Source organism: Lemur catta, chromosome 21 (assembly GCF_020740605.2).
Source record: "Lemur catta isolate mLemCat1 chromosome 21, mLemCat1.pri, whole genome shotgun sequence".
NCBI lineage: Eukaryota > Metazoa > Chordata > Mammalia > Primates > Lemuridae > Lemur > Lemur catta.
The window spans coordinates 26,017,578-26,078,525 of record NC_059148.1 but is presented as its reverse complement, the minus strand read 5'-3'; the positions used below and the strand labels follow the sequence as shown (position 1 = coordinate 26,078,525).

Here is a 60,948-nt window from a genome sequence, read left to right as displayed (position 1 = left end):
AGGGTCTGCCTCCTTGGTGGGTCAGGGCAGAAGACCTCCTGGAGGAGGTGAGATTTGAAGGCTGAGCAGGAGCAACAGATGGGCATCTCTTCTATTGATCTCTGGAAGGTCTGCTTACCATGACCCAGTAATCCTGGGTTGCCCCAAGAAGATTTTGTTTCTGAAACTTTAAAACTGAGGGCCAGTCTCCAAATCATCATGTCCAGTGACCAAAGTAATTCTACCCAATAGAAGTGACCTGGGGGCGGGGGCTAGGCGCAGTGGCTCACACCTATAATCCTAGCACTCGGGGAGTCTTGAGGCAGGATGATTGCTTGAGCTCAGGAGTTAGAGACCAGCCTGAGCAAGAGCGAGACCCCGTCTCTACTAAAAATAGAAAAATGAGTCGGGCATTGTGGTGTACACCTGTAGTCCCAGCTACTCGGGAGGCTGAAGCACGAGGATCACTTGAGGTCAGGAGTTTGAGGTTGTTGTGAGCTAGGCTGACACCACGGCACTCTAGCCCAGGCAACAGAGTGAGACTCTGTCTCAAAAAAAAAAAAAAAAAAAGAGAGAGATTTAAGTGTCAAAGCCATAGCCAACATCTCTGGGCTCGGGTACCTTCTAACTAAGCCAGTTTAGAATGGAGGGGATTTCCTAAATCTTGTGTTCTCCAGGTCATTTTGTAGAGTTACAGTTGATTTGCTTTGTTTTTCCCTTTAAGATTTATAAATTATTCTACTTAATTTTTGTAAGTTTTTTGTCTGGAAAAAAGTTGTGTTCATTTGCCTCCTTATCATAACACGGTGGACAGAAGTTACCGGGCGACCTCGTGAGATGCATCTAAAACAAAAAAGGTGAAGCCAGTGCCGACAGGATCTGGGACAGAGAGCATTCAGGGATGGTGATGGGAGTGACCCCCATGCTCCTTCAAAAGACCAACACAGTCGCGTTAGGATAGCGGTTCCCAAATTTCTGTCCAACCAGCGGCTTGCATGAGGACACTTGTTAAAATTATTGATTCCTGGGCCCTGCCTCGACTTACTGACTCAGGATCCCCTGAGGTAGTCCCTGGAAGTCCCCATGTTTTAAACAAGCTCCGCAGATCAGCCGGGAAGCACACAAAGCTGGGATTGACACGCCCCCCGCTTCCGCCGGCGTCGTGCCCGCCCCCCGCAGAGGCCCCTCCCTCCTCCCGAGGCCTCGCGCGGCCTCACGGGCTCTTTCCCGTGATGCCCCGCGCCCGGCTGTCGCGGTTGCCGGGCAACGCACGAGCCCTGTGGCGGCTGGGTAGGGGATCCGCCGGGCCATGGGGCCGCGAGGCCTCCCGCCTCCCCTGCTGGTGCTTCTGGGGTGCGCGGCCTCCGTGAGCGCCCAGGCCGGGGCCACCCCGGCGGTGACGACGGAGCGCTTCAACTACACCGAGGCTGCCTCGGCCACTCTCGGACCCTCCCTGCAGCCTAGGCCTCCTGGAACCTCCAGGCCCCCGGGGCTCTCCTCCGGACCCAGGCCCACCCCGGTCACAGACGGTGAGTACCGAGTGCCAACTGCCGGGCGTCCACAGAGACCCAACCTGGAGCGGGCCTGAGTGAGGATTTAACAATGACGGCTAGCCCCTATTGAACACTCGCTGCGTGCAGACATTGCTGAGCGTTCCGTAGACGTTAATTGTCAACAAAAACTCAGATACTATGACTGTGGTATAGATGAGGACGCTGGGGCTCAGAGAGTGTAAGTGGGACAGTATCAGATCTTTGAAAGTACTTGAAGTGGTCCTGGACGACATTAATGCTAAAGGTAATAATGAATCCCTGTAGCCGAAAGTGAAATTAAATCGAAAGTTTGTAGACAGTGGTGGAAATTAATGCATAGGCTGCATTGAACTTTTCACTTACGTCAAAAAGAGATGCCAAAAGTCTAGCAGCTTACTAAATGTGACTAGGTCAAGGCTCTTGTCCGTAGACTTGAATTATGAAAACCCAGGAGTGCTCCTGTGTTGGGTTGAAGGTTGGGGGAGGTATGAGGTGAGGGGTTAATGCCCACTGCTTAGAATTCATTTTAAGGATAATTAACGTATTTCTCAGAAAGATCCTCTAATCCTGGAATTAAACATTTATGATTTGACATGGATGACCTCAAGCAATGGCTGTGACCCCCTGAGATTGAGTGCAAAATTTTGTGGCTATGGACTTTTCTGGAGAGTTCATAGCAGTCAGCAGATTGGCAAAGGGGTTTGTGATCTCAAGAAAAAAATTTTTTAAATCCTCTTTGAATTGAGAGTAACCCTGATAGGTTTTTTTTTTTTTCTTAAATCTCTTAAGAGAAAGAGATCTTAAGTAAGGCTCAATGCTAGTAAATAAAAAAGTCATCATTTGCTGACATCCTGCACACTAGCACTTCAGCTTCTGAACCATTATTTCTCCAAAAGGCTTTCTCCATCAGTTATGAGTAGTCTGTAAGAAAAAGTACAGAGAAATATACTTTCTTTTTATATAAACAAAGATGTTTTACATTGAAACTGCTGATCTGATGAATTAGTAGGGAAGTTAAATCAGTGATAAATTGGGACAGAATATAGCCAAGTATTCAATGCCTGAAACTAAGGGCTGGTTTATCTTTTATCTGCGTAAGTATTCCATCTGTTAATGCACTTTCTCCCCAAAATGAAGCTATGCTTGAACCACCATTGGTAGGGCATGTAGTCAGGGCTGTTTTTTAGTATGGGTGACGGATTTGTACTTGTCTCATATTTTTGTTTGTTTAAGACAGTGTCTTATTCTGTTGTCCAGGCTGGAGTGCAGTGACACTATCACAACTCACTGCAGCCTCCAACTCCTGGCCTCGAATGGTTCTCTGCCTCAGCCTCCCATGTAACTGGGACTACAGGAGTGCACCATAACACCCAAATTACTCACTTATTTATTTTTTGAGACAGAGTCTTGCTCTGTTGCCTAGGCTAAAGTGCAGTGGTGTCATCATAGCTCACTGCAACCTCCAATTCCTGGGCTAAAGAGATCCTCCTGCCCCAACCTCCTGAGTAGGTGGGACTATAGGTGCTCACCACCACGCCTCGAAATTAAAAATAAAATTTTTTTTTGTAGAGACGAGGTCTTGCTTTTTGCCCAGTCTGATCTCAACCTCCTGGGCTCACTTAATCCTCCTGCCTCAGCCTCCCAAAGTGTGGGATTACAGGCATGAGCCACTGCACCCAGCATGTGTTCATCTTTTTAAAGGACCTCTCTTTAGCCTGTGACAGTAATAATAGTTCATTTATTAAGTGCTCACTGTGTGGCAGGCACTGTGCTAAGCATGCCACCTGTGATGTATCTCATTTAATCTTCACAGCAACTCTATGATGTGGGTATTGTCTCCATTTTCCAGGTGGCTGAATTACTTGCCTAATTTTAGGTCACACAGCTGGTAAGTGTTGGAGCAGGAGGCGGGCTCTGAGTGGAGAACTAGATGGAAATTTACAGAATGGCTTGCAGGCAGTGTTGGTGGAAGAGAAGAGTGATAACTGTTCATTGTGAGTCTGAGCTGTGTTCGTTAGTACCCTGCTCTATAAGCCAGTCATGCAGATGATAAGAGGCACGCAAGAGCAGCTGAGTGCTACTTAGACCTGGATAGATACTTGTTGGATGATTAAGTGCACTTACATCCTGGGTAGAGACCTTTTTTTTCCTAACTGGAGTTATTAAACATTATTGCTTTGTCCTCAGCAGCCTTATAGCTACCTAAAATGGTTTTAAGTTTTGAAAACAAAGCAAGATTGTAATTTTAAATGCATAAGGCAGGGATCCTAAAACACTTTTTATTTTTTACATTAGCATGCCTCAGCTGCATCATTATTTTATTAAGCACATAGAAGAGTCCTCGGCTACAAAGAAGCACTGTAAACTTAGGGAAATTTTTCTTAGACTAAGAAATCATTGTATATTTATTGACTGAACCTTCCCCTCACACATTTTTTTCCCAGAGTGTGCTATGCCTATTATGGGCTATATTTTTCTAAAGCTCATTTTTATTGTAAAATAATTCACATATACAAATAAGAGTGTTGTATGGACCCTCTACCAGAATTTGCCTGAGATCCTTTTTTGGCTTTTTGGCTTAAGATCTTTTTTTGAAAAAGAAAACAATATAGACAAGATTGAAACCCTGATCTTATTCCCTCCTTCCCAGCAATGATCACTACCATGAATTCAGTGTTTATCATTCTCATGCTCTACTATTTCTTTAAAAGGGTTTTTTCTTTGGTAGAATAAAATAGGGAATTAAAAATCCAGATAATCATTATTAATAATTAAAAGTTGCTAAGTGGGGCAATTCCTACCCCTCCCCCATGCTTTATTGTCCAAATTGCCAAAGATATTCTAAGCACCTGAACCAGTGTGATTCTTGCCCAAGAGGCTGTGAACATGAGTTCAGCTTCAAGGCTGCAGGTTATATTTGAGGAGAGGGACAAGACTGAAAACCCTCTTTCCTGGAGGTGGTAAGTGGGGTCCTTTCTCTGTATCAATCTCCGGTGGAGGGACTTGGGAATCTGTAATTGTAAACTAATGGTTCTTATGGTCAGACAGGTTCTTATGGTTTAGGTGTGCTGGTTCAGCATCACCTGGAAAGTTTTTGAAAAGTACAGGTGTCTGGGTTTCATACTCAGCTTACCAAATCAGAGTTTTTGTAGGGAGAGCATAAACAGAACTTTCCAAGCTGGTGAGATGGTTAGCCACCTTGGGGAAACGTCATGGAGTGCTCAAACTGACTAATTTCCACTTCACAAATTTCCCCCCAAGCGCAATAGGAAAAATAAAATGGACCTTGGGTATGAAATTGATCTATGGTGCATTGCAGTGGCAGGGGGCAGTCACCACCTGCTGATTGTGATGCTCTGGATCCTACCCTTCTTATTTCTGTAGTTGCTGCTCTGTGTGTCTGTGACTTGTCCCCAGCACAGTGTGACATCAACTGCTGTTGTGATCCTGACTGCAGCTCTGTGGATTTCAGTGTCTTTTCTACCTGCTCAGTTCCAGTTGTCACGTAAGTTTATGACACGTGTGGTTTTGATCAAATTTGACCAAGATAATAAAATTTGGGGACAGAAGTGAAAAATCCAAACCTGATTTCCTGTATTTTGCATGATTCAGAAGCCATACTGTCCAAACTGATACGTAAATAAGTAGCTATCCCAAGTTTGTATCCAGCCAGATGATAATGCAGGCACACAGGAGAGAGTGTGTGTTTCTTCTAAAGAGTATAATGAAATCTCTCAGTGTTTGACAATTGAATTACATTTCAGTTTGAGTGAAACACATCACATTTTCTGTATCAGCGTATTTGTCTCATATATAGCATAGGGTGAAATGTGCAGTTTAATTTTACAGCTTTTGTTGTGGACATAGTACTTATAACAAAAAATTAGATAGGAAAGCTTTGTACTTTTCTGATAAGTAATTCTACCACCAATTTTCACAGTTCACATTGTACAGAACAATGGAAAATGATATTCCCAGTTGATTACAAGTAAAGAAGTAACTATTTTGAATGATCTGTTCTGATAATCCAGATTTCTAAAGCTTTTTGAAACAATAGCACTTAGAAAAGGTTCATTTTACTCAAAATGGCACCAACTTATTCAGAGATAACTAATTTAAATGTAGCCTTACAGCAAGTTTTAGCAATTGATACTTGATAGGTTGAATCCTTTTTGGAAGTACAGTGTGTGTTTTTCCCTTGAGAAACTGCTTTACTGACAACAAGAAATTGAATCTATTTCTGGTGTTGTAAAAAATACTTGGAGAATGGGTGTGGTAGTTAAATTTAATTGTCTAGCTACCTAGACTATAGCATGGTTCAGACTTTGTTGAAAATCATTCTGCTTTCCTGCCTTAGTAAGTACAGGTACCTGAGAGTGAGATTTCTCCTCCAACCTGGGACTGTTTTATAGAATGTCATTTGTTTTTTATTAGTCAACATGATAATTTTAGCTATAGTTTATTTAGAATCAGGGTCAGCAAACTTTTTCTGTGAAGAGCCAGATAGTAAATGTTTTAATTTTCACAGGCCATATGGGTCTCTGTTGTAACTTCTCATCTGTACCAGTGTTCACCAAAAATAGCTGTAGAATATGTATTCATAAATGAATGCACTTAGCTACGTTCCAACAAAACTTTATTTACAAAAATAGGTGGGGCTTGGAGACCCCTAGTTTAGAAGTTAGAAGTTAGGGCTGAATCCATAGTACCCTCTGAAAGGACTTCACATTTTTCTGAGTTAGGTTTTTGAGATTTTGATTGACTTTGTTTGTAAATATGCAGTGTAGAAATAACCAAATCAAAAGTCATAATCCAGCTGGGCATGGTAGCTCACGCCTGTAATCCTGCTACTCTGGGAGCCCTAGGTGGGAGGATTGCTTAAGTTCAGGAATTCGAGACCAGCCTGAGCAAGAACGAGACTCCCATCTCTATTAAAAATAGAAAAATTAGCCAGACGTGGTAGTTTATGCCTATAGTCCCAGCTACTCAGGAGACTGAGGCAGGAGGATCCCTTGAGCCCAGGAGTTTGAGGTTGCAGTGAGCTATGATGATGCCACTGCTCTCTACCCGGGGTGACAGAGGGAGACTGCGTCTCAAAAAAAAGATAAAAAAGTGATAATCCTAATTAATTGAGCATTCTCATTATGTAGGTTCCAGTTCATAAAAGGTTTGCTTCATTTGTTAAACTAACAACTAATTCTATCACCTAATAACTTGTAAATTCATTGGTAAGCTTATTGGACTGATGACTCTTTTCTCCATTAGATAGAAGCTTCACGAACGAAAGAAGATCTCTGTTCTGTACCACCAGAGCCTAGCACAGGTCCTGGCACATAGTTGGCCCTCATTAAAAGCAAGTTGAATGGATAAATAAATTTCTCCCCTCACCCCTAACTGATTTTGTGTCCCCTTTTGACTTCCTCTACCATCAGCCTCACAGGCAAACATCAGACCAGAAACCTGGAGGCTCCCAGCTCCTGCTGCTTCCTTGCCTTCTCTTGTCTAAGCAGTCTTTCACTCCTGATCACATCTTTCTTGAGCACCTCCTATATGCCAACACCAAGGATATAAAGATGAGTTAGACATGCTCCTGCCTTCAAAAGGCTTACCGTTGAGTGGGGAGACAGATGAGTGGATGGCAGTTTCTGCACCAAGCACTGGGAGAACTCAAAGGAGTGGTATCAAACTCAGCTCCATGAGGGAAGGCTTTCCAGAAAAGATGAGCTGAGCTGAGCTGGGTCCTGAAGGGCAAATGGAAGTTGGCCAGCATGGAATCAGGGAAGTGCATTCCACGCTGAGGGAGCGGAGTCCTGGGGCCTGGTACAGAGGAGGGGAGAGGAGGGAAGGGATATAACCTATTGCTTAACTGCAGGGGTAACTCACTGTGGCTAGAGAGGGGTGGGGCAAGAGAAGTGTGGGGAGGAGAGCAGGGTCCATCTAAGGGGCCTTGTGTGTGTGCTGAGGGCTTTGGACTTTGTCCTGAAGTCTGCAAGGGGGTAGGGTAGTGAGAGGCTCACATTCCTGTGTTATGGAATTCTGCAGCAGCCTGCACAATGGGTCACAAGGGCCAAGCCTGGTGCCAGAGAACCGAGTAAGAAGCTATTGCAGATGAGGATTAATGGTTACCCTCCACTCCCTGAAGGCTGTGATGGTGGAACTAGAGAGAAGTATCCAGATCTGCTGCTGACAGCGATACGCTGCATGAGATTAGGGAGCTGGCTGACGGGAGGGGAGTAAGGGGTCCCATTCTAGGTCTCCTTCACTGTAGCCCTCCTGTTTGCCCATCCCTGCTCCCTTCCACTGTATAAGCTCACGCTTCCTCTTATCATTTACTTGCTAAGAAACCTTGAGAAACTCTGGTTACCTATGGACTCCTTAGCCTGGATTCAGATGCATTCCCAACTTCTTTCAGAACCTATTTCCTACTAACCTCCATCTTGAAGCCTCCACTCCAGCCCATCCTTGGTACTCAGAGATTTCCAAAGACCATCAGTTCATTCCCGTCCTTGGCCAATGCTGTTCTTGCAGTTGGAATAGCCTCCCATTCCCTTTGTTTTATTCCTATGCACTGTTTAAGGGCCAATCAAAACTGATAATAGCCAATCTTGGCAAGAGTACAGGGAAATGGGCAGTCTTACTACAGTGTTGTTAAAGATGTATATTGTGCCTTTCTGGAGGGCAATCTGGCAGTATGTCTCAGAAGCCTTATATAACGTACCTATCTTTTGACTTACCAATTCCACTTCAGGGAACATATCCTAAAGAAATAACTGGAGACATTCATACAGATGTATGTACAAGGATGCCATTATAGCATTATATGTAATCGGGGAAGATTAGAAACAACCTAAACCAACAGTAGAGGATTGGTTAAACAAATTGATGTATATGAATAAGCTGGTATATGATGAAGACATTTAGTATATTTTCTCATTCTCACAATCTTTTGAAGACAGATGTATTCTAAAGACAAGGAATTTGGATTTTGGCTACTTACAAATAATCTGAAGGTCTGCAAAATTTTATGTAATTGATATTATCGGAGTTTATAAGGTTCATCAACATCAAAATTATACCCTGATCTACATTCCATACTTGACATGATTTCCTTAAAGGTTATTCTACTTAATTTTTTTTCCTGTTAGAGGAAAAAGCTTCAAATGTCAAGCTTTTTTTTTTTTTAAAGATGGGGGTCTCACAATGTTGCCTCAAATTCCTGGGCTCAAGTGATCCTCCTGTCTTAGCCTCTCCCCATAGCTGGGACTACAGTCATGTGCCACTGTGCCTGGCCCAAATGCCAAATGTTTTAACACTGAATAAATAAAAATGGATTCAATTCTAACATTATGCTTTCATAAATATCCTTGTGTAGCTGTTAACCTAGCCTCATACAAGCCCCTGACAGTTTTAAAATAATCTTGCTAAGATTGTGTGCTTATGCTTTATAAGTTTGTATTATTATTTTTTCTAATTTTCAGGGGTGATAGCCAATTTTGTAGTCAAAAAGCAGCCATCTATTCATTGAATTTTACAGCAGATCCACCTCAAAGGATATTTAAACTTGTTGACCGGATCAATCCATCTATTTTCTGCATTCATAATACAAACTGTAAGTATTCAACCTTGATATATTTTGTGAAACTCTGGAAAATTTTTGTTTTAAAGTTATTTTATGGAAAAAAATCTCACTCAGTTAGATTTAAAGCAATTATTTTATGTTTTGGCTATATGTATAATGTATATCTTCTGAGATTATTTCACAGGTAACTTTATAGACCTGTGGGCATGCACATTTTCTTTAAAAGTAATTGTGCCTGCGTAGTTGTCTTTTGAAACCTTACATTTGATTTCAGAGGTGTTTGTAATATGTAGACATACACAGGAATTTAGATTTCTACATATGCATTTTTTTTTTTACTTTATTTCCTCCAGGCTCAATGGTTGAAAATCAGGTTCTGCTTTGAACACTACCTGTGGTTTCTATTTCCTTTTTCTCTTTTATTTTTACTAAGAATATTTGCATGAAAACAGGATCTTATTTTTATCTGAATATTTAGCTCAAGTGTGTAGATCCAACGGACATGTGAGTGTAAAATGTCATCAAGATATCAAAGATTAGTGACACATTTATGGTTTTATTAATTAAACATCTTTTCAGAATATCTTTATGTTAATATCTTTTGGTTTTCTTCCCTTGTGATTGAAAACTTAGGTGAATGCTCTGCACGATTTGTAATCTGAAGTGATGCCTGGCCAGTGACTATCACATTCTCAGCCATGACATGAGCCTCATGTACATACCAGCCTGCTCTCTTCTCCTCTCCCTTTTGTACAGGACACATTTTTCTCCAGGGTTTTGAACGTGGCTGTGCGAGAGGAGAAATAGGCTTCTTTCATTCCCATAGCCATCCGGAGAGAGCTTCCCGTTACAGGTTGATGGAGCAGACTCATTAGTTCATGGACTGGAGAAAGATATTGATTATTATTGGCTTCTGTCAGGCTGTTTACCTGCAGGTGCAGGAAACTATTCCTTCCCCACTGTTAGAGAAGCAGGCAGAGACTAGGGATCCTGTTTATTCAACAAGCTTCAAGAAATGCTGGGAGAAGTGAATATGGAAAAAGACACTTTATTTTTTCCACATCAGCCTTAATGCTTCCAAAAGCTGATTCTAAAATATTATATAAGTCATATATATTTTATGCTGACTTAAAATACTTTTTCTAAAAACAGATAAACCTGCATTATCCTTTATTAACCCAGAAGTGCCTGATGAAAACAATTTTGATAAATTGATGAAAACATCTGATGGTTTTACATTGAATGCTGAATCAGATGTTTCCTTCCCAACCAAATTGGATGCTCCACCAACTGCTAAATATGAGGTGAGCCAAGAACGTTTATTGAGTCTACCCTTCCTGTCGTAAATATCCTGTCCTTGTAAGTTAATTTTCAGTATGTTACCAGCCAAATTGGCTTCCCTGAGACATAGAATTGATATTACAGACTGAAAAACTTAATGTTGACTGGGCCCATGGCTCATGCCTGTAATCCTTTCACTTTAGGAGGCCAAGGTGGGAAGATTGCTTGAGGTCAGGAGTTTGAGACCAGCCTGGGCAACACAGAGGGATTCTGACTCTACAAAAAATAAAAAAAATTAGCCAGGTGTGGTGGCATGTGCCTGTAGTCCCAGCTACTCAGGAGTCTCAGGCAGGAGGATCACTTGAGCCCAGGTGTTTGAGGTTGCAGTGAGCTACGATGATGCCATTGCACTTTAGCCCAGTCAACAGAGTAAGACCCTGTCTCAAAATAAAAACTTACTGTTCATGCCTACAAATCAAAGATCATGAAGATTAAAATTGAGTATTTGAATTCTGAATATAGGATTGAAGATAGTTTATTCTGTGGTAAGCTTGCATTTTTCTCTGCAGAATTCTTTGTTCTTCTCAGCCTTAAAAGACACAGCAAAATAAGCTTGAGTTATGCTGCAGGGAGGAAGCATGGAGTGGATTGGTTGGATGCCTGGTCTTCTTCCCAAACTTGTATTTAGTTTTATGGACATTGGAAAATGTGTGCTGCTGTTCTATATCTATTCATTAGTCTACCTTTAAGTGTGACATATATGAATTTTGAATAAACTTTAACTTTTTTGGAAGCTGCTTTTCTTTTTTTCCTTTCTTTCTTTCTTTTTTTTTTTTTGAGGCAGGATCTTACTCTGTCACCCAGGCTGAAGTGCAGTGGCACTGTCATAGTTCACTGCAGCCTTCAACTCCTGGGGTCAAGCAGTCTTCCTGCCTCAGCCTCTCGAGTAGCTGGGACCACAGGTGCATGCCACCACATCCACACAATTTTTCCATTTTTTGTAGAGACAGGGTCTCACTAATTTGCCTAGGCTGGTCTCAAACTCCTGGGCTCAAGCTATCCTTCTACCTCAGCCTCCCAAAGTGCTAGGATTACAGGCATGAGCCACTGCACCAAGCCTGGAAGCATCTTTTTAAAAGAAGAGTATAAAAGCAACATGTACTAGTTCTAAAAGTTAAAAGTACAGAGGTATAGAAGTAAAAATTGAAAGGCCTCTTGTCTCCATTAAAATTCATACTGCAAATCACTGTGAAAAGATTGGTGTGTATTCTTCCTGACATTTAAATACATCTGTTAAAATGTACATATTATATAGAATTAGGATTTATAGTTATCCACATTATTCTGGAAAATGTCTTTTTCAGTGATAAATCTTATGTATCTTCCAATGTCAATATAAAAATTACCATTTATTTGGCATTTTCCATGTGTCAGACATTACCTCACACACCCTAGGAGGGACATACTGTTCCCATTTACCTTAGGCACAGGAAAGTAACTTGTCAAAACTAGGGTTAGTGCTACATTTTACAAAGTATTCCTTGCTGTGTATGTATCTGAGACTCTTAATAGACATTTGTTTCTAGTTTTTGCTATTATAAATAATCCACAGTGAACATTCTTGTGTATACATATATCTTCGTACGCTTGTATGATTAAATCCTTAGTATATGTTTCTATAAATGGGTTACCTTGGTCAAAATGAATGGAAATTTTAAATACTGATAACAGATTGCCATCCAGAAAGATTGCAGTCATTTATGCTCCAAGCTCCAGTGAATGAAAGGGCTTGCTTTCCCATACCCTTGTTGGCACTAACACATTGACTTTGGATAAACTTTCAAATCCAAGAAAATTAGCTATATGCCTAATAGCTACAAATGTGGGTTTTGAATATTGGGGAAGAATTTCCTGGGGTTTAGTTTGAGGAAAGAAGACATTCTTTCATAAAAATGAGTCATAAAAATTGATTTTTATGATTTTATTATTTTAATATATTATCTGTTCTTTAATTAATTAATGCTAGTGGAAAATAATTCTCTCACTCCTATGAGAGCCACCCAGTTCCTGTCTGCAGAGGCAAATCCTTACGTCAGCTTCTTGTATACCCTTCCAGAGGAATTCCGTAATTAAAAAGCCTGTAAATACAGTAAAATGCACACACAGAAACATACTTCCTTTAAAAAAGGATGGGGCGGCTAGATGTAAGTGCCACATGGTCGTGGATCACATCTGTTTTTTACTGATCACTGTGTCCCTGATGCCTCCAATGCTACTTGGCACGTAGTAGGTGCCCAATAAGTGTTGAGTGAATGCCTTGATAATACCATAATGACTGTCGGTGGTTGCATTTGCAGTATGGGGCTCGTCTACAGACTTCAGATTCATTTCTGAGATTTCCTTCACCCCTAATATCGTCTCTGTGCACTGATGATAACCCTGCAGGTAAGAGATGACCTGTTCTTCTTTTTCTCTGTAAACAGTTTGCTGTTATTGGGTTACCTTTGTAGTAGTTATAATTAAACGGGTTTCATAACTAGAAACAGAATTTGCAAGTTGAAAGAGACCTCACATTTATATATTACATTAATAGTTTGATTTGCCACCCAGTACCAGAATCTTTCTACCACACGCAGTCAGTGCTTGAGCACTTGGAGTGATGGGGAACTCACTATCTGAAAACAGATGTTGTTTAACACTTCCAGTTGTTGCAAAGTGCTAAAAGCTTATCAACAGCTAACATTTATTAAGCACTTACTGTGTGCTGGGTATGGGTTAAGTGCTTGCATGTGTTTTCCATTTAATACTTACAGTGATCCTTTGCAGTCAGGTTAGTGTCTGCATTTTGCAGATGAGGGAAACTGAGTGGCGTGCAGTTTCTTGCTCAGGCCCAGTCAGGCGGTGGTGGAATGAGGACAGAACCCATGCCGGTGGCCTGCAGCCCGGGCTCCCTTGTACTCCCCTGTCTCCCACGGGTCTTGCTGCTCCATTCAGTAGTACCATAGACCCCACAGAACGGCCCCCTGGGCAGTGGACAGCAGCAGGCATGTCTCTCCCACCGCAAGTGAGCCTCACTATGAAGAAATGTATCAAAGTAATGGACGACAGGAAAATGTATTCTGTTGACAAGACACTTAAGCTTACACACACCAGGAACAGTATAAATTAAAATCAAACTGAGATACCATTTTCCCCTATCAGATTGGGAAAGCTCAAAAAAGTTGAGGCTGTGAGGAAATAGGCACTCACCTACATAGCTGGTGGGACTGTAAATTGTTACAACCTCTGTGAAGTGCAGATTAGCAGTATGTATCAAAGTTCCAAATGAATGTGCCTTCCACGCAGCTGTTCTACTTCTAGGAGTTAATCCTGCAGAAGCTCTGGCTCACATGAAATAATAGGTTGCAGCATTGTTAGTGATGGCCTAAGACAGACAACTTAAGTGTCCATTAATAGGAAACTGCAGCATAATTATGCTGCATCTCTAATAGAATACTAATTATCCCTAAGAGAGGAGGAGGAAGCCCTTCATGTACTGAGACAGGCTGATCTTCAAGATATATTGTTCAGTGAAAAAAACGAGGGGCAGAATAGTATATATAGTGTGTATTTGTTTCCAAAGGAGAAATAATAAAAAATCATTTTGCATACATACTTGGTTTTATTTGCATAGAACATTTCCAGAACGATAAACAACACCCTTCATTTTGGTTTCCTCGGGGGAAGGGGACTGTTGATAGCTGGGGGCCAAGACAGGCATTGGAGGGAGACTTTGTTTGCTCTCTGTGCCTTCTGAAGTTTGAATCTCATGAATCTTGAATACCTATTTGAAAAATAATTTAAGCCCATATTTTAAATATATTGCATATTTGTGTGGTAACTCACTTTGCAGTTTTACCTAGGTTACGATTTTTTAGTTGCCATTGGACAGTTGGAAAATTTCTTCTCTTGTATTTTTTTCCCTTGGGAATGTTATGATTTCCAGCATTTCTAGTGAACCAGGCTGTTAAGTGCACCAGAGAAATAAATTTAGAAGAGTGTGAAAAAATTGAAGCCCTTAGCATGGCTTATTACAGCGGCCCTGAAATTTTGAGGGTAAGAATTATTTTGAAGTGGAACTGATTCATTAGGTATGTTTTCTGTTCTTTGTTTTAATATGTGACAAGTATAGAATAATTTCAGTACATGATTAACTCTCAAATTGAAATTTCTCCAATACTTTGGTATCAATGATTATTGAAATAATCCTTTAAAAAATTTTTATTTTCATACAGTTAGCTCATATTTTGCTTTCATTCATTTTTTTCCTTCTTTTGTTCATTTTGATGGTAACCAATAATATCTGTCTCCTGAAATAAAATGAAATCTTTACTAATAACTAAAAACTTTAGAAATGTCTGACAGAAATAATCATATTAGCACCAGAAAGCTCTCTCTTAGAAACAGCTCAGAAAAGAAAAGAGAATCCACTCTCTGGCATATGAAAGAGCAGGGAGGAAAGGCCAGGAAACGAGGGCAGAGGTGAAGGGGCCCCTTCTCGCTGGTGGCAGTGACTGGAGCCTGAACTGAATAAACAAGTGAGGTGAACGGTCACAAGGGGAGAAGACGTTTTTCAGTGATTAAAAACCACATGATTATTTTCAAACCCCCCCATTTCCTTTTTTGGGGGGTTCAGGGATAGGGAGGTCCATGGCACCATTATTCATCTGAGCTTCAGCTTTTAGAATCAAGTTTTTAACCTTCTCCTCTCCCCTCCCCTTCCCTCTCCCTGTTCTTGTAAGTCAGCCGTCTAGGCCTGTGAATTCTTCAGTTAGTTTGACTTCTCCCAGTTGTCGTGAAGTAGTCCTGGATGTAGCTCCGAAAGTATTTCCTTGGGCATCCAGGTGCAGTTCTCTTTTGGTACAAGACTCCCAAACATGTCTATTTTTTCCCCTCCGCAAAGCTCTCAGGGGCTTAATAGGGCGTCTTGTGATGAGGTTGGGAGAGATGCGGGACAGGGCACGAAGGGAGGCGGAACCTTCAGGAAGAGAATGCCAGCTGTATGGGGGAGGCCGGAGCTTGGCATAGAGGGGGCTTGGGCTAGTGGCAGGAAGACCAGTTAGGAGGCTGTGGAAATGTTTGGGCAAGCGATGGTCACCTTCCAGTGAGGACAGGCATAGTGAGAGTGACCAAAAGGGCAGGACCTGTGCCTTCCCCACAATGCTTATGGCAGTGTTGGCCACTTGGAAATAGGAAGTAATGACCCTGAGACTGCTTGTTGAGCTTCAGTCTGAAGGAAATGAATATAGACAGAAAAAGCAACGTTACCTTTTTGATTACAACATAAATGTGTAGATGGGAAGTCATTTTTTTCTTCATTTTTTTTCTTTCTTTTTTTGTCTCACTCTCTTGCCTGCGCTAGAGTGCTGTGGCATCGGCCTAGCTCACAGCAACCTCAAACTCCTGGGCTCAAGCAATCCTGCCTCAGCCTCCTGAGCCGCTGGGACTACAGGCATGCGCCACCAGGCCAGGCTAATTTTTTCTATTTTTAGTTGTTTGGCTAATTTCTTTCTATTTTTACTAGAGACGGGGTCTCACTTTTGCTCAGGCTGGTAGATGGGAAGTCTTGATCAAGGAAATTCTGTTTTCTGCTTTGTGAAATCTTTGGTGAGATAAATATGCTCTTTAACCCAAGGTCTGAAAAAGCAAAGAAAATACTTCTCTTTGTGGTACTTAACACAATTTTTTATGGTTTCTTTTTGTCTAGGTGCCTAATTCAAGAACAAAGGTAAGAGTATTTCTTAATGGAAGGTAAGATAGCTTATAATACATTGACTTGTTTCTGAGCCCTTTAAAATGAACATAGGTATAATTAGAAGAGTACCTCGTTGCCAACAACAAATCCATCTGTCAAAAAGCAAGCATATGTGAAGTAGGGAAAGTCCTTAGCACGTGCCCCTTCAGAATCACACTTCAGGATTTCCAGCTCCCTCACTTACGGTTCCACACTTCCGTGTTTAAGTGACACAGCTGTCTTGACTGGTAAAGGGTGTGATTGACTCCTGGACATTCAGGGTGTCCCTTGCTCTCTTTTTGGTCTCTTGTCAGGAAAGTTGGCCAGCTCCCAGGATGCTGTCTGTGCAGAGTAGAAGCTGTAAACATTTTGCTCAGGCCGGGCGCGGTGGCTCACGCCTGTAATCCTAGCTCTGGGAGGCCGAGGCGGGTGGATCGCTCGAGGTCAGGAGTTCGAGACCAGCCTGAGCAAGAGTGAGACCCCGTCTCTACTAAAAATAGAAAGAAATTATCTGGCCAACTAAAAAATATATATACAAAAAAAATTAGCCGGGCATGGTGGCTCATGCCTGTAGTCCCAGCTACTAGGGAGGCTGAGGCAGTAGGATCGCTTAAGCCCAGGAGTTTGAGGTTGCTGTGAGCTAGGCTGATGCCACGGCACTCACTCTAGCCCGGGCAACAAAGTGACACTCTGTCTCAAAAAAAAAAAACATTTTGCTCAGTGAGTGTACACACATGTGTAGGAGGTGTGCACTCTCAGAGCGTGCCTTCAGGGCTTGATTTGAGGGTAGATTCTATTCAAACCTTATCACCCCCAGCCCGGGGGTTCTTTTGAGCTGTGGGCAGGAGGCCAAGACCTCTGTGGATATGGCAGAGAGAAAGAACGTGAATCCTCTACTCGCTGTTCCAGAGTCTGTGCCCCAGGCCTGCCTGTGAATACAGTCCCCAAGGAAGTCTGAGGTGATGGCTTTGTCATAGTCTCCCAAAGCCTAAGGAGCTGGTCAGCACAGGTCCAAAACTCAGCTTTGCCGTAGTGTTCTTGTCTGACTTACCCCTCAGTCCCCCTTTGTTGCGTGGATGGTGAGTGTCTGTGCAGAGGCTCGATGCAAGGCTGAGTGGGAGGATGCACACAGGAAGCACTCGGGACAGTGACACACTGACCGTAATCAGCTTCATTAAGTCTCTGGGCACAAACATATGTTTGAGGGAGTTTAGAAAGAAATAGCCATGTGATTTTGGATTTCACACCAGTGTGTGTGGGCTGGATTCCCTCATCTACGAAGGTGTTTTCAAACTTGTTCAGTTATAGAGCCCTTTTTTCAAATGCAGACTCAAGCAGAACCTCCCTGGTGTGTAACATGGATTGAATCTGGAGCTGTGCTGGTTGGAGCAGGGTGGGGCCTGAAGCCCTCCACCTGCCCAGCCTCCCCCCTCACCCACCCTTTGTTCCTTCTGAGGAACCGTAGGGCTCCCAGGAAGTCAGTTTGAAAGTCACATAATGCGCTAGCTCTCAGATCCCTCCAACTACTAGAGAGTGCTTGATTCTGCCATTGAAAACTTGAACCACCTGTGGGGGCAGCAACCCAATCTCCCTTGTTCATGATACAGCCTTAGTTCTAGGGCAGTAGCCAGTATGTATTGGGCACTCAATGGGTTATGTGTTAAGTGATGAATGAGTAGGAGGTAGGTCCAGTCAGGTTGGGAAGACTTACTATGAGGAATGATGGATGTTACTAGAAGGCACAGAGTGGGTTCCAGGCCCCGTTCTAAGTGCTGTACACATCTGAAGTCCTTGAATCCTCTTGACAGTCCTAGGAGGTAGGTCCTGTTGTCACTCTATGGCAGATGAGTTACAGAGAGATGAATTAGCTCACCCATAGCTGTGCAGCTGGGAAGTGGCAGAGCTGGGGCAGGAATCCAGGCAGTCTGTTCCCAGAGACCTTACACTTCACCATGACATTGGATTTGCTCTACTCAGTGGCAGGCCCCATATTACAGGCTTCACACACATTCCGTCTTTGCATCCTGCGGCCATACAGGATGTGGCAGACTGGGACTTCCATCTCAGGTCTGTGACACCAAAGCTTGTGCTCTAAAGGACAAGCAAATAAACTAATAATAGGGATTTGTTTAAATATTTTTAAACAAGAAAATTTTAAGGTCTGTTAGAGGATCAGGAATATAGACATTGGATCCCGTCTCCCTGTTAAGTGAAGCCTGTTGTGATGGCCTGAAATCATTGTCAGTACCTGTTGAGCCGTCAGTGAAGGTTTAAGCAGAGCCTGAGTTCCATTGTAAAGTGATGCTGTGGTTCTTAGCAGTAGGTGGTGCGGGGATGGGATATGGTTAAGGAGAACGTTGAGGACATCAGAAGAGTCCTACTGTTTTATTCTTGTGACTGTTCCAGTGAAATGTTGGGACTGGGACATATCTTGCCAAGTCCTTGCCTCAGTCCTTCTAAAGCTTATTTAAACTGGACCCTTCAGTTTTTGCCAGCAACACCCGCACACTATGGGAGCGGCTCCATCAGAGGCTGGAATGGAAGGGTGTTCGCTTTCTTGGAACCCTGTGTGTTACTGTTGACATCAGGGATCAGTATGCTCAGATTAAGATATCCAGGGGCCAGGAGCAGTGGCTCATGCCTGTAATCCTAGCACTCTTGGAGGCCGAGGCGGGAGGATCGCTCGAGGTCAGGAGTTCGAGACCAGCCTGAGCAAGCGCGAGACCCCGTCTCTACTAAAAATAGAAAGAAATGATCTGGACAGCTAAATACATATATAGAAAAAAAAAATAGCCGGTCATGGTGGCACATGCCTGTAGTCTCAGCTACTCGAGAGCCTGAGGCAGAAGGATCGCTTGAACCCAGGAGTTTGAGGTTGCTGTGAGCTAGGCTGACGCTATGGCACTCTAGCCCAGGCAAGAGAACGAGACTCTGTCTCAAAAAATAAAAAAAAAAAGATATCCAGGGTTGTCTTTGGATGACTTAAAGAAGGGCTAATTAAATCTCTGCCTGGAACCCCCTATATAACTCTTTTTAGAGACAGGGTCTCACTCTGTTGCCCAGGTTGGAGTACAGTGGCATGATCATAGCTCAGTGCAGCCTTGAACTCCTGAGCTCAAGTGATCCTCCTGCTTCAGCCTCCTGAGTAGTTGAGACCATAGGCACACACCACCACACCAGGCTAATTTTTAATATTTTGTAGAGACAGGGCCTCACTGTGTTGCCCAGGCTGGTCTCCTGAAGCAATTTTTCTGCCTCAGCCTCCCAAAGTGCTGGGATTACAGGTGTGAGCCACCGTACCCAGCCTCTACATGACCTTTAAACTCATTAGTGTATCTTGTTACACAGAGTGCCTTGCTGTGACTGGTTTTGCCTTCTGTCTCTCTTATCACATGACAGCTTGTCTTTGTCACTGAATCATGTCACATTCTTCTGTGAGAGGTATTTGACTTATAAGGATAGCTGTAGGTCTTCTTGGTCATGGGAGCAGACAAAGACTGCTTGTTTATCTCCAAAGTGACAGCTTACATACTTAGTAATTTTAAATTGTAAACAGCATGGTACATGATTGAGGGCAAAAGTTCAAAGCAATATAAACAGCTGGATACATTAGATTCCTTCCTAGACAGTGGTGTCCAAGAATTGAAATTTAGAGCAAATGGTAGATTTGTCCTATAGTACAAAGAGGTCCGGCTATGTTTAGAGGATTGCTTACTGCTTAGTCACTTTGCTGACGATGGCCATAGATGAAAAATGTCCTTTACATAGCATTGGGATAACCAGGGCTTCCTGATCCTACTTAAAAGGCTTGTCTGTGTGTTTTCTCTTGTCCATAATCCCACCACCCAGAGGCAACCACTTTGTGTGTGTGTAAGGTTGTTTGTACAAGTTGTATATAAATTGGGTCAGGTGTGTACATTTAGGGAGGTTGTGGGGGTTTAAGGCTGTGTATCTGGGACTCTGTGTGGAATGTGCACGTGTGTATTGAGTGTGTATATTAGTAGGAGTTGAGTTTTGAAAGTGAGGTGTGTGTGTATATATATGCATTTGATGGTGTGGTGGAGTTTGTGTGTGTTTAAAATATAATCCACATTCCATAAAGCTCACCATTTTAAAGTGTATAATTCAGTGGTTTTTAGTACAGTCACAAGGTTGAGCAACTATTACTATGTAATTTCTAAACATTTTCATCACCCCAAAAAGAAACCCGTGTTAGCAGTCACACTTCATTCTTCTCCAACTCTCTTCCCCAGCCCCTGGCAACCACTGATCTACTTTTGTCTCTATGGATTTTCCTATTTGGACATTTTGTATAAATGGAATTATGTAATATGTGCATCCTTTTGTGTCTGGCTTTTTTTACTCAACATGTTTTCAAGGTTTATATGGTAGCATGTATCAGCACTTCATTTCTATGGATAAATAATATTCTTTTGAATGGATATACCACATTGTATTTCTCTCTTCATAAGTTGATGGAAATTTAGGTTGTTTTCAGTTGTTAGCTATTATGAATAGTGCTGCTATGAACATTCCTGTACAAGTTTTTGTGTGAACGTATTTTTTCAGAGGTGCCTGCTTTTAAGATTTTTGGTTTTATCCTTCTCAATGTGTTTTCTTTGTGAATGTATATATGTTTTTACATATAAATATATGTTTGCAAGTGTGGAATCATAGTATGCACATTGTTTTGCAGCATGCTTCCCCCCACTTGGCAGTATATCAGTGGAGGTTTGTTTCAAGTTTTTTGTTATTTTAACCCATTGACCTCTGTAGAGTAACTTCAATAATCCAGGTCACCTTCACTCCGTAGGTCCCTATCACTGTTAAGTCCATCATCATTCAATCTCTAAATAAAACGCTCACCCGACTGGAAAACACTACCATATTGCAGCTGGCACTCATCAACGCTGGGCCTGTTACACTTTGCAGTAATGTCGTTCTTGAGGTAGGTGTCCAGTTTGGCTTTGACAGTTTGTTTGTGGCAAACCCGAGCTGCATGTCCTGCAGGGTAACTGGACACCCTCCGAAAGGGGCTGTGGTCCATCCTGTGGTCGCTTTGCTTGGCCTGGCATCCTGCTTGCCTTTAGTCTGTCTCATCACAGGACGCTTCTTTACTTGTCTCCACAAACCTAGTGACTTGCAAGAGTACATCAGAATTTTGCTGAAACAGGCCAGGCGCAGTGGCTCACGCCTGTCATCCCAGCACTTTGGGATGCTCAGGTGGGAGGATCATTCTAGGCCAGGAGTTCAAGACCAGCCTGGGCAACATAGTGAGACCCTGTCTCTACAAAATAATAACAATAATAATAAAAATAGCCAGACATGGTGGCGCATGCCTGTAGTCCTAGCTACTTGGGAGGCTGAGGTAGAAGGATCACTTGAGCCCAGGAGTTCAAGGCTGCAGTGAGCTTCGATGACCCCACTGCACTCCAGCCTGGGCGACAGAGTGAGAACCTGTCTCTAAAAAAAAAATTTGTTGTTCTTGCTGTTGTTTTTGTTAGATAGGCTAATTACATTCTGCCTGAACCAGCAGATTTGGAACTTAGGTATTGGGCACAGAGAGGCTGTGATGACCCTCTCTGTTGGGGGTGATGTTTAGGGAATACCTCTCGTGACCTGACCGGACAGCAGAGAAAAGCTTCAGTAAATGGAGAAGTGGGAAGAGGTTTGCTGCCTGTGTATATTTTATTTGAGTCGTTAATAAAGCTACCAAAATGTAATGGAAACAGGTATATTTGGAGTATCATTTTGTTTTTAGGTAAAGTACAGCCTCACGTATACAGATGCAGGTGAAGTTACAAAAGCTGATCTCTCTTTCCTTCTGGGGACAGTTAGCAGGGCAGTGGTTCCACTGCAGCAAAAGTTTGCAATTCATTTTATTCAGGTAAGTTTGATCAAATATGTGTAAAGTAAGTATTTAATTGCCAAGTTAATAACTTCTTAGTGAAGAAAACTCAATTTGGAAGTCTTATCACATCTAACAGTTTCTAGTGAACAAAGGGCTTGTGTGTAGCATGTGGAGTTTGTAATAAAACCAGGCAAAGTCCGTATATCCTTTTCCATTTGAGAATAAGATTCCCTTCCATAGCAGCTTGTTCTTTTACAGTATGATGTACTCCTACACTCAGCAGATATATTTATAGTTACGAGTAGGGGGAGAAATTCTTCTGTTGGTTGGTAATTCCAGATTTTATTATGGAAAGCATTTCATTTTCTCCCTGCTGTCTCCTTATTAAAATGAGAATCATTTGGGGGCATTTCTGTATTGTCTTTCAGCAAAACACAAAGCCAGTTCCTCTCAGTGGAAACCCTGGTTATGTTGTGGGGCTCCCATTAGCTGCTGGCGTCCAGCCTCAGAAGGGATATCCTTTTTGGTGCTGTAGAGAAGGTTGATTTCCCTGGCCATGTGCATGGGCCACACTTCTTGTCGCTGAGGGTCCCAGGGCCTGCTTATGGGAAGGAGAGACCAGTCCTGACCAGAGCTTCCTCTGGGCGGCTCAGGCAGGTGGTGGGGCTGAGTGGAGGCTGGCTGTAGGGGGCAAAGCAGCGTGTCCTAAGAAAATGTCAGTGTTTTAAAATGAAAATCTAAGACAGAAAAGTTGACATCTACATGTATTTAATTCCACATTTAAACAGAGACTCCCAAACACATGTAGTGATTTTTAAAATTTAGAATTAATTTTGAAGGGCCAGTTTCTTAGGGTTTTTCTTCTGAGGATCTACTAATCAAGGAAAATAGTTATAAGTATTTTTTGCCCTCTCCTGGGAAATAAATGTCAAAATCTCTGAGGCCCAGAGAAGGTGTATTTGGGTCTTACTTATGTCACACAAGTGACACGATCTTCTTACCTGAGAATCAGCACTGGTTGATTATCCCTTAACTGTCTGTGAATATCTGGGATTTTTCAGACCACAAATAGATACGGACAGCTTACTATTCTTCGTAGCACAACTGAGCAAGACTGCTTAGTGATCGAGGGGATCCGGACCCCAGTATTATTTGGTTACAATATGCAATCTGGCTGTAAACTAAGGTAAGAGTAACTTGTTTCTATTTGAATTTGTTTGTGTTGATCAGAAAACAAAGCATTCCCACTCATCCCCATTTTAATCAAACCTCTGCATCAGCTGATGAGCACTTACAAAAGCTATATGTAATTTATTATCATTATTAATGAACAGCAAAACTATTACAATCATTTTTCTTATCAAATGTGGCAGTGGAAAAGTCTCAAGGCTTTTTATGTTTCCTTTTTAAGGTTGTATAACCTTTGAGTTAATAACAAAAATATTTCCTCTGAAAGTCCTTCCTATATTTCTGAATTCTAATATATACAGTACAACAAAACCAGTGGGAGGAAGCCTGAATGTGCTCTGATTTTTAATTTCTCTTTTTATTTTCAAATATGCACATAACACAAAAATGTCAAGTAGCTCTGCGTGTTTTCTTATAAAAACAGCAGTTCTTATCCTAATTTGCCCCACCCCAGACACTGCCACTTTCAACTCTTGTGGCTGGTTTTTTTGAAATCTACTCCCAGATCTTTAGGTAACTTGCATATAGTGCTACTTCTTGATTTGTTGGTTTTATGAATTTTTTATTGAGTTCCCGCCATGGAAGATGACGATTTGGCTCTTTGCCCTTCGTTCTCCCCCCATGTGCACACCTCCCACTTCTCCCCAGGGTGGTTACAACATGACTTTGATTCGATCCATATTCACCCTTTACAGTGTTAGTGCTGATCCCTTTAGACCAGCGTTTCTCAAAGGAGGTTCCATGGAATACATTTCCACACGATGTCAGAGGGGTAGGTCTGTGGTCCAGTATGTTTGGGAAACACTAAATTAAAGTTAAAACCATGATTCCTTTTTGTGGGACTTCTCAGAGCCTTTAATATGCAAATGTGCTTTAGGAAGGACATTAGGACGTGGAGGTGCAAAGTTTCCCCACCTTTTTGGCCATGGAACCCTTCTTGTACAGAGAGCTTCAGTGGAATACAGTTTGGGAAACATTGTTTTGGACTCATCCTCCTGGCCAAGATTTCACAAAGTTAGAGACACTTTATTGTTTGTTTTTATTTTTTTTCTGAGACAGGTCTTCCTCTGTCACCCAGGCTTGAGTGTAGTGACGTCATCATAACTGACTGCAGCCTCAAACTCGGGTTCATGGGATCCTCCTGTCTCAGCCTCTATAGTAGTTGGGACTATAGGCGGGCAGGCAGCACCACACCTGGCTAATTTGTCTGCTTTTTGTAGAGGCAGGGTCTCACTATGTTGCTCAGGCTAGTCTTGAACTCCTGGCCTCAAGCAATCCTTCTGCCTCGGCTCCTAAAGTGCTGGGCTTACAAGTGTGGGCCAACGTGGCTGGACTACAGACACTTCAGCTTCTGTCAAATAATCCCTATTTTGGAGAGTGATAAAATAATGAAACTGGAAAAGCATGTGGATGGTGGCCTTTAAAAACTGCTGGTGGATGAACAACATATTTGTTCAGTTGACTTTTTTCCCTCCCAAAGACTGACCAAAGCTCTCCCGTGCTGGCTCATGGCGCAGAAGGTGGAGACCCTGCTGAAGGGCCAGGGCTTCCCAGATCACGTGGCCCCTTTCGGAAACTCCCGGGCCCAGGATGCGCTGGACTGGGTGCCCGTCCATTTCATCACCCAGTCATACAACATGAAGGTAAGGGGAACGAGGTGAAGGCTACGTACTAGCAGTCTCTCCCTCTTCCGGGTGGGGGGACAGAGGCAGCTGGGGAAGCCACCTGTTCAGGAGGTGGGGTGGCTCTGGGTGGGAGCTTGGGCTTTATTATCAGATTGGCCTGAATTTTGAATACTGATTTTGCCCCTTGATAGCTATGTTGCCTTTGGCCAGCAATTCTATGCATTTCAGGCTGTTTCCTCATCTGAGAAATGGGAAAGAAAGTCATGGGTACCGACTGCATGGGGTGGTTGACGGCGATAAATGAGGTAACGTTCTTCTGGCCCTTGGTGTGGTGCTACCGACCGCCATCCTACGATCACTACTGTGATTGCTGGTGTTCCCTGGGTCCCCCCCTAGGCATCTTGTGATACGATAGGCAATTGAGAGGCCTGTCTCAAAGACTGAGACTTCGCCCATCTGTTGTTCCCTGGTCTGTGAAGGCAGCCCACATGCGAGAGCTCTCACAGCTTCCCAAGGAGTTTAATGGAAGCTGACACCCTACAAATAGGTTCCTGGTCACATGTGATTCCTCTGCCCACCTTTTCCTTTTGTCTTAGCAGTCAGAGTGTGGGCTGGTCCCATCACTGGAGGCGTGCTCTCCGTCTTCTCTAATTGCCCGGCTCTTTCTTGTCACAGTTTCTTCAGGCCTCTCATTATCCTCTCAGCATATTTATAGCATGGCACAGTGACGGAGGACTTGCTCACGAGCTCCGAGCCTGCCCTCCCCACCGAGTCCCCGGACCACTCGGTCCCTGCTGCTCTACTGCAGAGTCTTGGCTCAGCTTTGCCGCCCCAGTGAACCAGGCAAATTTCTTCTGGCTTCTTGGTGATGAGTGAAGACATCCAGTGATTACTCCCCCTCAGAAGGGAAGGCACAGGGAGGGAGGAGAGCAGAGCAGCAGTGTGCACAGAGCATTGCCAGGGTCTATGCTGCTCCAGGGCACTCACGGGGCCTGCAGTGGGTTCTGTACCAACCCTACAGGAAACCCAGGTAGAAGCAGGCGTGAGAGCATCTGCTGAGCTCAGCTTACACCAGCTGCATGGTGCATCTCCTAACAACAGGGTATCTGCAAGGATTGTTCAGCCTGTAAGGTTTTAAAAAGGCAGTTGCAAACTGAAGAATTCATCAGTGCCTTTTTGGCAGGCAACAAATTTAGCAGGCCTGTAAGCTTTTCATGGCCTGAAAAGATGTATTTAAAAACTTTTTGTTATGGATAAATGGTAAACATACATGAAAGTAAAATAGTAAGTACCATGGAGTCCCCCTCTACCCAGCTCCTGCAGCACCCAGCTGGGAGTCGGGTGGCTGAGTTGTGGCACCAAGGTTCTCAGTGCAGATGAAGAGAAGTTAATATTTTTGACAGCATACACTGCCTGGATACCCAAATATCGTATCTTAATTGTCAACTGATGAAATTAGATAAGTGAAAATAAAGCACTCAGATTTCCTCAGTGCACTTTAATGTGATATGCAATCAGGTTTAATTTCTGTGTATTAATAATTCTGTTCTCTCTCTCGAAGTCTGAGATGGATGTAAACAGTTAAGGCCCTGAAGGCTCCGCAGTGGGGTGCTGGCCTCACGCCACCATCCCAGGTGATGCTGGCCTTTTTAGACATAGGAGGGGATGGAAAAATTATGCTTTAGGTGTTAAAATACTTTTAGAGCATTTAGTACTTTAAACTGTGTTTTCTCTAAGCTGTTTTTATCTGAACTTCTAGAGTCTATTCATTCTCTTGTTTAGAACATTTTGTAATATGTGAAACATTTTATAATTAAAACTCTGAACTGCAGATTAAGTTTGACTTGAGGTTGTATAATATTTGAATTGATTAATGGCATTTTATTTTGCAGGATTCTTGCCAGCTGCCAGTGGCTTTGGTTATAGAAGTGAAGTGGACTAAATACGGCTCCTTACTGAACCCACAGGCCAGAGTGGTCAACATGACTGCAAATCTGATTTCATCCTCCTTTCCCGAGGTGGGCCCAACTTTGGCTTAAAGGTACAGGTTAAGACAGAAATCCAGACAAAACTCAAGTGTGATAGGTTAAATTTATTATTTTGTGAAAAAGATTCTAATTTAAACAGTCTGGGTTCTTAAAACAATTTAACAAAGTCATTCTTTCTTTTACGTAGAGAACAAAACAGCTCCACTGACAGTGGTTCTGTTCACATTAGCATTCTGGTTTAGATGTGATCTTTAAAATGCTCATGAAATTTCAGTTATGATTGATACAGATGTGTTAATCAGGCCAACCTGGGGCAAACCGTTCCTCTCATACAAGCTAATTGCAGATTAGTGCTCCGCTACCTCTCAGATTCGCGAACTGACAGTGGTTGCGTGAAGAGGAGGATGAAAAATGTCTCGTCTTTGTTATCCTGTTACTACACTCGACAGTGGGGCTCGCATCTCTGACTTTTTATTACAGCCCAGTGCGGGAGATGAGAAGATCATTCTTATTTCCACTGCGGTTACCTTTGTGGATGTGTCCGCACCTGCAGAGGCAGGCTTCCGCGCCCTGCCGACCATCAACGCCAGGCTGCCCTTCGATTTCTTCTTCCCCTTTGTTTGACGTAAGTTGTTACTTAGGGAACCTGCACCCCACCTCTAAGGTCCTCACCTTTAGAAGAGTGTGTGTGGGGGGCCAGACGTCCCTCAGAGACATCGCATTTTATTATACATGTCCTGACCCTTGAGGTTGCCTCCACACCACCATACAGCCCCTCACTTCCCTCCTGACTTTTTCCTTTTGGAAATTTAATTCTGTTTGGTTTTAATTTAGAATGGGGAAACATCTGGTCTTGGTCCTTCCTAATACTCTCCAGACAGACATCACATACGGAAACCAACTTGTCTTTGGGGAGATAGTAAAGAGAACAGACCTTGAAGTAGCATAGGCGTGGAAGATCTAGCTAGTTTATTCATCCCCGGCTTTGAGTTATTTTTAAAATATTCATTGTTTTTAGTTCAGGTTCTCTTTCCTTTTCAGGTCCTGTTGAAATCAGTACAAAAATAGCATCAAATCATGTGAGTAGAGTACAAAGCTTCACGAGGGATCATCCCCCGAATATCACGTTAATTACAGTGCAGTCTTGGGTCTAATTGCCATTTCTGTACCAGGCACTGTAGCTAGCTAGCTCTCCAACTGGCAGGCTGTGGCAGGGATGCCACAGAGGAAAGAATACAGTAGGAGGGCCCAAGGGAAGGAGAGAGTTTATTTTAAACAGTAATTGTACAGTAATTGAGAAAAATGTTGTCAGGTGGCAGAACTAGGTGGCGCCTGCTAGAAGCTGCATGATACAGCTGGGAAACACACTCCCTGGGGAAACTGGGACAAGAGAAGCTGTTTAGAACAGCTTGGAAATAAGACTTTTCTGGAAAGGGCTAGTAGCTAAAGTAGCTTCTTTTTCTTTCAGAATACTCATACGAAAGGATGTGCTGGTTCCTCGATATACACGTGAAATTTGAAAACTGCATTTGATGAGATTAAATTCTATATACAACTAGTAATTGTCCGGCTTCATTGCTCATTTTCAAGCAAAGGTAAAGTGTTCAATCTGAGAAAGTATAGCTTGATACGTTTGTTACAGTGCAGGGTGGGAATGGGATGGCACCAAGGAAGAAATAGAACCTTCCGAAAGGCTATGTCTACCCACAATCCAAGCTGGCAGGAGTGCAGCAAGGACATCGAGCCAAACCTCTCACCAGATGACCCCAGGAAAGGTGGCTGTCTCTCATCCCGGCACAGGCCTGTGAGGCAAAGTCTTCTCTTTGGGGTAGAGTTGGTCCATGTCTAGTTCACCTCACCAAGAAGTCCATGCTGTCTCAGCAGCTTATTAAGTCTGTCAATTTCTTGTTCCTATTGCAAAAGCAGACAAACGTGAGGATTTATTTTGAGTCTTACCAGGGATGTGACAATCATTCAGTGAGCCCCAGGCACGGGGACACAAAGATGAATGGAAGTTATACTCTTTGAAGCAGGCTCTGCAGCGGGCTGAATTCTACAATCAGATAGCAGCACTGACAGGACACACTCAGAGGTGGGGCCCTGGCAGAGCTCTGGGGGAGGTAGGCAAGCTTTGATGCCTAAGCTGAAAGGACAAGGAAGACTTACTCAAGGGACAGGTGCTCCAGGCCGAGGGCACCACAGGAACATGAGAAGCACATGCTGAAGGAGGGAACTGCGAACAGGACATTTCTTCAAATGTGTCTCTTACCTTTTCACAGCAGTTGAACTCAAGGTGTTGGATCTTGGCAGCCAATTGTATATTCCTCTGTTTTAACCTTAGGAGTTGCCGTTCTGAACGTGTCTTAACTGAGATAATTATCCCTGAAACAAAATTGAGGCTCTTTGATACTGATTTCTAATTTAACCACTCAGGGTGAAAAAAAATGTGTGTTCTTATACACATATGTAATTGGGAAGAGTGGTGACAGACACATGAGACAGTCATCACCTAGAGGCAGCAGAACCAGGCAGGTCAGGGTCTCCTTTCTGAGCTGCTTAGTCCCCAGTTATGCAGTGCACCTACCTCTTCAGCCCACAGGGCTGGGAAAGCTTTCACACTAATCGCTTACAAGATGAGCGTTAAGCGCCTTAGTCCGGAACCTGTTCACGCCAGTGTCGGTACGGGCAGCGCTGTGCACAGATGCCGTGGGAGCACGGGCTGAAAGTGCTCCCTTTCCGCATAAGCAGCTTCAGTAGCAACCGAAAAGCTTCCTTTCTCTTTAACAGATTCCATACGAATGTTCTTAATGGGCTTTAATCGCTAGATCTAAACGTGCTCATAACCAGCCCCTAAAGCCAACAAGCCGTTTATACAGCCCCATGTCCGAAGCAGCCCTGGTCCGTTACTGGCCAGGGCGTGCTGGAGCCCAGTGGGCCGTGGGGCCTGAGGCACCGTGACAGGGCTCACTGGGCTCCTTCCCTGGGCAGCTGCTCTCAGAGGCCTTGCCTGCCTCAGACACATTGTCACTGCCACACTGTCGCTCCCTCACCCCCATCCATAGCCTGTCATCCTAGTGGACCTAGTGGGCCCTAGTCTAGGGACTCCCAAAGCTGGCTGGACACCCAGCACACCTGGGAGTGCTTCAGAACCCCCTGCCTGGGTCCCCGCCAGGCGCCCTGCGTCAGGCTCCTCATTCGGGAAAAAAAAAAAAGCCTCGAAGATGACTCTGGTGCAGCAGGTCCACAGACTGGCGTTGGAGCAGTTCTGCCCAGGCCACTGGCAGCGGAACCCGCCCTACCCCCAGCACAGCGTGGGTTCTCTGCAGCGGAGGCCGCCGGGCCGCGGGGTGTGCGAGGACCAGAGTCTCACCTGAAATCTGGGACGACGGGACTTCCCCAAGTACATTCTCCACAGCCAGAGTCCATGGCGTGTGAATCGCTGTCATTTCCCAAAACAGTACCCAAACATCCATTTGGAAGACTTAAAAGTTCTCGAGCCTTCCTCACGCTAGCGTACTCTCTAAAAGGGGAGGAACGCGGCATCGAGCATTTCTCAGCTGACTTGCCTCCCCTCCAGATGGTGCCCCCCCCAGGGTGGGCCGGGCTCTGGCACAATCCCCTTCGAGAAACAACAAATTAGAAACAAAGATGCACTGGCTGGGAAAAAGCCAGAAGGGGCTAGTAAACCTTTCCATAATTTTTTTTTTCTTTTTTTGAGACAGAGTCTCACTCCGTTGCCCTGAGTAGAGTGCCGTGACATCAGCCTAGCTCACAGCAACCTCAAACTCCTGGGCTCAAGTAATTCTCCTGCCTCAGCCTCCTGAGTAGCTGGGATTACAGGCACATGCCACCACACCTGGCTAATTTTTTCTACTTTTAGTAGAGACAGGGTCTCGGCTCTTGCTCAGGCTGACCTCAAGTGATCCTCCTGCCTCAGCCTCCCAGAGTGCTAGGATTACAGGCATGAGCCACAGAGCCCGGCCCCTAAATATCTTTTAATAATCATGAAAATATAGCCTAACGGAGAAGGTTGTTCCTCTCGGAATACACATGCTGGTCTCTGTAGCTGCAGAGGTGGCAGCGACACCAAATCACACCACTTCACTTTTCTCTAGCCTCTAGGAGGAAGAGGAAGAGCGGGGGATGGTGGGGGAGAAGGTGGTGGCCTCCATAATGGGAACTGTCCACGTGTGTGCGCACCCAGAGTGACAAATCAGCCATGCCTCCAACCCATTCCAGGGCCCCACCCGCTCTCCCGTCCCTCCACCACCCAGGATGCAGCAGACGCACCGTTGATGATCCGGGCCACCCGCCACAGCCGCAGCAGGATCAGCAGGCCAAGAGCCTCAAACTCGTGCTCCCGGAACAGGAGGACAATGTCGAGGACGAACGAGACCACCACCACGATGGCATCCAGGATTTCAAACTTGTGGTGAAAGAACTCCAGGCGGAAGACAAATATTTTAAAGAAAATCTCCATCATAAAAAAGACCAAGATGGCAATGCTCATGTAGTGGAACACCTGAAGGGGACAAGGAGCCACAGTCAGAGCAAACCTGGGCCTCTGTCACCGGCTGGGGCCGTTCACACAGACAAGCTGACCTCGAGTGCACCTGCCCGGTTATCAGAGAGCGAAGTCATTTGTTGGACAAATACTGAACTACCAGCACCAGGCGCTGTTCTCGGGGCTGGAAAGGCAGCGTGAACACCACAAGGTCCCTGCTCTCTGAAGGGCAGTTAGGCAATGTCAGAATTAAAACATCCACTGTAGCCTTTGGCCCAGCAATTCCAAGGCTAAGAGCTTATCCTACAGCTGAGCTCACGTGTGCACACAGATGTGTGGGAGCGGGACTCACTGCAGCAATTTCCTGCATTGTTTGTAGAATGTGAATATCCATTAGAGGGCACTCTTCAAGTGAATGGTAGTACCTCCACACGGAGCACTGGCAGCTGTAGCTAAACTGTTAAAAAAGACTAAGCCAGGTAGGTGGTGCACTCCTGTAATCCCAGCTACTCCAGAGGCCAAGATGGGAAGATTGCTTGAGCCCGGGAGTTCGAGTCCAGCCTGGGCAACATGGCGATACCCTCTCTCTTAAAAATAAAAAAATGAGAAGACTGAAGCAGACCCATGTGTACCAATTAGGAATGATCACCACGGCAGGTGGTGACTGCCAAGAGTCCCTAGATCTTGATTTGTAAGTACTAGTCCTCACAGTAAGGAAACCATTCCTAGGCCTGCGACAGGGAAAGTACAAAGTGTTAGATTTCTTATGCCAGAAAAGCAAGGAAACTTTCAAAGACTTACGGAGTCGTGTCAAAAAGACACAGCAGTCAGCTTGAAGAGGCTCACAGTGACCAAATTTGGGACATTTTGAACATGAAAAATAATGACTAACATTGATTGTAATACACTGAATAAAAAATTCCTAAGTCAAGTGAGGTACACCCACACATGCAGACACAAGTTGGAAGGAAAAAAAAAAAGCTCCTCTTTGTAGAATACCAACTACTAAATGTGCAAGGAAAGACAGAACTGGCAAATCACCACTTAGCATCCGCCAGCGTGTTTGCTGACGCAGGCCGGCACCACCAATGGCTGCCGGCCGGGGAAGAGGGTGTTTGCATGCTACCAAAGTGTCAGCGGCAGGTCATTTATAACGGCAAAGGGAAAAGTGCCCCCAAACAGTGCAGCAGTCTGGCTTTTGCCACCTAAATCAGGTGATCCAGCTGAATGGCACTAAGCCGGGACCCTGGCACTACGTGTCTACTGAAGACACCACCATCAAGGAGGAATGCCTGCTCACTGACCCCGGCCCTTAACCTCTGGTGTACAGGAGATTAAGCCACAAGGTCAAGGACCTCTGGGGAAATATTCAACAAATGCAGAACACGGGACATCCTACAAGGCGATCGGCTGGACTCTTCAAAAAGTCAATGTCATGAGGGAAAAAGAAATGAAAAAGGGTGTGAGGACTCTTCTAGATTAAAAAAGCCCAAGGAGAGAAAATGAAATAGAATACTGGAGGTCTGGGTCCTAGTGTGAGAAAAAGCACCATAAGGGACATTCTTGGGACGAGAGGAGATGTGAATAAAAGTGGTTCCTAGGTGGGATGGATCTTTTGGTCTGATGGCGCCATTCTGGCCCTGTAGCAGGAAGACCCTATTCTTAGGCATGCTCAAGTATTTAGGGGGGAAGTGTCGTGATGTTGAGTGGTCAGAAATGTGTCTGTGGGCATATACAGCGATAACGCAAATACAGCAAATGTCTGCTATTTTTCATAATAAAAATATGAGAAGAAAGATGGTGAGTACAGCAGGTGTCTTACTGGATTCTATTAGAAAATGGAGAGGGAAGACACTTCTCCTTCCATGCGAAGACTAGGGCTGGCAGGGGAGACGGCATCACAGGGCGCCTCTGCAAAGGTACCAGGAGTGAGGAGTTTTAATGTTCCCTTCTGCCCTTTTTACCACTTCAGGGCACGGGTAAGCACTTCCCCCCGTGGCTCTAGCTTGGGGGACATGCAGACCATCAACAGAAGACAGGAGGAGAAACAGCCCTCCTGCCTCGGGGGACCAGAAAGCCAACCACACTCCTGGGTGGACAGTCCCTCTAGGATCAGCCCAGTGGTCCAGCTTCGCTCACGATTCAACCATCAAGTGAAACGGGGTTTCCTGCTTGTAGTAAATGCTCATCTGTCATTTGGGAAGGAAGACACCTTCTCTGCCCCTTGACTAAGACACCCGGTCAAATCACCGTCCTAGAGGGCCCTGCGACTCCCGGTAGGGGACAGCTGCTCCACCACGGGCCCCTCAGCGGACAGCGGGAGTGAACCGTATCAGGAAAACCCCAGAAGAGCTGCGACACTACCCTGGCGGCGTAGTTGTTCTTGTCCGGCTGGATGATCTTCAGGTCCAGAATGAGCTCGGCGAGCACCAGGAGGGCATCCAGGACGACCAGGCAAATGATGATGACCTGCGGGCCGAGGGAACGGCCAGAAACCTGAGACCCACGCAGGGACGCTCCTCCCATCTTAGGAGCCGGTTTGGAGACCTTTGGGTGAAACCACCGGTAGACTGCGGGGAGGGGAGCCCGCTGCCAACTGCTGGGAGGAGCCTGCGGGGGCCAGCCCCTCTCCGGCCAATGGCAGAAGCCACCTCCTTCCCCTCCAGGCGGTGCCTGCCCTCCCAGAGCCTCTGCACGGCTCATCTGCTGGCCTCGGTCACCGTTTCTCAATTCCACCTCTCAAGCCCCACTGCCACTTCCTAGATGGCAAAAAATAAAAAATCATTTTTAAAGTTTTTGTGTTTTGGGGGTTTGCTGTTGCCAGGGCACCCGCAGAACAGATGCTTAATAATTCAACATGTCCCAGCCTCAGCGATCTGAATCCTGGGAGGGACATCCAGGGACTGCCTGCTTCAGGCCACGGGGTCATAGTGATGGCCACTGCGCTCACAGGCCAGCTCCACAGAGCCTGAGGTGCTCGCCCGGCTCACGTGTGCTCCTCGGGGCTGACGGTTTCCTGGGAATTGAGGGGAGCTGCCGCGGGAAAGCCCATCTCACCGGCTTTGTGACCTGCTGGCAGAGGAGGATGAGTGGGACCAGGGTGGCTGGGTGGGCTCACTGATGGCGAGTATGGGAGACAGCTGGTGGTGGTGGCAGTCCTGGTGACCGAGGTCACTAATGGCGGGCTTGCCCCAGCTCCTCCATCAGCTCGGGCCCCAGCATGTCTCAACACCGCGGAGCCTCAGTTAACCGAAGCTTCTGTGAGGGCGCTAAGGGCGGGTGGAGGGGACAGCATTCTGGGAGATGGCGGTGGAGTCACAGCAATGGGAGGAGGCCTAAAGGACCCTGTGTGACTCTTCTCTTCCCTTGGAAATTCCGGACCATCACCTCCTTCCCCTGGGGCCTGGCCTCGCATGCTCTCAGATCAATAGATTTTTGACCTCTGAAAATTAATCTATCGTTATCTTGGCAGTTTCTGCAGTTTCAGATTGAAATTTAACAAATTCAGGCCTATGCAAGAACAAACTATTAATCCTTTGACCATTTCAACCCGTAGGTAATTATTTCAGTAATTAAAGTATTTGATGACGTGGTTTACTGTGAAAGTTTCCCAGCAAATTGCTTTGCAATGCAGTTTTCACACATACCCACATTCAGCAGCTTAATAAAGATTAAAGCCTCTGGTGGGTTTTTTGTTTTCTTCTGTTGATTTTAGAGCTAAAGGGATCTGAGAGCTCATGAGGTCTAAAACCAAGACACAGAGATACGAGGAACAGACCCGATATCCAGCCATAAGAAGGAATGAAGTTCTGATCCAGACTACTATATGGATGAACCTTGAAAACATCGTATTATGTGAAAGCAGCCAGACACAAAAGGCCATACAGTGTATGACCCCATTTATATACAATGTCCAGAAATGGAAAATCCATAAAGACACAGTGCAGATTAATGGTTGCCAATGTCTGGGGGAGAATGACTATTTAATGGGTACAGAGTTTCCATTTGGGGTGATAAGAATGTTGTGGCACTAGATAGTGGTAAGTTGTACAACACTGTGAATGTCCTAAATAAATGCCACAGAATTATCTACTTTAAAATGATCGATTTTATGTTATGTGAATCTCACCTCAATTTAAAAAAGAAAACCACCCAAAAGAAAAGAGACAGATTGACCCAAGGTCACAAAATTACCATGCCTGGGTCCCAGCGCTGGTCTCTGTGAACTAATCCCAAGGCCCTGAATTTCCAGTTTACGAGGCAGTACTAGTTCTGAGGGGAGCCACGCCACAAAGAAAAATGCTGAGAATTCAGAGAAGCCAGTTTCCAAATCCTTACCCTGGCAAGGACGGCCGTGCCCAGCCACAGAATCCAGAGGTGCAGGGTGCGCACCCTGGGCCGAGCCTTGGCTTTAGTGTCCTCCTGGGGAAAATGCAGTTGGCCACATTTCTACACCAGAGCGACAATGGGAGTGTGACAGGAGGTAATGTGTGGAGAGTGCCTAGCACAGGGCCTGACCCGTGTGCAAAGGAACAGAATGAAGTCCTTGACCTTCAGGGACCATCTTCCCTTGGCTTGACTCTATCCTGTCCATCCGGTGATCCATGGAGGCCTGAATCACCCCGTGTTCTCCCCCTTGGTTGTGCTAGTCCGTGTAAGAAGTGACAGCAGTTAACTATTGTGTCACCTTGGCCACCTCAAACCACCTGAGAAGGGGATTCCAGGACCTTCCTGTTTGCTGATTCTACCTGCAGAAATCGACACCTCTCATCCCCTACTCCAGCCTGGCCTCCTGCTTCCACCCTGAATCCCTCTACAAATCTGATGTCACCCCCAACCACTTAGAACCTTCAATGGCAGCCCACTGCCTACGGATGACCGTCCCTCGCCTCCTCTCTTGCCAGGCAATGGCTCTGCTTGCTAAACTCAAGCCACGTGCACCCTTGTCCGTTCCCTGGACGCTGCGGGCTCTTCCCCACCTGGGCCCTTGGCACAGGCAGCCCCTCTGCCTGGACAGCCCCTCCCCGCCCACCCACAGGGCTCGCGCCTGCTCAGCCTACAGGTGGCAGGTGAAATATCACCTCCTCCAACTCCAAGTCCTCAACCAGATCTCCCTCCACCCCCAGGATCTCTCAGAGCCCCCTTCTGTCTCCCTACAGAGAGCTTCTGTCTTCACTTGTAACCAGTATTTGTCTTGGTGATGATTCCTGTAATTCCTGCCTCTCCACCGGCTGTCAGAACCTCAGTGAGGGCAGGGATGTGTCTGCCACGTTTGCCACTGTACGCAGTAGGTGCTCAATAAGCAACCATCAAGAAACTGAATAAACATCTTGATTACTAAAGCCATTCATCTCTTTCCCCAGTAGCAGTGTCTCTGGGGGGCCCCAGCCCTGAGCCGGCCGAGTGGCCCAGTGGCGACATCCCGAGGGGCAGTCCCAGGCCCCCCTCGCAGCTGGAAGGAAGCTGGCTCTTTCCTTCTCCTGAAATTGAGGGTTTGAGATTTCAACCCCAATGACTTAACTCCACATTTCCTTTCCTGTTACAGCCACAGAGGAATGAGCAGGCCGCTTGCTTGCTTTAAGCCATAGGAAAGTGAAACAAGAAAAAAGACCACTCTAAAATTTTTCTCTTTTACTTTGGAAGAAAGTCAGTGACAGGAGTGGAAAGGGCTGCTCTCTCTGCTCCCAGGGGGGACAGGGGCTCTAAGGAGGAACTGGTTTATTTTGGCTCAGGATGCCTGCAGCAGTGACCCCAAAAATGCCTGCCTTTGGGAACCGGACTGCCAAGGAGCAGTCCCTGATGCCACCAGGCCTCCTGCAGGACCTGGGACTCGGAACATGGTTCCAGACACTGCCCACCACAGGGCTGGCCAGGCTCACCTACCGTGGTCCTTCAAAATGAACCCCACAGAAAGCTCAGCTCCCTTTCGCAACTGTGAGGACCACACCTCCCTCGCTGTTCTCCCCGTAACCACACCTGGAGGCCGGCGGAGGGTTTGAAGCCACGCAGGTATCTGTGGCATGGCTCCACAAGAGAAGAGACTCCCATGGTGACGAGTGCCCTGAGGCAGGGGACCCTCTCGGCCTTGTTCAGGAGCAGCACCCAGCTGTCTCCAGTGTCTACCCTTTCATCTACTGTGTGTGCGGTACGATCTGCACGCTGCAAACTGGTTACCATGTTAAAGTTGGCGTAAAGTTCAGTGGCATTAAGTACATTCACAAGGTTGTGTGACCATCATCACTCTCTAGGTCCCAGAACATTTTCATCACCCTCCATGGAAACGCTCCAACCTGTGGCAAGCACCACTCTACTTCCTGTCTCTATGGACGTGCCTGTTCTAGACATTTCCTATAAACGGAATCATACGGTCCATGGTCTTCTGTGACTGGCTTCTTATACTTGGCATGTTTTCTAGATCCATCCACGCTGTAGTGTGGATCAGTGCTTCATGCCTTTTTGTCTCTGAATATCCCACCGTATGGATGGACATTTTGTTTAACATTCATCCACTGATGGACCTTTAGTTTACTTTCAGATTGTGTCCCCCGGCCCCGACAACGTGGGCTGTGCCCACTGCATCCCCGTGAAGCGTGGGGCACCCAGAAAACCTCTGCGGGACGAACGAGGCAGCGGCAGGGACGGGCCCACTCGGGCCCTGCCCCACCTACCTGAAACCTGTGGGAGCTGAAGAGCTTCCTCAACGTGCTCCTGAAGTCGGGCGGGGGCCTGGGTGCGGGGACAGGGGCAGCATCCGGGCCTGCTGCCCGGCCCTCCTCGCCCGAGGCTGGCGTGGACGGCAGCTGCTGCTCCTCCTCCTCTTCCTCCTCTTCATTCTCCCACTTTTTGTAGTTGATGTTCCAGGCTTGGTAGTCGTCCCCGACGACAGTGAAGTGCCTCAAGAACTTGCTCATCCTCTGGCCGGAAGCCACCTTGGCCCTGCGGGTGACTGCCTGAAGGGGCGGGGACAGAGCACAGCAGCTTCAGGCAGGGCGGCGCTGAGGGCAGGGGACGCTCAGACCCCACACTGCAGTGACGGGGAGGGCCCGGCCGCGCCACCCCGGTGCTCAGAGCACCGTGTGCGCACAGAGACCGTGAGGTCACGGTGGTTTCTCGTGTTTCTATTTTTGGAATCCAGGGTCTCAGTGTCTCTGAGGCAACAGGAAACTCCAGACCCCGCCAGGCCTGTCTCTGTGGTCTGGCTGGCAGCAGCCACCAGCCCTGTCACAAGGCACCCACCACAGGCCCAGGTGTACAGGCCGGAAGAGCGCCCCACGGTTCAGAGACATCGCCCCTGAAAACCGGGGGTGAGAGGGGGCCGGGCAGGGCGGGGAAAGCCAAAAGTAAAAGTACCCAGATTTTCACAGAAAAGTCACGAGATTGCCACCCTTCATGCCACAAATCAGCCCTCGTCAGGCGAGTGGCAAATGGACGTGTCTAAGTTCACCCAGCGCTATTTTAAATGCACGGATGGCGGTTTACAGAGAGATGACCCACAGCAAAGCCAATATCCCTGCCCGCTCTCTGCCTGTTTACCCTACCAGATACCAAATTTTTCATAAAGTTCAATAATTAAAACTTCTGGGTATGAGTACAAGAGTAGGCGATATAATCAGAACAGGAAAAGAGCCCAAACAGATCTGTGTCCCTGAGGGAAGCTGGAGGCGAGGCGGTGGCAGTCCTGAGCAGTGGGGAAAGACCAGAGACCTAGGACATCTGGCTTTCCCTCTAGGAAAAAACAACATTTTATCCCTACCTTACCCGATGCGCGCAAAAACGAATTTCAGATGCATTAACATTAACGTGTATAAGTGTATTTTTTAAAACCCTTTAAAAGTCTTAGAACAAAATGTGGGCAAGTATCTTCATGACCTCAGGAGAGGGAAAGATTAATTAACAAAAAATAGCTTTGCCTGCATCAAAACTAAACGCTTTTGTATGATATGCACACATACACATAGGTCTAACGAAGTTAAAAGACACACCACAGACTGGGAGTAAATATTTGCAACGTACTTAATAAAGATTTAGTGTCCAGAATATATAAAGAAATCTTATAAATCAAAAAGAAAAAGAAAATTCCGTGGAAAAAGGGCAATGGATACCCACAGGCCGGTGACATAAGAGAAACCAAGATGCTCAACCTCACTAGTACTCAGGAAAATGCAAACTGAAGTGACAGCCCACGTCTTCTCACCGCTGAGGTTGGCAGGAATCCCAAGTCTACGCATCAAATGCTGGTGAGGGTGTGAAGCAATGGGGCCTTGAACCCTGAAGACAGGAACAAACACTGGTGCCACCACTTGGGGAGGCAATTTGGCATTGTCAAGTTGAGACTGGCATATTGTTCTTAATGACATGTTCAAGAATGTTCACTGAAAATATTCACCCCAATAGTAGCAGAGAGAAATGAGTCTTCTCTATTCACGTGAGGGAATGCTATACGGTAGCGAAAAGTGACTATGACGTCTGTATACATCACGGGTGCTGCCCAGGTACCCCCCTCGGCAGCACTGAATGCAGTATCCATCACTCCTGTCTTCAAACGCTTCCTTCACTGGTTTCTGGAAGGACACACCCGCCTGATTTTCCTCCTGCCTCAACGGTTGCCTCCTGCCAGTCTCTTCTGCTGGACACCTTAAGAGGACGCCCTTACATTTAAGTACTGAGTCCAGCGTACGATGGTGCAGCTGTACACCCAGCGCCTCCCACAGATACTCAAAAATACTCAAATATTTGTTAAGTGACTGAGTGGATATAGCAATGTGGACAGTCAATGAGTTGGATTTAGAAAAGAGACAGGTGGGAGACATAGCAAAAGAAAAAAAAAAGAAAAGAAAAGGAAGTGGGTCAGCCATGGTGGTTCACACCTATAATCCTAGCACTATGGGAGGCTGAGGTGGGAGGATCGCTTGAGGCCAGGAGTTCGAGACCAGCCTGAGCAAGAGCAAGACCCCATCTCTACAGAAAAATATGTCTATAGTCCCAGCTACTTGGGAGGCTGAGGCAGGAAAATTGCTTGAGCCCAGAAGTTTTAGGTCACATGTGCACGGCAAAGTACCAGAAAAAGAAAAGCTGTGCAGAGAAGGAGATTCAAAAAATGGACTTTGGCTGAGTCCTAAACTTTGTACATGCAGGGAAAGACTCCACAAAGCAGGGCAAAATGTAACTTTCAGGAAAAAAACTCTTAGGGAGCTGTAAACTGAACAACTACCAAAGATTACACAGGATCGTGCTGGGAGATGTGTGAGTTCCCAACAGTCAGAGTAGAGAGACCTTGTTGAACACCTAAGCATTCAGTAGAAATTCCAGAAAGCCATGCCTTAGAAGTAGACCTCCTCAGCCCTAGAGTTAAGGCTACCTTAGACTCATCCCAACAAAGCTTGAAAAGATCAAACTGATCCCCAATTAAATGAACTGCCTGTTAGAACAAAACTCAATACTCTATTAAGAAGACAATAATATACACTCAAACAACATACAATACATAGTATCCAGCATACAATAAAAATTACTAGACAGATAAACAAGAAGAAAAATGTGGCCTACAACCAGTAAAAAATCAATCAGAAGACTCAAAATGGACATAGATAATGAAACTGGCCAACAAAGACTTGAAAACAGATACTACAAATGTATTCAAGGATTTCAAGGAAAACGTGAACTTACTGAGGGAACAAATAAAGAATCTTAATGGAGACTGGGTGTGGTGGCTCACGCCTGTAATCTCAGCACTTCCGGGAGCCTGAGGCAGGAGGATCGCTTGAGGCCAGGAATTCAAGGCTGCAGTGAGCTATGATTGCACTACCGCACCCCAGCCTGGGCAACAGAGTGGGACCTCACCTCTTAAAAAACAAAAACGTAATAGAGAAATGGAAACTATATACTACAGAAAAAAGGTTCGGCGAACTTAACAACAGGGCAATAGAAAACATCAAGTGGAAGCAGAACAGAGTGTCAAGGACAATACCACGTGGTCTAACAGCTGCACCCGTAGCACACAGCCTTGTGGGAACCGGCCTCTCTCCCTCCCCACAGCCTGCTCGCCATACTCCAGCCACCCCCCATCCCTCTGCTGCCCCACACTCCCCCACTCGGACCCTTCACGAGGCTGTTCCCTGGACCCGGAATGCTCTTCTCCCCACTCCGAGCCTGGCTCACTCTTACTCATGCTTGAAGCTTCAGCTGAAATGCGGCTTCCTCAGGCCTCCCTGACCCCTAAAATCTAAATCTGATCCCCTCCCAGTGTTATCATCTCTTCTCATGCTTTACTTTTCCTTCGAGATCCCTTCTCACAGTTTCTAACTAGAAATTGTTTGGCCGGGCGCGGTGGCTCACGCCTGTAATCCTAGCTCTGGGAGGCCGAGGCGGGTGGATCGCTCGAGGTCAGGAGTTCGAGACCAGCCTGAGCAAGAGTGAGACCCTGTCTCTACTAAAAATAGAAAGAAATTATCTGGCCAACTAAAAATATATATACAAAAAAAAAAACTTAGCCGGGCATGGTGGCTCATGACCATGCCTGTAGTCCCAGCTACTCGGGAGGCTGAGGCAGTAGGATCGCTTAAGCCCAGGAGTTTGAGGTTGCTGTGAGCTAGGCTGATGCCACGGCACTCACTCTAGCCCGGGCAAGAAAGTGAGACTCTGTCTCAAAAAAAAAAAGAAAAAAAAGAAATTGTTTTGTGCAGCCATTTATTTATTAATTCTCTCTCCTCACTGGCATTTATGCTCCATGAAGGTCAGAGTCTTGCGTGACACCTGACCGAGAGCAGAAGCCCATCACACACCTGCTGGCTGAGGGCGCTGGCACCGGGCCGAGAGCTTGTCCCTGCTGCACCATCCGTCTCTGGCTTCTCAGGGCTGGCTGGGGGCCAGGCCCAGGTACACTGAGGCCCTCCAGGTGGCTACTGGCTGTAATTTCCCTCGGAAACACCTCACCTGGCAGACAAAAGCCACCCCAATTTCTCAGCATGGTGGGAGCCACAGGGTGCTTTGCAAAAACCGCAGTTTATATCTTGCAGGAGAGGAAATTCTTTCTCAGACCTTGCCACCAGTAAAGACGCAACTTTTAGCAATGTGGGATGAAGATATTCGTGGCACTCAGCAGAGCAGAAAACAATTCTGGTTTTAAGTCAAGAGCCTGTCAGGCCAGAAGCAGGGAAGTTCTAGAAAAGGGCAAAGACACAGCTGACGGAGAAACGGTCGTGGGCCTCAGCAGCTTCAGCGGTCACCCCGGCTCTCGGCACCCTCGGAAAGGCTGACTCAAGCCTCCCCGGCAGCGCTGCTGTCACTGCTCTCGGCCACAAAACTCCCTCCAGCCTCGCCGTCCGCGACATCTCACCTCCCTGCTCACCTGCCACTGACCCTGGGCTTTCCCTCTGCGCAACCCCAGGAACCTATGCCAGTGAGCTGCTGGCACCAGACACCCCCACGGCTGCGTTTCCCCTGCAAGAATCCTTGCTGTCCCCACGACACCCTGACGCTCCTCTCTCTGAGGTCATCTTTCTGAATCACAGCCCGGGACTCTGGGTCCGACCTGCTTGACCGTAGCACACCCTCAGACACTGCTGAGCCCGTTCCGACTTTCCTCCTCCCTCCTCAGTCTCTCCTTGTCCCTGCCCCGTGCCAGAGTCCTCCAGACCCCAACACTGACCCTGTCCTTGGACTGGTGACTCTTCCCCTTCGGTGTGTTCTCAACACTGCTCACATTCAAAGTCTCCAGCCTGCCGTCCGAGATCCCGCCAGCTCATTGGTTTGCTGTGACCCAAACTGGACTCATTTCTTATCCTTTGCCACATCCACTCCTCCTTCCCCAGCCCCCGGGCATGGCGTCCCATCCGCCCGCCACCCAGCCGAGACCGCAGCTCGTCCTTGGCCCTCCCGCTGCCTCCAGCCTCCAGATTCTGCTTCCGCGTCCCTCCCGCCCGTGGTCTCCGCCTCTCACCTGCCCGGACCCTGCACCCCTTCCTCCAATGCCAGTCTGGCAGAGTCCCTGCTGTCCCCCCACCCCGTCCCTGCTGGCTGGAACACCCTTCACCCGTCTCACCCTGTCTGTCCTTCAGGTCTCAAGTCTGGACTTTGCCTTCCGGGGGAGCCTTCCTGGATCCCCACCCTCCACCAGCGGGCGAGGCCCCCCCTGCCATCTGCCTGTCACACCACTGGTAATGGCACCGGGACGTCTCCAGGACACCTGTCTCCAACACCAGCCCCGAACGCAGGCACAGCAGAGACCTTCCTCCCCCGGCCACAGGCAGCGCAGTAAGTAGTTAACAAACGAATCGACGGCAATGAAATCACAGGTGCTGTCCCTTCAAGGTAAGCGTGTCACCCACTTCCCTTTTGCGGGTACCTTGACAGGTACTGTACCAGAAAATCACTACCTGGAAGAGGGGGAAGGTGAGAAAGATGCACCTAGAAGTGACGGGAAAGTTCTCTCAGCATCGATTTCACAAGTGTGGAAGCCGCCCTCTGTGGGAGGGGGACAGTCCCCACCTCACGGCCACTCAGCAACTGCAGAAAATGGTACTTTCTACGAAATTCAGCCGACTCCCAGTTCCCAGGGCTCAAGGGCCCTTCGTTCCCAACTCCTTCTTCGCTCCCAGAGCTATTTTTGGAGACTTGATTTTCTTATTAACCACCACCCTCACCCCCGAACTCCAACAAGACACCACAGCAGGGACATCTACGATTCCCGATGCTTATTCTTTTTAGTAAGTCACATTTGCACACCGTGGCTACTTCCTTCCACGCGCCACTTCATTTGAACTCCTAACAGCCCTCCAAGGTTGAGGCCATCCTTTAGGGTCTTGGAGAGGGAGGTGACACATCCACAGTCACACTGTTGGAAAATGGAAAAGCCGGATCAGATCTGAGTTGTGTGACTTGGAGACTCTGTCCTAGAAGACAGAGCAGGTGACCAGGGATCTGCCTGCTCAGAGGGCACAGGGGGTTGCATCGTGGCCCTCGAAATTCACACCCACTTAGAACCTCAGAATGTGACCCTATTTGGACCCTATTTGGAATACCAGTCTTTGGAGATGTAATTAGTTAAAGATCTTGAGATGAAACCATCCTGGATTTAGGGTTAGCCCTAAATCCGATGACCGGTGTCCTTATAACAAGAGGAAAGGACACGCAGAGGATAAGGCCACGTGAGGACGGAGGCAGAGAGAGTGGCTTGATGCGTCTACACGCCAAGGACTGTGGGCAGCCGGAAGCTGGGGAGAGGCCGGAGTGTCCATCTTGGCGCCTTCAAAGGCGCCAACCCGCCAGCACACTGATCCCAGCCTTCTGGCCTCCGGAACCGAGAGAGGATGCATTTGTCCCAAGCCGTGCAGTGTGTGCTAATTTGTTATGGCCCCAGAACTAACACAGAGGACGTGCACCGGAGTCCGCCTAGGACAGGGCAGCCGGCGGGCCAGGTGCCCTCCCCTGTGCCTCTGTGGGCTGCACGCCCGTCCTGGACCCCAAGGAGGCGGCGGGCTTCTCCAGGTCACAAAACCTCGGGATGAGCCCATTCCTGCAGCCAGTCCCAGTGACAGCTGCTTCTTCCGGCTCTGCAACTTTTCTAAGTGCCAGGCAGAGGGTGCCTGTGTGACCAGCCTCCAATATAAACTCCAGGCATGTCATACATCTTGTCACAACTAGTTGCTGGAAGAACTGTGTCCTCTGTGATGCCCCTGGCCCAGGAGAGAACTCTGGAAGCTTGTGCCTGGTTTCCTCTGAATTTCGCCCCACGTGCCTTTTCCCTTCATGGTTTTAATTCATGTCCTTTCGCCATTAGTCTTAGCCATTAGTACATCTGTGTGCTGAGTCCCAGGAGTCCTCCCAGTGAGTCACTGAATCCAGCACACTCCCTTACTTATAACTCTTCTTTGGTTTCCACTGCTCTAAGACTCAGCTGGGCACAGTGGCATGTGCCTGTAATCCCAGTGCTTTGGGAGGCAGAGGCAGGAAGACAGCTTGGGGCCAGGCATTCAAGCCCGCAGTGAGCTATGATCACACCGCTGCACTCCAGCCCGGGTGCCAGAGTGACACCCTGTCTCTTTAAAAAAAAAAAAAAAGACTCAGAAGCCTCCCAGAGGCCTACTCCTTCCCTGCACCCTGCGGCCTCTGCCCACCTATCTGACCTCACCTCCCACCTCTCTCCCTGCTTGGCCACTGTCTCCATTTAGCCTTTCTTACTCCGCTGGTGTCTCCAACCATAGGGACCTTTGCACATGCGATTTCCTCTGCTTGGAATGTGCCACCCACTTTCACCTTGTCATCTATCTTCTCCATTTTATTTTCTTTTATTTAGAGATAGGGTCTTGCTCTGTTGCCCTGGCTGGACTGCAGTGGTGCGATCATAGCTCACTGCAGCCTCCAACTCCTGGGCTCAAGTGATCCTCCTGCCTCGGCCTCCCGAGTAGCTGGCACTACCAGCATGCACCAGCACACCTGGTCCATCTATCTTCTTTTTCTCCTTCAGCCCCCACCCCCAGCATCCAGCTCATGGGAGCTGCCTGGGCCTCCCCGACACACTCTGGTGTGGCCCCAGAGTCCTCTCTGTGGTATCGCGTCCTCCTATTTTTGTGACTGAGGCTGGTGTCCCCCTGACCAGACCGAGCACCCCCAGGGCACTGACCAGGCAGGTTCCGGCTCACCAGGACCTCTGGGCCCGGCAGACCATAGGCTGCACTAGGCTACCTGGGGGGTGGAATGAAGCCCGTAGGCAAGTCACCTGCAGCGGGGAGGCAGAGGCAGGAGGACCACGCAGTGAGCTCACCTACCCAGCACCTCCCTAGGGGGGTTGTGTTCTGGGGAAAACCTATTTTTAAAATCAGGGAAGTCTTTAAATAAGCGTAGAAGCTTTTCCTTCTCTAGGGTGGGGAGGAAGTTTGAGGTTCATGAAAACAACCACCGTGACGGCTGACTGGCTCCAGCGGGAGGGGGCACTTACAGGCCGGTGGCCCTGGTCCCCCCAAAGCTATGTCCCCCAGCTTTCTCTCCTCTTCCTGTTGGGTCAAGAACCCTTCTGACCTGATAGACAAGTCTGCCCACCTGGCAAGATGGTCATGGGGCTGGGTGGACAGAGACTGTGTGGGAAATAATACTCACAGGAACGGGAATCCTAGTCACTGCAGCCATCCCAGAGCACCTGCTATTCCCCCGAGCTCTGTGCAAAGCCCTTCACAACAACCCGTCAGCTGGGGATGGAATTGTCTCCATTTACAGATGAAGAAACCGGGACCAGCGATGCCAGTGACTTGCCCCAGGTCACACAGCCAGCGGGAAGCACACCTAGGATCCAACCCAGGCTGCCGTACCTTGCCCCCTCCTCCCTCCGGACCCGTTGTGAACACGGCCCAGCCCTGCACCTGGCCCGTGGCTGGTGGAGCCCTGTGCTGGGTGGGGAGTTTGAGGCAGGGCTTCTCAGTAAGAAATGTTTTATACCCTACCTTGTACACACTGACATACACATTCTATGATTAACAACAAAGTTACTATGTGTGAAACACTTATATTTTTCATTTCATTCTATTTCATTTCTTAAAAGGCTGATGGTAGCCCATTAAATGGATTTTAGGGGCCCGGGCGCAGTGGCTCACACCTTTAATCCCGGCACTTTAGGAGGTGGTGGGATCACTTGAGGCCAGGAGTTTGAGACCAGCCTGGGCAACACAGTGAGACCCCATCTCTACAAAAAATTTACAAAATTAGCCAGACATGGTGGTGAGCACCTGTAGTCCCAGCTACTTGGGAGGCTGAGGCAGGAGGATGGTTTGTGCCCCGGAGTTTCAGATTGCAGTGAACTATGATGATGCCACTGCATTCTACCTGGAGTGACAAAGCAAGACTCTGTCTCAAAAACAAAACAACCTCCCCCCCCCAACCAAGATGGATTTCAGGATCCACCAATGGGCTGAGTTTGAAAGACACAGGTCGGCAGGGTGGGGAGGGGTCGGCTGTTTCCCTGGAAATGACTGTCAGACAAGTCTGGTCCAAAGTCACATCATCCAGGAGCATAAGTTCAGGTATTTGATTTACAAAAGCATGGAAAGAAAAAACATAGTTACCCAGCTAGAAATTAAGAGCTATCACCAGTGTGACTCGGTCACCTGGGCCAATGTCAAGTGATGCTTCAGCTAAGGGAATGACAGAGGGAGGCAGCGCCCAGCCCAGCCTGACCAGAGGCTCTTGGCCCAGCCACACACTGGAATCACCTAGAAGCTTTAGAACACCCTGAAGCCTGGGACCCAGGCTCGGAGATGGATTGGGTGGGTTTGGGTGCGGCCGAGGTGGAGAGGCAACGCTCGGCTGCACCTGGAGCCTCCGCAGTCCTCCTGACCAAGGAGCCACGGGGCTGCAAGGCTCTCTGGGCACACCTGGCTCCCGGGCTCCCCGGATGCAGCGGGAGACCGCAGTCACCTGCGCTGGGGAGGAAGTCAGCGGACGGGCTGGAGACCCAGCTTATCCTCACAAGAGGCGGCAGCTCCCACTTCTAAGTGTCCGCTGTAGCCCCGCACGTGGTAAGCGCTTTCCCCGCATGCACAAGCTTGCTTAATCCTTACAACTCTGCGAGGCAGTGTTACTGTTCCCGCTTTACAGAAGGGAGACTCCTGTCCCCGGGAGTGGCCCAAGGTGTGTCCATGGCTCTGCATGCCAACCCCCGCTGCCCCACTGCCTCTATGCCCTGGCACAGGCCTCTGGCAAGGCTCCCACCCACCTCCCCAACTCGTCCCTGCACCTCCCAGCTTCGTGCAAGACCCCAGGCTCGTGTGCACCCCCTCCCCTGCTGCCATTCACCCACAGACAGACCTCTGGCCCAGATCTATTCCTTTTAGTATTACTATGGTGAAAACATGAGCAAAGAAAGGGAAATAAATTCATTATCCCAACACAAACATCCATCATCTAGCTACTTCTCTCTAATCTACAGCTGTTACAACTATAAGCACAGACTGCAGTCTTATTTCTCCCTACTAGTTATACGCAGACTTACGCCTTTCCAGTGGGCAAAACACTTACCAAGGAGTCAAACGGTCTTACTACTGCATTTTTTGATTGTTCCCAATTTTTAGCACCTTTATCACCAATTCCAAGACCACATTTTCTCGCATTTTAACATCTCTGAAATCTGGATGTGCCTTACGATACGATCGCCTTGTATCACAGTAAATGGCAGCGCATTTTTCTCCACAGCACAGAAAATCGCGGCACATCTACAATCAATGGTGTCTAATGTGCCAAGAAATATGGTGGCGTAAATTATGCTTTTTCGTTTTTATGGGTTATTTCCTCTCCCATCAGTGAGATGCCCAGCCTGGAACATGAACACTGCCATGATTCCCGACACACACGGTTTTTCCCAGTTGCATGGGCTGACCCAGTTCCCCCTGAAACGGTCGAGTGAGCTGGTTTCACCACAGTGCAATCAGCACAGAGCATTTCCACACGCTCTTTTGGTTCACCACATTTAACAGGGAACTAAAATGAAGGAAAAGTACGAATTGTTTTTACTTATCTTTCTTTGGTACTAACTTTTTTACTAACAATACCTGGAACTCAGGGAGTGCCTCTTATTATAGTTGCTAGGGTCATCAATTTGATAAAGTTCACCATCATTATCATTCCACTGTCCCAGCAGCCCTCACCTTTGCTTCTTGGACTCTTCCCCACTCACCCCTGCGGCTCCCCTGAGCTTCCAGTCCTGCCCTGGACAGCTGCACCTGGCCAGGCCCCTAGAACTGCCGAGTGAACAGCCGACATGGAACTCAATGTTTCCTCTCCACCCTGCCCCAATCCTCACAACCAATGTCCCCCCAAGCCCAACAAACCTGCACCCCGGATATCAAGGACAGAGTTTATTGTACCCCTCGGGATGGTCATATGATAATAGGAGGCAAAGCATTTGCTTTGGAGCCAGGCCAGGTTGAAATTCCCTTTCTGCCACTTCCTAGCTATATGATCTTGAGTAAATGGTTTTACTGCTCTGCATCCAAGTTTCATTAACCTAAAACAGAGGGAAGGAAAAGCCCTGGACAGCTCAGTCTCTGCCTGATGCTGTGAGCCCACTGTCTCATCACATCCTCCGACAACCCGTCCGGAGCAGAGGTGGTAAATAACCCTTTCACCCTTTTCCAGATAAGGAAACTGAGGCTCAGGGAGGTGAAGGCCTGGCCTAATGACACACAGTCATTAAAATGAAGAGCTGGGATTTGAACTGCTTGATTCAGGTGATCAGTTATCAGGCTACCTTGAGGTTTTGGGAAGTCCTTCTAAGGTGTTTCACCTTTGTGACTTTTAATACTTTGGCACGGTGGAAACACGCTGTATAGCTGATCTCTCTCTACTCAGTCTGAAACACCAAACAGAATGACCTTCAAGGCTGGGAGTTGCTTTAATGCTGCTAGATCACCAGAATCAATTTACCTTTTCATCCCGCGTGGACATTTTCCTCTTGTTTCTGGATCTGAAAAATAAGACGACATTCATGCAGATGTCATTCTGTCACCATTTGCCTTAGTATGTGCTTTGCAGTCCTTATAAATTAGCTGTAAGTTAAGCTAGTTTTAAAGGTGTCTGAAAATAGTATTGAGCTCAAACTGTATGTAGAAGAACATATATCCTGGGTATACGGCCAAAGGGACTGAAATAGGCAAACGGATACTTGTCCGGGGACATTCCTAGCAGCAAACCCACAACAGCAAGCGGCGGAAACCACCCAGGTGTCATCGACGGATGAACAGCATGGGCACATCCACACAGGGGACGTTATTCAGCCGTCAAAAGAAATGAAGTGCTGGTTCGTGCTACAACCCGGATAAACCCCTGAGACAGGACACTCAGGGGAAGCAGCTGGACACAATGTCACGCAGTGTATGATTCCACTGATACGAAATACTCAGAACAGGCAAATCCAGACACAGAAGCAGACTGGTGGTTGCCAGGGGCTGGGGGAAGGGAAGAATGGGGAGTGGCCATTTAACGGGTACAGGGTTTCCTTTTGGGGTGATGAAAATATTCTGGAACTAGAGGTGTTGGCTGTGCATAAATGCCACTGAATGATTCACTTTAAAATGGCAAATTTCACGTTATGTGAATTTCATTCCATTTAAAACAGACATTACGGAGTTGGGGCTGCTCTGAAAAGCAGCAAACAATTTAAGTGTCCCCCGCCGGCTGTTGGGTAAGTCAGTTAATGTGCATGTGAGCAGTGGAGCTGCCAGCGCAGTTAGAGCTTCACATGGACAGGGAAGACAGCAGCCACACAGAGAGCAAAGGCATCGCACTGCAGCCTCGTCTGTACAGGGTGACCATCTATGTGGGGGAAAAATACATGTGCTTTGTTTTTGGCCTGCAAGAATATAGGCAAACTCTTCACAGTGGGTTCTTTCCAGAAAAAAGGGGAGTGACCTGTGTGTGGAGCTGGGTTGATATTTTCCTTCTCTGCTTCCGGGAGGTTTGAACTTTTACAATGACTGTGTGTTATTTTTGAAGATTATTTTTAACACAGGTAACATATGCATGTAGCAAAAGATTTAAATACAAAAAGATATACTATGACAAGTCTCCCTTCCAATCCTGTTCTTCCTGGAAGCAGTCACTCTCCCCAGTTCCCTCTGCAGCCTTCCGGGGTATTCTGCACCTTCACACATACATTGTATTTCCCGCCACCCCACCCCCTTTTTTTCCCTTACACAAATGTGAGCCCACACACTGCTCTGAACCTATTTCCCTTTAGAGAGTGGTAGGCAGAATAATGCGCCCTCCCTCCAGCAAAAGATGCACACGCCCTAATCCCTGGAACTTGTGCATCACCGTTAGTGGCAAAAAGGACTTTGCAGATACGGTTAAGGATCTTGGGATGGAGGGTTGTCCTGTCTCATGCAGGTGGGTCGTGTAATCAGAAGGGTCTTTTTAAGTGGAGCCTGGAGAATTAAAAGACGTGAGGACAGAAGCAGAGGTTGGAGTCCGAGAGAGATCTAAACATGTCATGCTGCTGGCTTTGAAGATGGAGGAAGGGGCCAGTCTGAGGAACGTGGGCACCTCTAGGATCAGCAAAGGCAAACTAACAACCTCCCCCAGAGCCTCCAGGAGCAGCACAGCCCTGCCAACACCTTGATTTTGGACCACTGAGACTAATTCTGGACTTCTGTCCCCCAAAACTGTAAGATAATAAATGTGTGTGTTGTTTTAAGTCTGTGGTCATTTGCTACAGCCACCAAGGGAGACTGACACAATATCTCAGATCGGTCTAGGCCAGGGTGTTGGAGATCAAGTGCATTTCTTGTAATGGCTGCACAGGATTTCCCTGTAGGAATGTGTTCCGTTCCACTAGCGATGAACACTTAAGGTTGTTTCCCAACCTCTTCCTACCCCAATGTTCCAGTGAATAATCTTGCACACCTTGTGTTGCTTCTATAATTAAAAAAAATATTACCATTTTGAAAAATATATTCACAAAGACTTTTAAAAAAAGTTCTTTCTCTCCCCACAGTGCCATGCTGTGAGGGCACAAAGGACTCTCAGAGAGTTCCTTGCTGGTTGACTGACAGAGCAGCTTCTGCAACCAGCAGAGTTTAGCTCTGTATATCCCCCTCCCAGCCTGCTCTCACGAGAGGGGCCTCAAGTGGAACCATCACAAGCGAAGGAAGATTTAAGGTGCCATGGAGATTTCCTTCCTTCACAAGACAGGAAATGGAGCTACCACACACACAGAAAACCACTCGGCTTCACCAATTCAAACAACAGAAAACTTAAAATTACCATGCCCTCCCTCATTATACTAGTCAAAACAAATAAAAAGGATAAAACACAATGCTTGTGAGGCTGCAGGGAAATTTGCACACGATGCTGAGGATGATCTTTCTAAACAGCCATCTGGTAATAAGTGGCAAGTGCCTTCAAAATGATCATACCCTTGACTTAAACACCTCAGTTTGAAAATTATATCTCAAAGAAATCATTGGATAGCAAAAAACATGTATAATATGGACAATGATATATACAACTAAGTTGGATATTATGGCTAAAACCTAGAAACAGCCCTCAAGCTGACTTTAGGAAACAACTGAGAAAGGCAGAAGGATATTAGGAAGAATGACAAATCTGAGGTCTATGTAAAAATGTAGGAAAAAATGCTGTTAAGCAATGAGAAGGAACATAGAACTCTGAGGGTTTTACACACTTACAATTGAAGAAACTTATCTGAACCTTTTCTGGGTGCCAGGCACTGTGCTGGGTTCTGGGAACTCCAAAGTGAAGAGACAAGAAAAAGGTCAGGGCCCTGGTGGGCTTACGTTGTAGGCGAGGACACAAGGAGCCAAGGAAACATGGAAGCAAGATCACACTCCCCAGGGCTAAGTGCTGGCAAAAAAGAAAACCAGAGGACTGTACTAGACAGCAGGTGAGCACAGCTCCTTCCGGTGGGTGGTCAGGGAAGACTTCTGAAGAAGTGACACTTACGGTGTTCCCTGAGTTCCAGGGGGCAAGTCACAAGATGATTGTGGGGAAAAGCATTCCCAGGGACAGGAAGAGCAGGTACACTGTGCAGAGGCCCTGAGAACGCAAAGAACTTAGGAGGAGGAGGAGGAGGAGGTCAGGGTGACAGCAGTGGAGCAACAGAGAAGAATCAAAAATAATCACACGGCCCGATCAGGTAGAGAGCACGGTGGGTGATGCTGAGGACTTGGGGGGGTAGCATCAAGGGTGGGAGCAGGGAAGCCATGAGGCAGCAAGAGACGATGGTGGCCTGGACTTGGGAGTGGAAGTGGGGATGCAGAGGAGTGGCCAGGCGCAGGACGTGCTTACGGGTAGAACTTGCTGCTGGCCTAGACTGGGGGAGGTGGGAGGAGGTGACAGAATGGAGGATGGTGGCTCCCAGGGTGCAGGCCCGAGTGACTAGGAGAGGAGGTTTGGGGGCAAGAACACTGGGCTTCCTCCTTCTTGCTACACCAGCGGCGGGGCAGGGCTGGGGCTGCAGAGCAGCCCTGGGCTTGTGCAAGCCTCAGCCCCGAGACTTTCAAAACCCTGCCTTTACCAGCCTTTCCCCCCAAGGGACTCAGAGGCGAGAAGTTGCTGCCCACAGCCTTGGTCTTACTCAAGAAGTGCCTAGAATCTAGATGCTGATGGCGCTCTCCGGAAACACTGCAGATCTCAGATGGTCCAGGGCAGAGAAGTGCTTTCCAAGGGGCGGGGATGGGGGCGCTCGGCAGTAACCGTGCGCCAGGTGCTGCGCTGAGCCTTCCCACCAAGCACCTCAGTCTTCTCAGCAGGCCTGTGAGGTAGGTACCATGCTTAAGCCCACGGGACAGATAAGGAAACTGAGGCACCGACTGGCAAAGTCACATGGCTAGGCCTGCAAGAGGCCCCCCACCCAGCAGAGGTACCAGGTAAAGGCTGGGGGTTTCTGGAGGGGGCTCCCAGTGAGGAACTGCTCTCCCCTCTGTCTTGGGGTTTGCCTGGCCGGACCCACCATTCGTGTTCCTCGGCGCTTGCCCCAGGAGGTGGGTGCACTGCCTTTGCCCTCGCTCCTCTCCCTGCAGCTTCCCCGGGAGGGCTGTGGGCAGGGGCGATGACTCAAAGGACTCAGGGTACCACACAGACCTGGGTGTAAGTCCTGGCTCTGCCTCCTTTGGCTGTGTGACCCCAGGCAAGTGGCTTGGCCTCTCTGAGTCTTGGTTTCTTCACCTGTAAGAGGGAGACAATGACTGTACGGACTTCACCTGTTGCTGGGCGCGAAGGCACCTGGCCCAGGCAGCCCCAACGCCACAGGGCGGCTCTCATCGGCGTTCCACTCTCAAGGGGGGATAACTAGGTCCCGTGCGTGCGCCCCTCTCCCGCCACGACAAGGCGGGGTCCCCGGGAATCGTGTCCTCCCGCGTTGGCCGCGCTGGGAGACCTAAAACCGAGGGCAACTGAGGGCCGGGGTCCGGCTGGGACCACGCGGCAGTGCAGCGGGGACGCGGGGGTCCCGTCTCCTCGGAGGGACCGGGTTTGGGGAATTTGGAGAAGCGGCTGCACCCCCCGCCCGGCCCGGAGCACTTACCCCGCGCCCCTCCCGCCCGCGGCCACCGCAGCGACTGAGAGCCCCGGCGCCTCCCGGGCAGCCCCGCCCCGCCCCAAGCCCCGCCCCCAGACCCAGACCCCGGCCCCGCCCAGGCCCCGCCCCCAGGCCCGGGCCCGCCCCGCCCCCAGGTCCCGGCCCCTCCGAGGTTCAGTCGGCGTCCGGACCTTGGGCTGGCATGTGTGTCGGTCCCTTGTCCTTCCCTCTGTCTGTCCCCGACTGCCTGTAGCTCCCTCACCCCAGCTCCGCCCGCTCGGCAGGCCCGAGCCCGGCCCCCCCCGCTGTCCTGCAGATGGACAAAGGTCCCGCCCGTGGGAGGAATCACGAGAATCCTGGCCCGGGCTAGCCTGCGGGAAGGGGGGCGGGAGCCACTTCCTTCCTCCGGCGGGCTGGGGGAGGGGCGACCCCTACTCCCCCCACCGCCCTCTCCCCGGCCCCTCGGAGACCCCGATTCCTTACACAGCATCTGCCGGGCAGCGGGTGGGTGGGGCCGGAATGCTCAGGGCTCCCCTGGTGGGTGGCTGGGGCTGGAGAGGGTGCTCTGTCCAAGGGCTGGAATTAGCAAGAGGAAGGAGCCTTCCCGCCTGAGGCCGGGCCTCCTCGCTCCTGGCCGATCCTGCCTACTTTGCAGGGCTTCCCCAGCGCTGTGCGCTCTGCGTAACCAGTTGTGTTACCTTCTGTCCTCCCCAAAAGAGCACTTGTCCCAAACTGCCAAGGGCAGAAGTCATCATCTACACACCTCTCTGCTTCTGGCTTAAAGGGGGAAGAGTCTTAATTCCTTGGGGTTGTACCAGTTGCCTGTTGGCTGCTGTAACAATTACCACAAACCTACAGGCTTAAAACAACACAACTATGTTATCTTACCACTCAGGACGTTAAAATCAAGGTGCTGGCAGGGCTGTGCCTCCTGGAAGCTCTAGCAGCGTGTGTTCCCTGCCTTTTCCCGCTGCTAGCAGTGTCCGCGTTCTTTGGCTTCTGCCTGCATCACTTACACCTGTACTTCCAGGGTCACATCACATCACCTCCCATTCTCTTAAGGGACCCTGTGATTACATCAGACCTACCTGGATAACCCAGGATAATCTCTCCATAGCAAGACCCTTAACCACGTGTGCAAGTCCCCTTTGCCACTTAAGGCAAATGCTCACAGGTTCTGGGGATTAGGACATGCTATTGTGTGGGGGCCTTATTTGCCTCCGGTGGGGATGTTGTTTCCATTGGCTTCAACTGACTCTGCTTTTCCCACTTCTGCTGGGCAGCAAGCTTCCTTAAAAACATCTTGGGCTAGGCTTGGCCAGGTGGCTCACGCCTGTAATCGTAGCACTCTGGGGGGTCAAGGCAGGAGGATGGCTTGAGGCCTAGGAGTTCAAGAGCAGCCTGAGCAGGAATGAGACCCCATTTCTACAAAAAATAGGAAAATTAGCTGGGCGTGGTGGCCAGCACCTGTAGTCCCAGCTACTTGGGTGAGCCCAGGAGTTTGAGGCTGCAGTGAGCTATGATGATGCCACTGCACTCCAGCCCAGGCAACAGAGCGAGACTGTGTCTCTAAAAAAAAAGTTTTGGTCTGATCTCCTGACTTCTCAGTCATGTATTGTTACAACACTCTCACTCTGGTCCCTGAGGCATAGTCTGGTCCATTTTAAATCTCAGCCTCCTTATATTTTGTTAAAAACTCTCCTCCTACTCAGAGCCAGCTAGACAGAGTAGAGAGGGGGTGGGAACGGCTCCCCGCAGCTCCTACTCTGCATTCACTCCCCCCTGGTTGGGGAAAGGAAGAGGGAACATGTCACTTCACTGCACACCTCAAAACTGCAGTCCTCTTACTGTTTGTCATGACTAGTGCTACCTGTAGTTATAAGCTCGGTACAGACAGATGTTGGCCTCAACAGGCCCTGCTAAGGGCCGTGGCCCTGGCTTGATCCTCTGGCTGAACTCCGTATTCCTCCCACATGCTTGCCTCTTTGCCCCAGGTTGCAGTGGCCCTGGGAAAGCCTGCAGCTCCCAACCTTCCCTATGATTGGGGACCTGGGGCCACGAGCAGGGTCCTATATCCATACTTTCGGGGAACCAGGATCCTGAAGGAACTAAGCTCAAAAAGTCTGGAGAACTTGGTAATGTTCTCAACATTGCTATCTTCACGGAAATCCTTCTACTACTCAGTCTTTTTGGCAGACAGAAAAAGATCTCAATTGTGTTACATCTCTAACCCCAGCACAGAGTTTGAAACATAGTAGGTACTTTACATTTCTATTGCATAAATGAATAAATGAGTATTGAGCATAATAAGATAGGGGTGCCCACCATCACTGCTACCATTTGACATTATCCTGACAAGCCCAGCCAATGCAATAAGACAAGAAAAGAAACAAGTACAAAGTTTGAAAAGACAAAAATGATCACTTGCAATCAATGCGACTGTCTACCTAGAAAATCCAAAAGACCCAACAGACTAATAATGGACACCCAGTGCATGGTAGGCCCTTTCTAGATACTTAATATAAGATGAAAGAACAGCCTTTGTTCTTAAGTGTTAGCATTTTAGTCTGGGAAGTAAGACCAACAATCCTTAGGGCAAATCCAGGAGGTCCACGAACTTAGGTGGGGAAAAGATTACATCTTTGTTTTCATTAACCTCTAACTAAAATTTAACATTTCCTTCAGTTACAATGTAGGTAACAAACCACAGTTGCATTAGCAATACCACTAACTTTGTCATTAATCAAAATTATAGATATTTTCAAATCATAATATAGTTATTGGATTCTGCCTAAGAATGCTTTTTGGAAGGAAAAATAAAAAGAATATATAGTTATTGGAGATATCTCAAAATATAACTTATACCTACCACTACTTCAAAATTACGGTAGTTATTGAGCCAGCTGTTTGTTCTTATAATGTGTTAACAAATCACAATTTTAAAAAATAAGGCAAAATTGCTTTTCAAGATAACTGGTGTCCTTTGTAATATAATGCATTCTATTCTATTCACTGAAGAACATTACTCTGAGAAGAGGTCCAGAGGCTTCCCCAGATGTCACAGGCCCCAGCTTACAAAAAGATTAGGAAGTGCTTTAGAGGAAGGACTTGTTCTGGTTTGAGCAACGCCAACACAGTTCCTTGCAGAGGGAGTCCCTGCCCCACCTCAGCCTTCGCATCTCTTACCAAAGGGTCAGCCCAGCTTGCTTGAGGATGTGTCAGCCACCAATGGTCTCTGGGTGGTCCCGCCTTTTGAAATTCACAGGGCATTTTGAGGAAGATGTAAGTACAGCCCTGGGGTTCTGAGCCTGCTCTTGCCAGGGGAACAGCTGGGGCAGCTCTGGCTTTTCCCAGTGGGAAGAGAGAGGGCTGTCGCTGCTGGTTTTGGTTCCTCTGGGGAAGTTTTTGGCTGCTGCAGTTGACCACTTCCTTTCTTAGGGCAAAAGCCGGATCCTGGCTCTGGAAGAATATGAGAAGACTGAGAGAGGGAGTGAAAAGTAGACGCATTCTCACCCAGGGACAGGGTAGGGGTTCTGCTGGGATTTCTCAGAGTGACATCTGCTGTCTGGATCCAGAGGCACCTTTCCCAGCAGATCTGATTCGTCCACTGCAGTGACAGCCACAGCACGATATCTGCACAAGGCTTGGGTACCTGCACGAGGTGATGTAGCTACGTGAAAAGCACACGGCTAATCCCAACTCCCCTCCCCAATACTCCGCTCAAACTTCTGCTCCATAGCTCAGAATCACGTGGAAGAGTGGAAAGAGTATGGGCGTTGGCATCAACGAGGCCTGGGTTTGAATCCTACCTCCGTCCCTTCCCTTGCCAGCTGGAAGACCTTTCATTAATTCAGCAAATGGTCTCTGAATGCCAACTGCATGCCAGGCACGGAGAATACAGAGGCGAACAAGATAGGCAGGTTCTGCCTGTCCTCATCGAAACTTCTTTCTCTAGGCAGGCTCATAAAGACCAGATCATGAATTAGGAAGAGGTGAGTGTGGAGCAGGAACGACGGGTGATGGTGGAGAGTAGCACAGGGGAAGGCAGAGGCGGGACCCGCCGAGGTAGGTGGTGGGGAAGGCGTCTCTGAGGCGGTGATATTTAAATTGATGCTGAAAGCTGAGGTAGAGCCAAGCATGAAAAGAGAAGGGAAGCCTTTTACAAAGAGGGAACAGCATGTGCAAAGGGCCTGAGGTGGGGAAGGTTTGGCCCAATGAGAGACTAAAGGGGCCAGAATTACCCAGCCCCGGCAGGGGGGAGAGTGGAGAGAAGTAAGGCCAGCGAGGAGGGCAGGGGCAGCGTGAGAGGCCATGGGAGTTTGAAGCAGGAAAGGGACAGAGGTTTTTTTTATTGTGGTAAAACATACATGACACAAACTTTGCCATTTTAGCCATTATGAAGTATACAGTCAGTGGCATTTAGTACATTCACAATGGAGTGCAACCTTCGCTACTATCTAGTTCTAGACCTTTTTTGTCATCCCAAAGGAAACCCTGTACCCGTTAAGCAGTTGCTCCTCATTCCCGCCTCCCCCCAGCCCTAGGAACCCTAATCTACTTTCCATCGCTGTGGACTGCCTGCGCTGCATGTTCCATGTACATGGACCACAGTGCGTGGTCTTTTGTGTCTGGCTTCTTTTACTTGGCATGAGGTTTCCAAGGTTCATCCCTGTTGTAGCATGGGTCAGTGCTTCATTTCTTTTCTTCTGGAGACAGAGTCTCTCTGTGTTGCCTGGCTAGAGTGCAGTGGTGTCATCATAGCTCACAGCAACCTCAAACTCCTGGGCTCTCCATCCTCCTGCCTCAGCCTCCTGAGTAGCTGGTACTACAGACACACACCACCATGCCCGGCTAATTTTTTCTTTTCTTTTTGGTAGAGACTTGGTCTCGCTGTTGCTTAGGCTGGTCTTGAACTCCTGACTTCAATTGATCCTTCCACCTCGGCCTCCCAGAGTGCTAGGATTACAGGCGTGAGCCACTGGACCCTGCCTAAGTACTTCATTCCTTTTATGGCCAAATGGTATTCTATTATACAGATATGTCACATTTTGCTTATCCTTTCATCCACTAGTATGGTTTGATTTAAAAAAAACTCTGAGGCCAGGCACTGTGGCAGGCACACTCCTGTCATCCCAGCACTTTCGGAGGCTGAGGTGGGAGGATCACTTGAGACCAAGAGTTTGAGGTTACAGTGAGCTATGATCGCACCACTGCACTCCAGCCTGGGCGACAGAGCGAAACCCTGTCTCTTAAAAATAAATACATTAAAAAAAAAGATCACTCTGGTTGCTGGGTAGGGATTGGATTATAGACAAGACAAAAATGGAATGTAGACAAGAAAATGATGGCTTGGACTAGTCTGTTGGAAACATGGAAGGAAAGGACGTGGATTCAGGATCCACGTGGGAGACAGAAGGGACAGCTGGGAGCTGCTTGTGGACTGGACATGCAGAGCAAGGGGGAGGCGGGCACCTGAGTGCACAGTGGTGCCTTCCACCGAGACGGAGAAGCCTGGGAGGGGACCAGGCAGAAGGACATCCTGGTTTCTGATGTTTGGTTTGTGTTGTTGAAGAGGAAGTGTCATGCGGGCAGTAGGGTTTGGGTCTGGAGTTTGGCAGAGAGGTTTGGGTGTCACCGGTGCACAGCTGGTCCTGGGAACCAGAACAGGGCTGAGGTCCCCTCCTGGACTGTTGACAAAGGGGGCCAGGACTGAGCTAGGGGCTGGGCAGTTGAGGAAGAGGCTGCCAAGGAGACAGAAAGAGTAGCCAGGGAGGTAGAAAGAAAAACCAAGGCCTGTGGCGTCCTGGAAACCAGGAAACCAAGAAAACACAGGAGTGTTTTGAGGAAGCAGGAGTCCGGGGAGTCAGATGGAAACGATAGAAGTGAAGTGGGTGGGGAGGGAGTGGAGAAAGACACGGTAGCACTCATGGGGGCGGACAGAGAGAGGGGGCGACAGGCGGAGGGGCCCAGCGGGGCCTGGACGTCCTTGCACTCCCGCTGAGCCGCTCCTGCTCCCTGGCGGGCAGCTCAGCCCGGGAACACAGGGGCCGCCACGCGGGGCCCAGGCGGAGCTGGAACTCGCGCCCCCACCCCGCGCAGGCGCGGTGGCTGCGAGAGTTCGTGGGTCGGGTTCTCTCCTGTGTGTCCAAGGGGGTGCGACTCAACTTTGGGAAGGGGGGGGCAGAAGACACGGGAAACATCTTCTCTCGTTTTAGGGAGCAGAACCTCAAACTGAAGATTGAGCAGCACCACCTTGTTCCACCTGCTGGTGGCTCGGGGCAGCCGGTGCCGCGTCCCGGCCAGGGGCGGAGCAGACCTGGGGTGACAACCGTGACCCCTGGCCTCTGCCCACCGGGAGGGCGGTCCGAGCCGACTTGGCGATTCTGTCCCTCCCTGCCCTGACCGGTTTCAGCAGAGGACATGGCCCCCGAGACCGAGGGCGGCCGTGCCCGCCCGAGCAGGGCCGAGCTGGGGGGCGGAAAGTACCCGGGTCCTGATGGGGCTGCTGAGTCACTGCGCCACTCACCCTGCGCAGCCCCTGTCCTACTTCCGTTTGCGAGGGCGCATCCATTTCCCTGCTGTTGGGTGGCCGCGGGCCTGGGCGATCTGCCGCCTTGCGGCCACATGT

General features: G+C 47.8%; 2 protein-coding genes across 3 annotated transcripts; one reads left to right on the top strand and one right to left on the bottom strand.

Moving 5' to 3' along the window:
• The first annotated feature begins 1,212 nt into the window (after positions 1 to 1,212).
• On the top strand, positions 1,213 to 28,358 carry TCTN1 (tectonic family member 1). The gene is made up of 16 exons (XM_045534834.1): positions 1,213 to 1,508; positions 4,896 to 5,016; positions 8,990 to 9,120; positions 10,243 to 10,394; positions 12,729 to 12,816; positions 14,357 to 14,466; positions 16,118 to 16,138; positions 20,958 to 21,092; positions 21,906 to 22,031; positions 22,424 to 22,509; positions 23,041 to 23,181; positions 24,664 to 24,826; positions 26,701 to 26,826; positions 27,277 to 27,421; positions 27,838 to 27,875; positions 28,265 to 28,358. The coding sequence occupies exons 1-14, from the start codon at positions 1,289 to 1,291 to the stop codon at positions 27,418 to 27,420; spliced, it is 1,764 nt and encodes a 587-aa protein (XP_045390790.1). The 5' UTR covers positions 1,213 to 1,288; the 3' UTR covers position 27,421; positions 27,838 to 27,875; positions 28,265 to 28,358.
• Positions 26,881 to 53,967, bottom strand: HVCN1 (hydrogen voltage gated channel 1). 2 transcript variants are annotated; one of them, XM_045534836.1, is made up of 7 exons: positions 53,885 to 53,967; positions 49,709 to 49,748; positions 37,969 to 38,250; positions 33,665 to 33,769; positions 31,087 to 31,318; positions 29,066 to 29,178; positions 26,881 to 28,707 (listed from the first exon to the last, which is right to left on the bottom strand). In XM_045534836.1, exons 2-7 carry the CDS (start codon positions 49,727 to 49,729, stop codon positions 28,642 to 28,644), a joined length of 819 nt encoding a protein of 272 aa, XP_045390792.1. In that variant the 5' UTR covers positions 49,730 to 49,748; positions 53,885 to 53,967; the 3' UTR covers positions 26,881 to 28,641. The 2 variants fall into 2 exon arrangements, with proteins under 2 accessions (XP_045390792.1, XP_045390793.1); XM_045534837.1 differs by lacking the exon at positions 53,885 to 53,967 and adding an exon at positions 53,379 to 53,498.
• Positions 53,968 to 60,948: the final 6,981 nt, after the last annotated feature.

What these genes read in the sequence shown, in the direction of transcription:
- HVCN1 (XM_045534836.1), bottom strand. Translation starts at nt 49,729, where the DNA reads ATGTCCACGCGGGATGAAAAG. An exon ending in TGTCCACGCGGGATGAAAAG is followed by an intron (nt 38,251 to 49,708) that starts GTAAATTGATTC and finishes CCGCCCCTTCAG; the next exon opens with GCAGTCACCCGCAGGGCCAA. An exon ending in GGTGGCCCGGATCATCAACG is followed by an intron (nt 29,179 to 31,086) that starts GTGCGTCTGCTG and finishes ATTTTGTTTCAG; the next exon opens with GGATAATTATCTCAGTTAAG.
- TCTN1 (XM_045534834.1), top strand. Translation starts at nt 1,289, where the DNA reads ATGGGGCCGCGAGGCCTCCCGCCTCCCCTGCTGGTGCTTCTGGGGTGC. An exon ending in TGCTCAGTTCCAGTTGTCAC is followed by an intron (nt 5,017 to 8,989) that starts GTAAGTTTATGA and finishes TCTAATTTTCAG; the next exon opens with GGGTGATAGCCAATTTTGTA. An exon ending in TTTCATCCTCCTTTCCCGAG is followed by an intron (nt 26,827 to 27,276) that starts GTGGGCCCAACT and finishes TTTTTATTACAG; the next exon opens with CCCAGTGCGGGAGATGAGAA.